The 72,089-nt window shown below is 41.8% G+C and overlaps 2 protein-coding genes across 5 annotated transcripts; both read right to left on the minus strand.

The window, feature by feature from the left end:
* Positions 1-5,905: 5,905 nt before the first annotated feature.
* Positions 5,906-23,907, minus strand: hmmr (hyaluronan-mediated motility receptor (RHAMM)). The gene is made up of 20 exons (XM_080746749.1): positions 23,801-23,907; positions 22,544-22,642; positions 22,366-22,457; positions 21,890-21,967; positions 20,603-20,791; positions 19,989-20,075; positions 18,748-18,859; positions 18,065-18,138; positions 17,706-17,779; positions 16,662-17,029; positions 15,981-16,129; positions 13,178-13,316; positions 12,668-12,764; positions 11,358-11,474; positions 9,975-10,157; positions 9,637-9,867; positions 8,526-8,586; positions 8,255-8,431; positions 6,567-6,735; positions 5,906-5,962 (listed from the first exon to the last, which is right to left on the minus strand). Exons 1-20 carry the CDS (start codon positions 23,844-23,846, stop codon positions 5,943-5,945), a joined length of 2,562 nt encoding a protein of 853 aa, XP_080602875.1. The 5' UTR covers positions 23,847-23,907; the 3' UTR covers positions 5,906-5,942.
* Positions 23,908-28,252: 4,345 nt separating this feature from the next.
* cyfip2 (cytoplasmic FMR1 interacting protein 2) lies at positions 28,253-59,038 on the minus strand (the record flags this gene model as incomplete). 4 transcript variants are annotated; one of them, XM_080745682.1, is made up of 29 exons in its annotated part: positions 28,253-28,495; positions 28,942-29,089; positions 30,238-30,476; positions 33,243-33,337; positions 33,967-34,039; positions 37,091-37,221; positions 37,333-37,423; positions 37,569-37,712; positions 38,412-38,499; positions 39,084-39,283; positions 39,853-39,972; positions 40,722-40,830; positions 40,951-41,027; positions 41,433-41,529; positions 42,021-42,177; positions 43,261-43,414; positions 44,061-44,208; positions 44,809-44,948; positions 45,755-45,907; positions 46,133-46,370; positions 47,128-47,216; positions 47,308-47,412; positions 48,359-48,487; positions 48,792-48,888; positions 49,689-49,870; positions 51,065-51,166; positions 52,878-52,955; positions 57,177-57,266; positions 58,922-59,038. In XM_080745682.1, 29 exons carry the CDS (start codon positions 59,036-59,038, stop codon positions 28,328-28,330), a joined length of 3,759 nt encoding a protein of 1,252 aa, XP_080601808.1. In that variant the 3' UTR covers positions 28,253-28,327. The 4 variants fall into 4 exon arrangements, with proteins under 4 accessions (XP_080601808.1, XP_080601810.1, XP_080601809.1 ...); XM_080745684.1 differs by lacking the exon at positions 57,177-57,266; XM_080745683.1 differs by lacking the exon at positions 52,878-52,955.
* Between the last annotated feature and the right edge of the window lie 13,051 nt (positions 59,039-72,089).

A 72,089-nucleotide genomic window follows, 5' to 3' on the forward strand; every position in this document is an offset into this window, starting at 1 on the left:
ATGGAAATTTCTGATGTCATAAATCCCAGGCCCTGACTGGCCCAAGAGCCTGCTTTACGTTGATTTACACCCTACCTTCCCCCAAAACATTAATATTAAGTCCATATATGTATATGGATATATATATTAATAAAGGATAAAATAAATAAAATGTTCATATACACATACAGTATGGGCATTCCCAGATGATTCCCTGTTAGGATACCCCTTTATGCCCCTATATGGAGATCCCCAGGCATCAAACCCAGGCCCTAACTCACCATGGCTTTATTTTATTTTTTATGATGCAAAATACATTAATTGGTAATGGTGGAAAGTAACATGGCTTGGCTTTCCTAATTAACATACGTTTTATGCCCATATATGGAGATCCCTGTCCCAATGTCATCAATATTAAGGACATATCTGGGAATGCCCATATTTGATAATGCTCATATATGGGCATGTTTTGACATAACATTGTTGACTATCATGCAGGGGTCTCCATATTCATATATAGTTCACAAAAAAGGAAGAGGAGAGCAAACGTCACTGTATTTTTTTCAAAGGCTGCAGATGGAATCATTTCATCTGCATAGCATCCATGTCTATTATGGATTCTTCTGTTGCAGTTGTTTCTTATATATATGCCTTCATGTTATGAAGTCATTATTTACCTTTCTCTGATTGGCAAATGCCACCCAGCAAGCTTGGTCTTGAGTTATTCAAAAAAGGAAGAGGAGAGCAAATACCTCCAACAAAGGATGCACTGGTGCAACACCTCAAAGAGCAGTATACCAAGGAGTACCCTGTTGGGGACAAGCATTTGAGGTGGCATCAGAAATGCCATCGTGGTCAATTCTTCCACAGGCAAGCCAATCTTTCCTTCAGCTCTTAAGTTGTGGCTGCAAGAAAGGCTGCCAGGGGCATTACAAATGCAAAAAAAAAAAAACGACAACGACAACAATCAATCAATCAGTCAAACAAAAAACATGAAATATATGTGCTTAAGAAATACATTTGAACAAGACAATGAAACCAAATTTATGCAACGGAGGCAAAATATTGTGATTTCCTTCTCAAATCACTGAATTGACCATTAACTATTCAGCTGGACTTTATGATGTTGTACAGATTATCAATGGTGTAGACATCACATATTCTGTATTATCATGTATGGTTCAGGAGATAAGACACAAAATACATTATCTGGTAATGGCGGATATTAAAATGCCCACCATGGCCGCACCAGGGGGCATTTTTGCGATGGCTCTGTATCTGAAAATGTTCAGGGTCCCAAACTGTACAAGTGTAGCCAAGTTTCATACTGTTATGAAAAAGTGAAAGATGTTCAGACAAAACCAGCGGACTACCTCACAACATCACCAAATTGACCATTAACTATTCACCTGAACAGTTTATGATGTTGTATATGATATCAATGGAATCCTTGGCCATCAAAACATAGGTCTAGACATCAACTATTCTGTATTATCATGTTTTGTTTAGGAGTTATGATGCAAAATACATTAATTGGTAATGGTGGAAAGTAACATGGCTGTCATGGCCACCAGGGGGCGGTTTTGCGATGGCTCCATATCTGAAGATGTTCAGGGCCCCAAACTGTACAAGTGTACCAAATGTCACGCTTGTATGAAAAAGTGAGCGATTTTCGTCACTATCCTCCAGACTATCACACATTTATACAATATCTAGTGGGGGTCCCTACTTCATCTCTCTCAGCTAAGGGGTCCTTGGCCTGAAAACGTTGATGACCCCTGGTGTAGTGGACCAAATTTGACTGTGTTCATCCAACACACCACTAGTGGTCAGTAACAACAGGTTGCTTGGGGATCAGCAGGTGGCATATGGTGTTTGTGTTGCCACCTCTTGAGCTGGCCTGGGACACACACCACAGCATGGGGTATTATACCTACTGGCTAACTCCCCTCTCATCTTGCAATAGCATTGCTGTTCTCAGAGTTCAGAGCAGGTCACATACTGCAAGGTAAGTCCTAGAGTGCAGATGTCCTCAGCCCAGTCAACATACTTATGGCTATAGGTCATCTCGTTGATGAGAGGGCCATAGTATTTTACGCTGACTCAAGACCAGGTAGAAGTGAGGAGCCGTTAGAAAAGGGATTCATGAGTGAATATTCGATGCGTGTGTACTCAGACCTTCAGACTTTCTCTCTGGTACCTGCTCTGCTGCCCTGAACTGACAAACACTGGTTGGTATATGTTTCTGTATTTCCTTCAACTGTTTTGAAATGCATATCTATGTCAATGATTGGGTTATTTTCGACACATCTGAACGTAACTCACCCAATATGCCATGGATTGAATAGCCTGTGGGCACACTGCCAAGAGTGATGGGGGTTGTAAGGTAAGCCAGACCCACAGCCAATGTGAAATGTGCTTTGTGAAAGAAACAGTTAAAGTGATTCATTCTCCACTCAGTGCTGTCCAGTAAACTTTAAGATCTCAAATAAAGGCTCTAGTCTAGCGGGTCTGGCCCACTATTAAGGTTGTCTCTCTCCTTGACCGGGGATACATTCAAATTCAAAAGCCAAAATCAGCTCTGAACAATAATTCACACAAGAATCAAGGGAATCCAGAGGGTCACTCATACAAACAGTGAAATGCTGGCATGACATGCTCTGCAACAATGTGCTACAAAGAAGATAATGATAAGAATACTGGACTATAACAAAATAAAGAATATGATAAATACATAAAAATAAAACAGATTAGACCATTTTCTTATTCCATGCCAGTCCTAACAATAGAGGTGGAGGGCATATAACTTGGTTTCACTTTTTTTGTTTAAGTGAGCATGCCCTGCAAGTTCTATTAGAACAGAATTCTATATTGCAGCAGAATGTAACATCCATTCCATGTTCAAGTAGGAATTGTGCAGATTTGAATAGGTCTGACAAATTCAGCACATAACGCCAAGGTCACTGAGAAACCATTTTGTACTCAATCACACAACATAGGCCTAAGCTTTCACTTTGTTCGCACTGGCTGACAGTAAATTGAACAAAGTTAAATATATTCAACAGCAGACCTTTTTTCATTGAGGCTTTTCAACCCGGCCTACTGTATGCAATAAAGAGGCTAAAATCTTTGCTTTCTTCAAAGTTCTTATTTGGAGTGGGGCACCGAGGTGGATCACCAAGAGCTTCAAATCCGACTAGGGGTGCTTTGCTGCATGTCATCCCCTCTCTCTCTGGAATAAGGCATAAAAAGCCTTTGTTGGGGTTGGTGAAGTGTAAGTATCAATCTTTTCTGCATATGCCAATAAATTACCATCAGGAATGTATGTTAACTGAAGAGCTGCTCAATTCTTTTCATCTGCTCTATTACGGCGTAGCATCTCAGACAGACATATCACATTGAATCCATCTCAAAATTCACCTATAGTGCAGGTACATTCATTGGAAACTAATTCTGTAATGCGATCAACTGACAAAGCCATGCTCTCTCATTTGGAGTTTTATAATGAGAACCCTGATAGCTTTTCATTCTTTATCTCAGCTCTTCTTCTCAAGCTAGGATCATAAAGTGTTGGACGTGTCCTTATTTTCTTTTTAAGAGGTCTTCCTATGGCGGTGGTACCACAGGCTGTGTCCATGCTTTTACTGCTGGTGCTGTCGACGTCTTTCTCAGCGGTAGGCTCCGTCCCCACACAGCACCTGTGTGGCTCTCAGCTGGTGGATGCTTTGTACTTTGTATGTGGGGAGAGGGGTTTCTTCTTCAAACCCAACCACACAAAACATAAGCGAGATCTGCAGCCCCTGCTCGGTAAGATTTTAATCAGGGTTCTTCTGCTTTTGACCCCTCACCAGTGGGGATGTTTTTGACCCCGATTCTGGTCAGACTGACATGCATTTCCTTCTGGGGAAATAAAAGCTCTCTGGGGGAACCCGCTGGCCTACTGGTCCAGGCGCATACCACATACCAATTGAATTGGCATTGATGCCCGACGGCGTCGCCAGTTCGATTCCCGATCCGGACGACCTTTTCCGCATGTCACTCCCCGTCGCTCCCCCATTTACTATCCTATCCAAAAAAAAACTCTGATACATGTTTGATAATATAAGTATCAATTTAATTTAAAGTGTATGTTAATTAAGTGTATTGAAGACTATTTTGGAAAACTTTAATGTTTTCAAAGTTTCCTTTTATAAAGTCACATGTCACGATGTGACACGTTAAGCTTGTAGATGAAAATATCCCCCTGATGTTGTACAAATGGAACCCCGGGTTTAACATGTGCGACGTCGCCTTTGATGGCAGGAGTCGTTTGCCTGTGCAGTCGCTACCCACTGTGTTCCAAGTTCAAATTCAGTCTAGTAGTGAGGATGCCAATTTGTAAAGTCAGCTGGAGAAAGAACGTTGGGGTCATTCAAACTATATCATTAGTGAACTAAAGCTTCAAGCTGCCTCTCTTGAAGTTAATTGTGACAATGTTCTTTTGGTTTCATATTCAGGACCCTTTACAGCATCAGATGTTAGCAAATGGAAAAAGAAAATCTGAACCAATTTTATATTCTAATAGCTTAAATGTTTTGGCATTTGTTGTCTAATCACTTCCAATTTCACTCATGTATTCAGCACTCCATATGTTCTGCTCATAGAGAATATCGGAAATGTAACCCTTTTTTGCAAATATTTCATTTACAACACCTTTATTTTTAACTGTGTTACAGTTATGTGCCATGTTCATGTACCGAATATTTTTGGGAGAAATCACATAGCTACATACTACTAAAGCTACTAACCTTGGAGTTTACACTAAACTAAATAGAACTGATAATAGTCAACTCACACAGGGCTATGGAAACTTGTCAATTTCAAAGGGTTCCCGTCTAAGCGACCTAGACAGAAGAAAGCGTCGAAGGCCTTGTCTGGACACAATAAACCCAAGGTGAAGCGAGGAATTGTGGAGCAGTGCTGTCATAAGCCTTGCAGCATTAACCACCTGGAGAGATACTGTGCCTGATCGATGACTCCACAGACACCGCTCATACAAGTCTTTTAGTGCCACTGTGGCCAAATACATGGTGAATGTGTCTTATCAAATTCTGACAATAGCAAATAAAGCAGCTTGAGCTTTAACCCCAGACCATGACAAGATTTGACATTGTGTGTGCTTTGTGGCTGGAACTCAGTGTGTTGGTATTTATTGTGGGTGTGAAGTGAGTCTACTGTCAGTGCAAGAGTGCCCTCTACTGACTGCAGTAGGCCATGCCCAAATCACAGTAATGAAAATAATGTCTGGAGTGGGAATGTCAATTGAACATTTATTTCACAGTCAAACGCTCTTGACATATATATTAAAAAAGCTTGAAAAGGAAACTTTAGCTACTTAAAAAAAAAGGAAAGACATATTACGAAAGAAAATAAAACCTGCATTATTTTTCAAAGGAAATAAAATCAAATTAACATTAAAAGATGATTAAAAAAATAACATGAATTGTATAGTAAAACAATCATGAATTCTAAAATGTTGACTGGTGGAACGAATTCTTCCTTTTCCCCCCAGCAGCAGCAGCACACTACCTTATGGACCCCCCTATTACATTTTGTATTTCTGTCTAGCCAAGTCCCGAAACCAACCCCTATCTGCATTATGACTGCACTTGGGGTATAAGTTGGTCTGAAGTTAGGAACATCTACACTGACACGGGAAGTTGTCTTTCTTGTGGACACTATAAAATGTGACACTTTCGGTGACTGCATCATATAATGCGTACGTTGTTTGCTCTGTGGCGTGCCACACCAACTTATGCACGTAAATAAAAGTGCCTTAAATGACAGTTCCGTGAGTGCTTTCAGAGATTCTCTTGTTAAATGTTACTTTCCCGACCGTGAACCCGGTAAAAATGCTCAGAGAAGTGAAGATATATTTGGAGTCGTGCTTGCTTCCTTGATGTAAAGATGGTCGAAGACCCCACCTACAAATAATGATGATTTCCTGGAGGACGGAAGAGAAATAGATTCAAATTCCACTGCACTATACCTTCATTAGCTTTCTCACAAATACACACTGAAAATCCAAGCTTCCATGCAAATGGTAATTTTCAAATGGTTACAGTTATCCATGCTCATTGCTCAAGAAATTAAATTCTCACTAATCTACTTATCATTGTTCCGTCTTTGAAGAGACTGGTTTGACACGGCAGGCGGTTGGTCAGTTTATCACTACTTACTAGGAATGGACGATAAGCGATTATCGTTTATCGTGATAAAAAACACTCACGATAATCATATTGTGGCGATTTCATTTATCGTAATTTCAACCTCCGTCATGCACTGGGACCATTCACCTTTTATTTGCCGAGCTGCATATCCGGTACCACTAAAACCCTCTATAATTGGTAAACAGACACAGTACTTATACGTATTTGATACGTATTTTCCCCACTCTATCAAATGTCTTTGCCAAAAAATAGCTGATCTAGATCTTGTTCTGCCCCATGATGATGGATTTTGATTATCGCATTAATATTGTAAATTGGGATTTCTTGTGTCTCAATAATCGTGATATGACATTTTCATATCGTCCCTTCCCTACTCACCACCGTCTCGGAGGGTGCCCGGCGTTGCTGGCTGTTGGTTCTCTTTGGTGTCGTGCTGAAAGGCTTTTCTGGGATCAAACCTGCGGCGGGCGGCTCCAGGGTGCTCCGACCTAAGCTGTTCCAGCTGGGACTTCTGCCGACTCACCTGGGAACGCAGATTTGACACCTCCTACAAAAACACAGTATGAAGGAGAGATTCACATTGACTGCAACATAAGCAAAGCCTGGTGCATACAGAACCAACCTCTCCTGACACAAGTAGTCAGGAAACTAGAGGGGAGAGGAATGACAGCTCATATAGCACAAAAACACATTTCTGTGCATGATTTACATTTCTATTTAATAATGCAATGATTGAATGTAATTCAATTACCAGCTTATTTAAGTGCACACACAAACATTCAACTGATGCAGGTTTCTATTCCATACGTTAATTGATATATTGATTGTGTATAGATAACATACTGTATCCTAGTCTGTATATTCATTCATATAGGCAACTCATTGTTGATAGACCAAGATATAGGCAACTCATTGTTGTTAGACCAAGATCATTAATAATGTCTTCATATATTCACAGGTGATAGATAATTCATTCACTGTACATCTTTTGACAATACATAAGCCTAATTCATTCATTCATTCATTCTCATTCAAGAGGAACAGGCAGCTCAGCATTTCATTTTCATTATTTTGGATCTTTACTCTAAAGCCCGATTTGTGGCCGATGTATGCTTGGAGCTTTGAGGCGAGCAACAGGTTGGAATGTGACGAAGTATAAACCCGGGCTTCATACACAACAAGCAGTCGCGGAGAGGAGACACGACACCCATTTCATTCTCACCATCGTTGCTATGACATCTGAATTTACCTCACAGGGTGAATATATTACTTTATTACCTGTAACTCCTTGGTGGCTGATTTCAATATTATAATTGCACACTGCAAAATGCACGGCAGCAGTGCACTGAGGGGCGGACAGTCGCAGTGCACCGACTCGCACGGCCAATGTTTTTTTCAATCAGACGATGCACAAAACTAAAGTGCATAAGGTTACCGAACATATTTAGAAGTTTGCAATTAGTTATTATTACTCTGCCGTATCCATATGCATTCCATTTCCCTCTAGGCTCTGAGGTCAGTGTGACAGAGTCACCGACACAATGTTGTGTGCTACTTTTCATGGTCTGCGTTAAGTGTTTACCGCTGAGTAGGCTTGTCACGGTTTGAGATTTTTAACAGAAAATTTTCCTCGTCAGCGCTGGCATTACAGGTAATACCGTTTTCAACCACTAGGTGTCCTGTTCAACACACGCAGGTGGAAACCTCCAGTAGGATAGTTTTTAGTAATATACAGTATCATGGTGTTACAGTGCTTTTTTTGCAAACTGTTAATAGTTACCAATCAAAAAGCCTCTTTGATACAAAGATAGCTAGGCAGATATCTAACCGTTGCGCTCCTCGCGAATACTATCGCATCAAATCGCATACTGTAATATTAACAGGCTTAATATTAACCAGCACTCGGCTAAACTCCTGCGGCGGCGACCGTTTAATTGTTATACCGCGCCCATTCCCCGAAATTGCGTTGTAGTCATTTCGTACCTGCGTACCAAGACCGAGACAAAATGGGTACAGGTTGACAGGTCTGCTGAAGTAGTGACTGTGTGTGTGCTACTGTGCTTCACCTGTTTAAGTGTGAGGTTCTCGTCCTTCAGCTTCACCATGTGTTTGATCTTCTGCTTGTGATTCTGATGACCCAGAAGACGAGCGTAAGCTTCAGCCAGACGGTTCAACTCCTCCTGGTTAGACCCGTTCATGTTGAGCAGCACGTCTCTTTCTGCAGCGAAGCCATTGAGCTGTTCCTGTATGAACAAAACAACCGATTGTTATTTACAAGCATCAATTACTGAAATTCCAATTTTAAGCTTTTTACATTTTCTCTAGGGGAAAACTCACCTGGAAGGGCTTGACTTTAGCCAACAGCTCATCGTATAGTTTCTTCCACTCGGAACCTGAACTGAGAACACAGAAGTGAAAATACTAGGTATTAGTTTCTTTAGTCAGGGTTAAATTGCTGTAAGGCAAGATTTGGGCCTTCAATGTGTCCAGTGGTTGAACATAATGCTCTCTGACAGAAGTATGGAAAGAATTCTAAGGAGCCTGCAGGCATTGTTGAATGGTTGCAACAAGTCCAAATATCCAAGCATTATGGCCTTAACCTGGAAGAGAGGGAGCTTATAAGACATTTTTATTATCGTTTACCTACCCGGTGATGTCTTTGACGGTGAATTAAGAATCCAAAAATGAAGGAAAAAAGGTAATGAATTAATCAGAGACCTGATTTAAAGGAGTAGTTCACCCCCAAAATTATGTTTTTTTCTATTGATTACTCACACCATGGAAACTTGAGTTCAACCATATTTTTTGTTTTTTGTCACATTCCTAAGACAACAATTTGTTTAAGATACATTTGCCCCCCATTGATTACGGATGGGGACCCAAATGCATTTGGACTTTGAAGCCCTACATGAGCGATGTTTTGGAGTTTATGGACGGATGTTTCACATAGTTTTGCTGTTAAATCAGGTCTCTGATTTAACCTGTTGGTTGGGCAAGTCGTTTTGGAAAAAGTAGTGTTTGGGTGTGGAAGCAGTCAGAAATGTTTCATATATTTTTGATAGCTATGCATTTTGTAATAGTGTTGTAATGATTTTAAAGCAAAATGTTGTAACATGGATGAAATGTTTAAAAGTTAATAAAAATAATTGAAAAAAAAAAAAAAAAAAGAAATGTTTCATATAGCAGGGTTGACTTTTGAGCAGCAGAAGGTGCTGTTGGTTCTGCAGTTTGAGCATGTCCAATATAGTAGAAAAGGCTGTACAACCCACAAATGGGACGGAATTTTACTAGTTGGAATTCAATTCCTAGAACCTAAAAGGGATGATCAGACATGATCAGACAACCCAAGCCTTTATCAGCCGTCATATTATAGTTAATGAAAAGGACATATGGTAACGTACTTGACATTATGCAGAACTCGATAAGTAAACTCTTTAAACTTCCTCACCTGTCTTGTGCTTCAGCTACTTGTCCCTCAAGGTCCTTTCTCTGTTCCAACATTTCCCATTGCAGGGTGACCTTCTCCTGAGCCAAAGTCTCCACTTGGTCCTGCAGACACGTCATCTGTTCTTGTAGCTGGTCGACCACGGTCGCGTGGCTTGCTTCTACAGACTTCGCCTGTTCTTCAAGTTGGAGAACCAGGGATGCATGACTTGCCTCCTGAATCCTCTTGAGCTCCCTACGGTACAGTCAAGGAAACGAAAACATTACAAATGACTCGGGACATGAAAAAGTCGTGCTTGGTTCCAAACGAAACCTCCAAGTGCGATGATAAGTTGTACGTACCGCGCCCATTCCTTCTGAGCAGCACGGTGTCTGCAGTCTGCCTCCTCCATCATCTTCCTGGCATCATCTTCTTTCCTACGAATCGCGGTGGCCATCTCGTCTTTCATCTGCTGAGTGACTCTCTCCACCTCCTCCTCCAGTGTTCTTGACCGCTCCTCTGCTCTCTGTAGAGCCTGTTTGGTGCTGGAATTGGGAAGAGTTTTTATTGCATTAATTTTTTTTATCTCTTCAAGTTCAAGTCAGTTTATTGTCTGTTTACACAGACATTTGTTGTAATGTGCATAAAGTGCCAGCCTACTAAAAATAACTAAAAAGAAATACACCACAATAAAAACACAGACACATACAGACTACAACACAAGACCAGCAATAAAACAAATCCACCTGGAAATTATCCAATTCCAAAATTCTAAACGTATAATGCCAAAAATGTTGTTGTAATGACCTGCAGGACGAGGTGGGATAAGGAACTTTCCTTTCCATCTTTCTGTCAAGACAAGTGCTATCATCAAATTGATGATGACAGCAACAATTTTTTGGGGGGAAAATACATTAAAATAAACAAATAAATAAATAAATAACACACCCAGAGTGATGTGAGCGGTGCCTTTTATGAGTTAATTTCATTAACATCCCACAAAGCTTAGCCAAAGCCAGGCTTTGCGGGACATACGACATTCACACAAAGCCAGATGTAGGGGCGGTTAGCACCGCTCAGAAAGTGTGCGAACAACTGAACAACATGTCATCTTTGTCGAGGGACAAGGTCGTGTGACAAAGGCTTAGCCGGTTATTCTATATGTTAAAATGCAAAGGTCATGAAAAAGAAAGCCTATTAATCAAACTGACGGTCCATTATTAAGGTTAAAGTTATACCATGTAACTTTTTTTATAAAACAAATCTTAAAATTGTCCTGTTAACTGTTAAATCGCTAAAGTTTTAGAACACCCACTCCGTTATTTTCAGCTTCTAAAGCCTTCTCTTTATATGTTTTCTATGATCCTGACCGGGGCCCGGTTTTCGCGGAAAAATTACGTCATCATACACTACCGGCCAATCACAGCGAGGGTTATACACTGCCGGCCAATCACAGCGCATCTTGAAGTGGGGTCGCTATCACAATAGGGCGGCCATATTTGTAGGCGCCCGTGTGTCTCTATACTCGGGTGAAGGAGTCCGTTTCTCCGGAATGCCTGAACGCACAGGAACCAGGGACCCCTCTAAAGATAGATCTCGGTGAGGTGGAGGCAGACGCGGGGGTGTGAGGCCCGGTCCGCGGCGAAAAACGGCCGAAAGACGCGGACGCGACCGCGGTTTGCTATAGAGCTACTGACCACTAGTTGAGCAACTTACACAGTATAGCTTTAAATACAGACACTCACCTCTCCAGCTCAGCAGCAGTGTCTCCTGTCTTGTGGAGGGAGTCGGCGTGCTGCTCCTGAAGGGTTTTCATGGCCATCGAGTGGTTCTCTTCCAACGCAGACAACTCCCTTATCTTACTAAACATGACATAAAAAAAGGTTTGATGTATTAAAACAAATGTTGACATTTCATCATGACAAAAATGTAGCTTGTTCCACCAACAGAGTTTCTCAACCTTTTTTCTGCATGGGCACGTTTTCATGTCCCAAGAATACATGGGCACACCAACATAATACAGGGGTGTAAATATCGTCGGAAGAAACCTTGTATCTCCAAGTTTCAAATGTGTACGTTTCTTTGCAAAGTAAAGCCCTGCTTCATCATACAAGGCTGCCGCACAACAGTAGTGAAACAGCTAATCTACAAGCACACAACGCCTCGCGGTGCGAGGCGTTGTGTGCTTGTAGATCGGCTGTTTTCACTAGTTTAAATCATTTTTAAAATGATAAATGCAATACTGTCAAGCAGTTTCAAGGGGCACACCAAAGGTCCCCAGGCACAGTGGTTGAAAAACACTGTTCTAGGCCTGTGTAACATTTATGTTGCCACATTATGATTTTGCTAGGGACGGTTCCTCCGAGACTCAGGGATACAGTCGGGTACAGTAAATGGTACAAACACATTTATTGTAGAGGTCAAGATGCTACAACCAGAATAGATGGCTCTCTTGAGTGTGTGGGAGGGTGATGCCAGAGTGACCAGACAACCCACCCTCCTCCCTTTTGGAGAGCGGATCCTGAGGCTGCTGCCCTGGCTGGTGTTAGTGTCACTGGCTAAGGGTCGATTCATACTCCACTTTTAGAGTCTAATTTATTTTGGTTCGGCTCCGTCCAAACCAGTGGTTCTCAATCTTTTCAGACTGTGACCCCCAAAATAATCATATTTTAACAACTGGTATTTTAACTTGTATATCACGGTTCTGTTGTGAAAATAGCAGATCTACATGCAGTCCTTAAAATGTTCGCTTTAGAAATGTGCAGATATTAAACTGTATGTTAGTTTGTTTACTGTTGAGTGAGAAAACCATGTTACACATTAAGCTAATCATCTGGGGACCCCCCAAAATACCTTTCCGACCCACAGGTTGAGAATTGGTCTAAACTATGCTATGGCGTCATTCGGAGACGAATAATTGACGTTACCCGCCCCCCACCCCCATGATTCATCACATCTTTTAAAACCATCCACAAAATCCCTTTACAGTAAAAAGGTCCATTTCACATTCCATTAAGCGAGGATTAGCCAGTGTGCCTGGTGTTTAGATGAGTACCTGTCAAGCAGGGCCCTGGTTTCATCCAGCCGTTGCTCCAGCTCTGCATGGTCCTGCTGGAGGCTCAGGAACTCCCCCTGGGTCTCCACCATCACACCTAGGGATGGGACCATATGAAAATGTCATATCACGATTATAGTGATTAAAGAAATCGCAATTTACGATATTCTCGCGATAATCAAAATCCATTATCCTGGGGCGGAACATTTTCCCAAAAAAAATATATATATATCTCACAAGCAACGCATTGTGAGCTTGTAGATTTTGGCAAAAAAGAAAAAGAAAAGAAGACTGCATCAAGTATGTAAATTATAAGTACCTTTTACCAATTATAGAGGGTTTAATTGGACCAGATATTCAGCTCTGCAAATGAAAGGTGAATTGATCCCAGTGCATGCCAGAGGACGATATCACGATAAATTAAATCTCCATGATACGATTATCGTGAGTGTTTTTTTATCACGATAAACGATAATCGAATATCGCTTATCGTCCCGTCCCTAATCATACCTCTACGACTCTGTTCCTGCTCCTCCATGGCAGCCAGCTCTCCCAGAACCTCCTCCATCTCGTCTCTCAGGTCCTTCATGTGCTGCTCCGACTCCGCCTTCTCCTGTTGCAGCAGGACAGACAGAGAGGCGACAAGGGCCTACAGGAACACAATGAAACACATTTTGAACCACTTGTACCCGTTTTAGGTTTTATACCAAAAATATTCAGTCTAGTACCACAGCATTGCAAGCAGCGTACGTGATCCTGTGAAGCTACTTGTGAAATTAAAGAGAGGTTTGTCATCTCTAAACCTTCGAGCATGTCATAGCATGTTTTCCTGGTGCCTTGCCCCGCAGCGCAGGTAAGGAAAGATTAAAATCTATTGCATTTTGTGCCACCCCTACAAAATCTATCCACTCACACATGTGAACAGTATTCACATGTGCGAGTGTATAGATTTTGTAGGTGGATACTGTGAGTGTGAATACAGTATAAAACGTTTCATATCACGATTGTTGTGAAAAAAGAAATCACGATTTATGATTATAATCCTGGGGCGGAACATTTGCCAAATAAATAGCAGATCTACAAGCTTTCATGTTGTGAGCTTGTAGATCGGCTATTTTTTGGCAAAGACATTTGATAGAGAGTGAAATAAAAAAAAAGACTATCAAACACGTATATTATAGGGGCGCCCGCTGGCCTGGTGGTCAAGGCGCATACCACATACTAGGCTATGATGCCTGCTGGCGTCGCCGGTTCGATTCCTGATCCGGACGACCTTTGCCACATGTCATTCCCCATCTCTCTCCCCATTTCCTGTCAGTCTACTGTCCTATCAATAAAGGCATAAAAAGCCCAAAAACAAACCTTTAAAAAAAAAAAAAAGAAATTGATATTATAAGTACCTTTTAACAATTATAGAGGGTTTAAGTGGCATCGGATATGCAGCACGGCAAAAAAAAGGTGAATTGATCCCAGTGCATGACTGAGGACGAAATCTCCACGATACGATTATTGTGAGTGTTTTTTATCACGATAAACGATAATATCGCTTATCGTCCCATCCCTAGTTCCAACTATACTCATAGCACGCCCAAGCTGTTGATCATCATTTCAAGTTTTACTGAATGATTATATTATGCCAGGCAGTCAGAATGGGTAATTAGATACACATCATCTATACTGTATATCGTATATCCTCCTCTTTTAGATAATGGTGCTGTCTAGACTAAGGGCTGGCATTTCTGGGCTTCTCTCCTCATTGCTTCATTATTCTATATTTCAGAAGTTTCTCCATCACTTACTTGACTTCTATTCTCCGTCTGAATCAATTTATAGTCTTCTTTGCCTCTCTTTGCTTTAGATCTTGAATGAGCAGTCCTTCATGCATTCATCTTCTCCTTTTATCTCTGTGGGTCTTACATCTCACGTCTCCCTTTCGCTTCATCACTTACTCTTCTGTTTGGAACTATAATATCTACCACAATCCTGACATCTGACACAATCTATACATTTGTACTGGTACTAAGCTTTGGGTTAATTATAACAATAGCTGCAAGGGTAGAGAGGCCGCTTGGGAAACGGCAGGTCCCTGATTCGTGTCCCAGCCCTGGTTTGTGTCTGTGTCCCTGAGCAAGACACCAACTGCTGCTGACACAACCACTAACTTAGTAACTGCCGTTACTTAGGATGGAGGACACATGTCACCGTATGCGTAAATATACAGTGACAAATACAAAGGAGTGAGGACTAAATAATTATTACGACATGATATAATTCCTGTGGTATATCAACAAAAAAAAGCTCAACCCTGCCTATCACAAGTGGATGGTGGGTTGCGGGACACAACATACTAGCCTGATTTCAGACTCAGTCCGCTCAGAGAGTGGGTGGATCTATGGGCTGGAGCCAGGCAAACAACCTACCGAAAATGTATCATCATTGCAATTCACCATGCGCAATTAGGGACGGGCATTTGCACCTTTTGTGCATGGAGGCAAAACAGGACAAATCAGTCATGTCCACAGAGCCACTGCCCAGACAGAATACCATCTGCTCTCCCGTTCGAATTTAGTTTGTAGCTTCAAGATCTTTAGATCTAGTACCACAGCATGGCAAGCAGCGTACATGATCCTGTATGGCTGCAGTTCAGGCCAAAGGTGGTACTGCAGCTGAAAATACTCAGAGCCATTCAAAAATGAGAGGCTCTCTATTCATGAGTGGTAAACCTTTTGAAAAACGTTTTTGGGACATAAACAATATGACATAAATACTTTTTAAATGCATGGTGTATCACCTTTAAAATAAAGAGTAGTTTGTTATCTGTTGGCTGTTCAACTGTCGAGTAGGGATGGGACGATAAGCGATATTATCTTTTATCGTGATAAAAAACACTGAAGATAATCGTATCGTGGAAATTTAATTTATCGTGATATCGTCCTCCGTCATGCACTGGGATCAATTCACCTTTTATTTGCGGTACCACTTAAACCTTCTATTATTGGTAATAGGTACTAATATACGTACTTGATACAGTATTTTTCTCACTCTATCAATGTCTTGTACCAAAGTACAAGCTGCGACGCATTGTGGCAAATGTTACACCCCAAGATAATGGATTTTGATTATCGCAACAATATCGTAAATCACGATTTCTTTTCAATGCTCACAATCATCGTGATATGAAATCTATACATTGTCCCATCCCTACTGTCGAACCTTTCCCAGCATGTCTTTATGGTATCTTCTGCGGGTAAGGAAAACATTGAAATCTATTGCGTGTTTTTGCCAGCCCTATAAAACGGTGTAAACTTTGTACCTTTTCCTTCTGCAGCTGCTCGGTTAGGGCAGCGTGGTCCTGCTGAAGCTGCAGCTGTTTGTTCTGCTCCTCCCTCTCCACTTCCTGCAGGGCTCCAAGCTCTGCCTCCAGCTCCTCCACTCGCCTCAGGCCCTCCTGCTGTGTCCGGCCTAAAACCAAAGACACAAAATAAATACAACACAAGGGACAAACTCGACTCCACACATTATGAATTTCCAAAACTTTTCCAGAATATTTAATCTAATTTCCAGGCCTATAATCCCTATATAACAACCATTCGGTGCAATCTATTACTCCCACAGTATGTACAATGCACAAAGACAGGCAGTGTAGCAAAATAAAGCGTAGAATATGATTGTAATAATGGTGATAGAATGAGATTGTAGATCTGTTTTTGTCACATACTGTAGGCTGCAATTATGCCTGTCTCGCGATGTTATACATGTTTTAGAAAATGTTTTTTTTTATGAACAAAATGAAGAGCCAATGCATATCCAAATATTTTTCAAAGACCTTCCAGGAGCCTTGATCAATTTCCAGTACTGGAAAAAACAACTCCAATTTCAAAATATTTCCAGGAATTTCATGACCGTGAGAACCTTGTCGAAAATGTTATTTGAATTAAAATAAAGAAAATAAACTCAAAACAACACAAAATGTGCCACTTGATTTAGTACGCACTCATGGCTTCTTCGTAGTGCAGGCGCCTCTCTGCGAGTTGGGATGTTCTCTCGTCCAGCTCCTGCTCGGTTCTCCTCAGCACGTCCCTCAGTCTGGTCAGCTCAGTCTCCTGTTGGCTCACGTTGCTCAGGGACTCCTCCAGGGCCTCGCTGGTCTGTTTCATCTGGACCTTCATGTCGCCCAGCGCCTCCTCTGAAGACCTCAGCTCCACCTCGCAACCGTTCAGTCTCTCCTCCGTCTCTCTCAAAGTGTCCTGGGAGGCCTGAAGCTTTTGCTGGCATTCCACCAACTCCTCCTCTTTCTGCCTCACAACGCTCTGGAAGTGTTGCAGTTCCGCAGTGCGCTGCTCCACTTCTCTCTCTAGTTCACTGTGCACAACAAGGATTAAATTAATTAGTGTCACAGATGTTTTAGAGTCTAATATTCAGTATACAGATCCAAATTAAAAAATATATATATTGTGTAAAAAAAAGCATTGCAGATGCCATAGCACCCCAAATCACAACTGACTTCGGAAACTTCCCACTGGACTTCAAGCAACTCTGACTTCAGAAGCTCGACATTTCTCTACATATATGCCCTGATGAAGACCCTGAGTGGGTCGAAACATGTTGGCTTTTATTATTTTGTTATGAAATAAAGTACACAGCTTTTACGTCCGTTCCCCTCCTTTTTAACTTTGAGTGCTCGGATCCTTCTTCTCTTTTTCATTTCTCTATTATAAATCCTTGTTTTGAGTGGTCTCGTGTAATATTGTAAAATATGGACTTTTGACTTTCATGAGCTGACAGTATGCTATAACAATTCCATTTTTTAACAAAAACAGGTTTGGGATAATTCACTGAATGTGCAATGTATCTAGAATGAAAGTTTCAAGAAAATGCACTTTACACAATATCCTTTTTTTTTTTTTTTAGATGGATCTGTAGTAGTGTGGCCATGTTTCTTCCCAAAAATAACTGATCTACCAGCTAAAGTATTGTGATACACTGTTAGCTAATAGCTTGTAAATCAGTTATTTTAAGTTAAATGGCGATAGCTTACCATAGTTTCTCCTGCTGGACATCTGTCGCGGTTCCATCTGGCTCTTCCCTCTCATTACACTGCTGCCGAAGGTCCTGCAGGCAAAAACTATGTTATTATCGCTTTCACAGGACATGATTCAAAAAATATGAATGGACATTGTGCATGTACATGTATTCACAACATATTAATTGAGGAGTATATACTGTATGTTACTATGATATAGGATAACTGGTCTTCTTCCGTAGTAACAGTAAATGGTTATAAAACAGAAATGAAATAGGATAACTGGTCTTCTTACGCAGTTAGAGCAAATGGTTATAAAACAGAAAAGGGTGATACACTGTCTCAACTCTATTAAAGCTAAATGAATAGCTCACCTGGATCTCCTCGTTGGCTTTGTCTAGATAGCCTTGCAGAGCTCTTACTTCTGCACTCAGTTCCTCCATCAGTGCTGGAAAACATGTGTGTACAACATGGCATGATGTAGGGCAGGGTGATGTGGATTGTGGACTAAATCAAATATCCAGAGATATTCTACCAAATACGTTAATGTCAATGTTGTAATTATACTTGGGATGACTATTGGTTCTATCAAACAGTACAAGAACATTCACCCTAGTTCAGAAAATTACATCACTGCTGTAATACAGCCTTTCAAACCAGGACAAACACTTACATACCATATATCACATTATACTATCCAAACGATATCTAGTCTCATATGACAATTATTGATATGTTTCCCACATAACATAGCAAAGAAGAACATAATTCAAAACACACATCTGTGCACATTCTCTGTCTGGACTCACATTGCAGTCTATCCATCTCATTCTCCAGCTCTTCATTCCTTGAATTAGTTGCTTGTTGGAGATTTTCTGTGAACAGTAAATTACATTATAGCCCTTGCTCTTTTTGTTAACATTTTAGTTTAAGACCAGGTTAACCATTTTGTAGACTTAGTAATTTGCTTTGTCATGTACTTCTTTTAATTTATAGTGTAAAGAGATAAAAAAAAAAAAAAAAAAAAAAAGTAACCTGCTCTGCTGGTAATCCTTACCTAGATCACCGTTTCTGTCCCGGAGCGTTGTGAGGGCAGTTCTAGTGGTCTGCAGGTCCGTTTCCAGCACCTTCAGCTGGCCTTCTGTAGTGATGTGCAGGTCACTTAACTCCTGATACAAACACAGAAAGCCCATACACTAGTTCAGGGGTTTTCAAACTTTTTTGACTCAGGGCACCCCTGTAAATATCTTTTTCATCCATGGCACCCCTGAATTACACCGTTCATTTTTAGAATCTTACATCATATTGGAGAAATATCCATTTCCATCAGAACTGACTGAAAATAAAGTTATACTTGACGTTTAACCACTTGAACCCCAGCATCCCTATTCTGGGGGGAAGGTTCACCAAAAATAGCCGACCTACAAGCTCACAAGTTGTGAGCTTGTAGATCTGCTATTTTTGGTGAAGAGTTACCGTAGATGGAAAAAGAACTCATCAAGTACCGCACAAATCAGGCCTGTTTTACTAAGCATAGTGAAGTGATAATTCCAAATATTATCAAATTATCTCATGGCACCGCTGGACTGGCATCACGACACCCAAGGGTGCCCCGTCACCCACTTTGAAAACCCCTGCACTAGTTTACACTTCAGCACAATCCATTGCAGCAAGTGTGATGATGATTATTGTCTTTCTTTGCGCAAGGTCAAGTTAACAGTATATTTTGTATTATTCAAAAATGGTACAGCACCACGACCGGTTCAGATATGGGGAATGACAACATAGTTCTACAGCTGGAAGTAGGACTGTCACAACTATTACATAATCATCTAATTGCAATTATTTGAGGTAATCGCAATTATTTTGCATGATCGTCATACTCATTTCCATGTTGAGAAATGTTCATATAGTTTCTAACACTTTCCAAAAGTAGTGGAAATAGCAAATCTACAAGCTCATATTTAATAGCGTTATTCTTTATACATTTATAGTGGAAATAGCCAATCTACCAGCTCACAACGCATCTCTTGTAGATCGGCTAATTCCACTATAAATGTATAAAGAATAAAGCTATTAAATATGCCAGTAATCTCTTTGTATATGTAGGTTGTAATATATGCCCTGTACAACTTCAAAGCCAAAGTGTTCAGTGAGAAAAACAATTAAATTGTTTATTGCAATTATTTGTGTGACAATGAATCATCAAGTAAAATGCCATAATTGTGACAGCCCTAGCTGGAAGAGAAACAGGAAGTTACAATCTGTTGAGGCGCCTTTGCATCCCCCATAAAATACCTTGTTTTTAGCGTCTAAATTGTTCCTGGCCTCCATCAGCTCCATCATCAGAGAGTTGATCTGTTTCTTTGTCGTGTCAGCAGAAGCCTACGGATTAAATAAAAACAGTTCTCGTGAGGTTTCATTATTTATAAACAAACCAAGGGCGAAGATGAGTGTAACAGTCCAGAGTTCCCACACATTTTTACCAATTCATTTCCAAAACCAGAATATTTAACCCAATTTCCAGGACTATATAACAATAATTTAGCTCAATAACAGGTCGCTTACTCCTATGCGCAATGCCCAAAGACAGGTAGTGTATGCCAGTGGTTCTCAACCTTTTCAGGCCGTGATCCCCAAGTGAAAATAGCAGATCTACATGCTCACAACGCCTCGCGTTGCGAGGCATTGTGAGCATGTAGATCGGCTATTTTCACAATTTTCACAATATTTGACAATTTGGCCCATGTTTAATTTGTCATTTCTGAGGTATTTTTTCCCAGGACTTTCCAGGACCCTTGATCAATTCCAAAACTTTTCCAGTACTGGAAAAATATTTTTGTAATTTCAAAATATTTCCAGGAATTTCATGACCGTGGGAACCCTGAACAGTCAGATAAGCACAAGCAGACCTTGTTCTTCAAGAACTTGTTGGCTTTCTTGAGCTCAGCCAGTTGTCTCTCCAAGGTGGCCATGTTGGCAGAGAGGGCCGTCTTCTCCCGGACCGCCGTCAGCAGTTTGGCCTGCAGCTTTTTGAGCTCCTCCTCCAGAGCCTGGAGACGCTGGTCCTGCTCCCCACGCTGCTGCACCAAGGAGCGGATCTGGGAGGAAGCGGGACAAATAGATCAATTAACCTAAAAAAAAAAAGTAGCTGGCTTCCTGTTAAAATTGTTTTAAAGCAGTGGTTCTAAACCTTTTCAGGCCACCACCCCCAAAATGATCATATTTGAACTGGAGACCCCCACCCTGACGAGCACTACTTGGAGTTGGATTAGTTAAGGCATTACATTTCGTTTGGTTTTACACGATTCTATTGTGAAAATAGCAGATCTACATGCTCACAACGGGGGTTTTGAGTGAGAAAACAATGTTTCACATTAAGTTAATCTAGGGGTCCTGACCCACAGGTTGAGAACCACTGGTTTAAAGAACAACTTCACTAGCCTGACTACCAGTCTGAATTTACATTTAGTTTCACTCCTGAACATATATTTTTTTTAATGGGCATGGCTAGCGATCCAGGTACTAGAGCCAGGCTACAACTTCACCCAAGCTTCATATACAGTAATTGGTCCTCAAAATGCCCTGTAATATGGTAATGGTACCATTTCTTTCTTCTCCGTCTTTGTGTGTTCTCTCTATAGATTGGATACAATTTGTATTTTCTGTTTATGGACAACACTATAGAGAGAGACCCGTTACTGAACAAACCTTCTGAAGCAGGGGTTCTCAAACTTTTTTTTATACCACAGCCCCATATTATTAGGGAAATTATTTGGCGGAGTAACAAAAACCATATTGAACATAACTCCTAAGTAAATTGTATAAGAACCGCTGAGCTAAAAGCTTGTGTGAGCCTCAGCCTACTATCTGCTTGTTAGCCTCAGGATCCAGCTTGTGTCTTGTGCGTGCAACAACACTCGGTCAGTGGAGGCGGACCTTTGTGTGAGTGAGAGGAGTCAAGACGTTTCTTGATCATTTCTTATTTTTTTGGTTGCCAATTCATGACCCCAACGGCACCTTCCCACGACCCCACTTAGGGTCGGGACCCATAGTTTGAGAACCGCTGTTCTGAAAGCAATTGATGGAGCTTTATTGATCCCGCAGGGGGGCGTCAGTCGGCAGATTTCTATCAGAATAGTCGAGCTTTTAAACAAAAACGGGGTAACTAATGCTTGTTTGATGTGCGAGTTACTTGCCTCCTTCTCCAAGACCCTCTGCAGTTTCATCTCCATTGTAACACCACTTCTTCCTTTCTTTGCACTGGACCCTTCGACCTGCGTTATGACAATTCATATTGAGAACCATAGAAATAGATGCATTTCATTATCTCTAATTGAGGTCAATCCTGAGGGGGTTCAGGTCTGGGGCGGGGCTCATTTCAAGATAACCCGTTAGAAAATGACACAGGTAATTTTGTTTTTGAAGGTTGTCTTTGGAATATTGTCTCAAATATTGATCTTAAAGACCTTTCCCACCAAATGTTTGGTGTGCCCCATAGTCATATTGTATCTGCATGATGGAGCAAAAGGCATTATTGTCCGTGTCCGTCCTGTTTTGCTTACATCGAGGACCATGTTGGAGACAATTGCTCTCACTTCTACTTAATGTTCTCATTTGGATTGGTTGACTTGAAATCAAATCAGTCCACACTCCACACCGTGCCACAACTTACAAGGTGATCAGCAGACATGGCTCTGCGTGCTGGTGACATGCTGACACTTCTTGAGGGCGAGGGTGGTGGTGGTGGTAGGTGGCTTGCAGCAGCTGCAGACAAGGAGATGGTAATTAAATGTCTCATCAAGGAATAAAGCTAAATAAAATCATTTTAAACACTTGAATGTCTGCCTCACCCTCCTTGGCGAGTCTGAACCTGTCAGATCTGTGGAAGGTCACAGGTCCCTTCACCTCAGTGGGTTTTATTTCATAGTCTCCCGGAGCGGGAGCACAACCTGCATGGGGGTAAAATAGAATAAATAAAATAAGTAAACTCATAGTACGTAGTACAATCATGTTGCGATGCCATGTGTGTCTGTTCTTTTTGGCAAAAGACGCTGTGATGCAGATTATAAATTAAAGACAGGGCAACCAATCATTAAATGTTGGGTTACTGAAGTTGTAAAACATATTTCACCTATAATGAGTAATGACACGCCTAAATTAAAGACTGAATGTCAAGTGCTTATTAATTGAACTGATAAAAGTAAAGAAATAACTAGTTTGCCACAGCAACAGCAATCTAGGGACCCATTTCTGCTTTGTTTTTGCAACACCACTACATGTTTAGGTTAGGGCAGTGGTGCTGCCGACAGAAGCAGAATCTGTGCCAAAACTGCCATCGTACATTTTCAACTGCTTCCCCACCCCAACCCAAAGTAGACAATCCATCCATCATAGCCAGGTACTTTTCCTTTACAGGGTCATGGTGGAAATGTTGGAATTCTGAGCCTATACGCAGCACTGCTAAGTATGTTAGGAGCAGTCAGTGGTGTAAAGTAACTATAGTACTTTTACTTGAGGTATTTGAACTTTACTTGAGTATTTCCAATTTCCAGAAATGGGACATTTCTGCACGATGAGTATTTTCACTCTGAGTACTTTAAGTACATTTTGATACCAATACTTTTTGAATCCAGGACTTTCACTTTAACAGGGCGTTTGTACATTGCAGTATTTATACTTTAACTAGTTACTTTTACGTTGAATACTTATTCCACCACGGTAGCATAAAGAGCGTAATATACCTAAGCTGCCTGTGGTGGAAAGTAACTACATTTGGTGTAAATTAAGTACATTTACTGAATTACTTTGCAGATATAAATTATAATATTATTAAACATACATAAACCACTTTTAGTCCTATTTTTAAACATTTTGTACTATTACTTTTGGTACTATAAGTACATTTTGATGCCAACACTTATATATTTATACTCAAGTACATTTTGAATTCCAGAATTTTACTTGTAAAAGAGTATTTCTACATTGCAGTATTGATTGATACTTTTACTTAGGTAAAACATGTGAGTACGTTTTCCACCACATAAGCTGCTAACAAACAGTAAAGCTGGCTAAGTCTGCTAAACAACGTTACTTATTGACTTACTTACCAACATGGTCGTTAAACCGCTTCAGTGGAGCTCTTGCAAAAGACATAGTTGTTGAAAAATCAATCAATAAATAGAAATAATATCAAAAAGTGCGTGGAGCTCGAGACATAAGGACTAAAGGAGGGGCAAACAAAACAAACGTCTGCTGCGTTACATCAAAAATGGTGCCTGACTGTTTGAGTTCAGCGCAGAAATTTTCAAATTTATTCTACGTCACACGCGCTTCTAGCCAATGAGCTCCTCGTCAACAGATGCCTGACAGTCAGCCAACCAATCCGCCTCGCGGAAAGCCTCTCAGCCAATTGGAAAAGCTGGTGATGCATAGCTCTGGTCCAGAGCGTCAGCTGCACTCTGACAGGCGATAGCTAAAAGACTGGACCAGGATTTCTCAGCCCCTACGAGGGCTCAACTTGAGTCAAAATAAACAAAACTACTTCATTACTCACCAAACCAAAGGTAGTTTTGCGTTTTTGAAAGTCTATTCTCCGCGGTGGGTAACCTCTCAGCACCCCACCCACTCTGTAAATACATTTTTTTTGTCATGAAATAAATTGCACCCACCTCTAGCCGGGAGCGAGCCACCGCAGACACAACCGGAAATAAGCGGCTGTCGAGTTGGATCCTATGGTTGGATCCGATCATGCGTTTTATTTCATGACAGAAATAATGTATTTTACAGAGTGGGTGGGTGCTGAGAGGTTTTCCACCGCAGAAAATAGACTTTCAACAACGCAAAACTACCTTTGGTTAGGTGAGTAGCAAAAGTAGTTCAGTTTGTTTGATTGAAGTTTGAGCTCTCGTAGGGGTACAGAAATCATGGTCTGGTCTTTTAGCCAGCCGCCTGTCAGAGCTGCTCTGGACCAGAGCTAACCAATCACTTTGTTGTTGTTTTTGTTAGTCTTCTGTTAAAGGTTCTACTGCCACCCAGTGGTTCTCAAACTTGAATTCATGTGCCCCAAATAAGAGAAGATTTTTTAGGGCTAGCAGTGATTCTCAACCAACTAATTTCAGGGACCCCCAGTTTGACATGCACTGGGCCCCCATGTAATGGCATTATTTCTATCTCTGGGATATGTGTAAAATCAAAGTTAATTTACAATCTCATTGAGTAAGGAACATTTAGTTCCATACCGTCTCTCTAGGGGGGTCCCCAAATTATTTTTGGGGGGTCCCCACATGATGAACTTAATGTGCAACAATTGTTTTCACTCAACAGTAAACAAACCAACATACAGTTTAAGTGTATAGAGGCTATCTGCACATTTCTAAAGTGACAATTTAAGGACTTTTAATACCTTTTTTAATACCTCTAAAATGAAAAATTAAACATTGTCAAATATTAGAGGCAGAAATTGTGAAAATAGACGATCTACATGCTCACATATACATTCGTTAAATTAAATTATTTGGGGGGTCGCGGCGTGAAAAGGTTGAGAACCACAGCCCTAAAGGTCTGTTTGGTTCTTAGCTATCATTTAGCTGCGGAGTGGACCCCCTGGAACTCCCTTGAGGACCCCTGGGGGTCCCCGGACCCCACTTTGAGAACCACTGTTCTATACAGTCTTGTTCTGTTCAGTGGTATTGAAAATGGGGTCCTGTCCTGGGACCCTGAGAGTTCCTTGAGGGGGTTCTGCTGTCATATATTCAGAAATATTTTCAGTAGTCAGTATTCTGCACTGTAATTGGTAGTACATTGAGTGTATGCAATTATCCACAATCGTGTGTTCAGTAATCTGTGCAGTATTCAATCTACAGTCAGATCTTCAGTAATCACATCGACAACCATTGTGTTCAGTGATCTACAGTCAGGTGAAATCTTTAAAGTATTCCACAAATATGTGTAGAGATCCACTATAAACAACACAGGAACATGGAGTAGTTGATCATTTTCAATCACAAAAATGCCACTAATATCACCTTTCATGTTTTTTAGTTAGATATTTTTATTTCATGGAAATACAACATAATTTCAAATCCCTTTACAGGACCATTATTGTTGTACATCTTATAGTCTTTTCTCCTTTTTTTTGTATTTCAAAACATGGTCACTCATACAACAATATAAACAAAACCTCATGTCACAAATGGAGTCATCGATGACAATAAATTACACTTGCCATGCTAAGGTTTGAAGATGATGCATTGGTACCGTCATTCTTATTTTATTATTTTCTTCTTCATTAGATTAACCCTTAAATGAACAATACGTTGGACCTGTGTGAATAAATATAATAAAAGTACCACTGGAATTACAAAAGAAGCTTTCTTCATTCAAAAATGGAACAGATAAAGGTAGACAAAACCAAGTGGGTGTTTGTAAGTTTTTCCTCTAAAGATTTCACACAATTTTGCTTCATAAGAAAAAAAAATAGGGACTCTTTTTTTTGCATATTTTGATAACACTGCTAAATCTAAAGCAAAATTCCAACAATAGTAAATACTGAATACATTTGGTGAAACTTCCCCGGAGAAGATTTTCTTTTGTTCGTTTCTTTTCTTTTACCTAAAAAGGGATATAATTTCCCTTGGGGCAGATTTAAATGTACAGCCGGATGAATTTGCAGGTCTTCTTTCCAGACCAACATTCATTCACACTCAAAACTGGTTAATCTAGTACAGCATTGTCTTCGTACAACCTAGAGGTATTTTCTAAAATGTTTGTTTCTTTGTTTTAACCCTTGAAAAAAAAAGTAAACACATTTTGCGCAGATGAGGATGTGTCTTTAAAAATGGTAAACAATATCACTGTATTCATGTACAGAATATAAAAAACATTTCAACAAACTGACAAAAGAGAGAAAAAAAAAAAAAAAAAGAGTCGATGAGGCTTCCGGTCAGTAGAAGAGGCAAGTATACATAGAGTAGAATGAAAATTAAATTATCAATAATTAAAAACAAGAACAATTACAACACTCAGAACACTTCACTTCTTTGTGAAATTTACAGTGGGGGGGTGGTACCCAATCAAAGGCAAGAAAACCGGAAAGCGGGGTAGTAAAAAATAAATAAATAAAAGCAAACCAAATGAATGACGCTGTTACCTCATTCCTTTGAAAGCGGGGGGAGGTGTGCTTGTGAGGTGCAAGAAGTACTGAAATGTACAGTGTCACTAGAAACAGGTATGGTTACAGGTCTGGGTCATGGCACAAAAATAATGATGTCTGTAGCAATAATTACAGCAGTCGTGGTAGTACTTATCAGAACAACGCACAGGACTTCAACCATCAATCACCGTAGGCTACAATACTCTACAAAATTAGTCGTTGAGTTAATTGGGTGTATACGTTTTTAACCCCGTTTGGTTAATGGATATTCTCAACTGTTAATTGGATTTCATCTGCAGGGTCACTGGACAGCTTTCTGAATGAACACGAGGACAAAATTAGGCTTGGAGATTATAGTGTACAACTAGTCTGTTGGCGTTTGTGTCAATGAACCACCGATCCACAGGTGTACAGCCTTTTTGGACAAGGGCCAGGCATGCATGAGTCTGAGTGACAGCCACAAGGAAGAAAGGAAAAGTAAAAACAAAAAAAGAGGAAAGAAAAACGTGAAATGGTGTCAATATTACACTTTCACCATTGGTCTCACCCACTTCATATGTTGTTAAGATTTTTGGAGGGGTTAGGTGTTCAGAGCCACAAATACAGAGATGACAATGTCAAGTTGTAGCTTTTTTCTACCATACAGTTCTATGGCCGCTTGTAGCTTCAAGAATTATTAGAGACAGCCACATTCCGGACCCGATGACAAATTCCAAGCTAATTTGTCTTGGTATATACCATGTGCCAACAATGGAAACACTAATATACCATCAGAGTACATCTAGTAGCTCTGAATGACGGACCGACCAGTGAGAGGCAGAATGTGGATCACAGCTATGGAGAGTGTGTGTGTGGGTGTGTGTGTGTGTGTGTGTGTGTGTGTGTGTGTGTGTGTGTGTGTGGTAACCAATCTGTTCGCCCACCCAGCCGTTCGCCCGAATTATTTCCACCGACCTCACGCTCACCGCACTGACCGCTCGGTGGGGCGTTTTTTTGTATACTTGTCTTGTAGGCTATTTGTTTTACCGAAGATAAGATGAGGAATAAGTCTAGGGTTAGACAGTTTAGAGCCAGCCACTGCAGAATAGGACCTAAACTCGGTATAAAATAGCTAATATGACACGAAGAGTGGTGTAAAGTAACTAAGTACATTTACTGAAGTACTGTACTTACGTAAGTAAAATGTTGAGTTTTTTTGTTGTTGTTTTTTTTTTACTTTACTCGAGTATTTCCAATTTCCAATAATTGTACTTCTACTCCACTAAATCTCGGATCCAAATATTGTACTTTTACTCAATACAGTTATTTGAAAACGTAGGTTTCAGAAACTGTGTGCCATTATGCCGGATAGACGCCCAAGGGCCCGAGGCGAACGGCCGGGATGGCGAAAAGACTGGCATTCGTGTGCGTGTGTGTGCGTGTGTGCGTGTGTGCGTGTGTGTGTGTGTGTGTGTTTTTGTTAACTTGTGCAAGGGGTGTGTCTTCAGCAAGTGGTGGCCAGGGACTGGTGTATAGGAGGCTGGAAGCAGCGGACATGCTCCACGGTGGAACTGTCAGTCTCCACGGCCTTCATGTACTTGTTGAGGATGGCAAAGATCTCATTGTTCAAGATCTGGTACTTCCTGATGCGATCCGCCATCTTCTTCAGGGGCTGTGTGAGGGGGTGGGGGTACACAACAGATAAGGAGAGAGAGAGAGAGAGAGAGAGAGATAGAGAATAGTGGATTTACTGTATGCAATCACTCAGAATACAGAACTTAACTGATCATTTATGACCCAAAGCCTGTGTGTGTGTTGTGTTTAAATCAAGTGTTTGCAGCAAGAAAAAAAAAGAAAAACAATAACACTTATAGGGCCCTATTTTCGTCGTTGCTAAACCCTAAACCCCTATAAGTCTTTGTCTTTTTTTTTTACTATTTAGATTTTTTTAATAGTTCAAATAGCTGATGGACAAGCTCACAACGTGTTAATGTAGATTTAAAATATTTAAAAATGTTTTAAAAAAAAAGGCAAAGAAGTTTAGAGGTTTAGAGTTTAGCATGGACAAACATAGGGCCCATAGATCCTAAAAGGAACAGAAGTCCACCAGAAACCCACCACATTCTTGATGATCTCGTCCTTGCCGTCCTGTCTCTGCACCTTGAGCAGGTGATAACAGAAGTCAAAGAGATCGAAGCGCCGCTGCTGGCCCAGCAGTACGATGATGGAGCAGCCGGCCCAGTTCAGACCGTCACCAAAGCACTGTCTGCAAGGTGAAACAACAGTTAAAACAGTTCAGACCGTCACCAAAGCACTGTCTGCAAGGTGAAACAACAGTTAAAACAGTTCAGACTGTCTCCAAAACACTGTCTGGAAGGTGAAACAACATTTAAAACAGTTCAGACCGTCACCAAAACACTGTCTGCAAGGTGAAACAACATTTAAAACACACCATTACACAGACCCAACAAAGACTCCAACGAAATGCTATGACTTCAACACAGACTTTCAAAGTGGGGGGCAGTCAGGGGGGGACAATCACAAAAAGAAATACACTGCTCAAAGAATTTAATGGAACAAAATGTTCCCTTAATTCTTTGAGCAGTACTACAATATATACTCAAATAAATTATGGGAACATTTATAAAGGGCACCCCATTTTTGTCAACATTTGTCAGAGGTTTTCTAAAATTGCAGATCTACATGCTCACAAGGTGTTGTGAGCTTATAGAATTACTTTTTGACGCACACACACAGACAGAAAACAACACTTTGGTGGAAACAGGGCCTAACATCACAGACATTACTTATTTTCACTCTTAGCAGGATTAAAGAACTGTGTCTAGACCAGGGGTCTTCAACAGGGGGTCCGGGACCCCTAGGGGGTCATCATAGTTACAACAGGGGGTCCTCCAAATCTTTGTGTGATAGAAACCTTTTTTCTCCTTTTTTATATTAACCACTTGAACCCTAACGTCCATATTCTGAGAACTTTGGCCAAAAATAGCTGATCTACAAGCTCACAACGCCTCACGCTGCGAGGCGTTGTGAGCTTGTAGATCGTCTATTTTTGGCAAAGAGGTTTGGTGTAGAGGGGAAAAAGAGCATCCTAGTGCAGAGTGAAAGGTCAAGTTTATTAAGTATTGACGGTCCAAGTGGTTAAATATCTGAAAACACAAATTGACATGAATCCAAAATACACAGATGATTGTGCTGTCAAACAATGAAACTATATGGAATCTACAAAAAGGTTGTGGCGGCCCCTGCTTCATCTCTCTATCAACTAAGGGGTCCTTGGCCTGAAAACGTTGAAGACCCCCGGTCTAGACGATGCATGTAGATTGCATCGCAGACACCGTGCACCCACATTCACACGAACGCAAAAAGCGCGAGCACATATCATCCACCACTCACTCTGCTGTGAACTCGTGCGTGCCGACGGGGATGCAGTAGACGAACTGCATGGCGCTCCACAGGCGGTGGAACTCCATGCACTCGTCCACGTGCATGACTCCGTTGGTGGGCGGGGGCCCGCGCCACACCGCGTCCTGCAGGAAGCTCCGGATGCGCGTCAGGATGACCTCGAACATGGACAGGCCGCAGCACAGACGCTCTTTGGTCAGCAGGTCCCCCTCACGAGCGATGGCGATTTGCTGAGGAAGGCGGCCGCGGTTCCCGGGGAAGCAGGGAAAGGTCAAGGAGAGAGCAGGACATGCGTAAATAAATGATAATAATAATAATAATAATAATAATAATAATAAAACTTTATTTGTATAGCACCTTTCATGACATGAAATGCAGCTCAAAGTGCTTTACAGAGCATAAAATGAAGCACACGTGCTTAGCAGAGAAAAAGTACAATAGAAATAAAAAATACATAAAAAAGAGATAAGTAAAATGATTACAATAAAGCAAGAAAAAATAAAAGCATAGAGCATTGAAGAACAATTTCAGAGCCGTGCGGACGTCAATAGCAGCATAGGGATTAAAAAATTTAGCTAAAAGCAAGAGTAAAGAAATAGGTCTTGAGCTGTGCTTTAAAGCTATCCACCGAGGCTGCCTGTCTTAGGTGTAGTGGTAGTTTATTCCAAGCTGTCGGTCCATAGAAGCAGAAAGCTGCTTCACCATATTTTTTATATGTCATTGTTGGCACCTCAAGTAGGTCTGCACTAGAGGACCTGAGTGGGCGGGTTGGAACATATCTATGCAGGCAGTTATAGAGGTACGAAGGTGCCAGACCATTTAGAGCTTTATAAACAAGTAAAAGAATTTTAAAATCAATCCTAAAAACAACCGGGAGCCAGTGTAGCGACGCTAAAACTGGAGTAATATGTTCTCTTATCTTAGTTTTTGTTAAAACTCTGGCTGCTGCATTTTGAACAAGTTGTAATCTGTCAGTTGTTTTCTTTGGCAGACCAGAGAGAAGTGCGTTGCAGTAATCAAGCCGAGAGAAAACAAAAGCGTGGATCAGCGTTTTTGCATCGTTCAGCGACAGATAGGCTCTAATTCGCGCAATATTTCTAAGGTGAAAGAAGGCAATCTTCGTGACATGATTAATGTGTGTATTAAAATTTAATTCAGCATCAATGATCACCCCCAGGTTCTTAACAGAGGTGTTATTTTCTTTAGCCAGGTTACCAAGTCTATTTATTATTGATTCTCTCTGGGCAGTAGAACCTATTATGAGAACTTCTGTCTTGTCCTCATTTAGCTTGAGAAAGTTCTCACTCATCCAGCATTTTATGCTGGACACGCACGTCAGCAATGGGTCTAGAGCACAGGGGTCGTCCGTAGCCACCGAAAGGTACAACTGGGTGTCATCAGCATAGAAATGGAAATTCACACCGTGAGCGGAAATAAGTTCTCCCAGCGGCAGTATATAGAGGGAGAATAATAAAGGACCAAGAATCGAGCCCTGTGGAATACCAGAGCAGATGTTGTGTTTGTTTGACTCGAAGTCAGCTAGATTAACAGAGTAGCTTCTGCCTGTGATCAGAAGAATATCGTCGTTGTCGGGTGAAAACCTTGTATGTCCAAAACCTTTTGTTTAGCATTTTTTCATTTTAAAAATGATTTAACTAGTGAAAACAGCCGATCTACAAGCACACACCGCGAGGCGTTTTGTGCTTGTAGATCTGCTGTTTTCACTTATTTTGTGTGACGGCCTTGTACGATGAAGCAGGGCTTTACTTTGTGAAAAAACATACAAATTTGAAACTTGGAGATGCGAGGTTTCCACCCGACAAAGGCGATATGTTCCCAGTAGGGCTGCAACTGTCGATTGTTTTCTTGCCGATCAATTACTTTTTTGATTCGTTGTAATTAGGGCTGGGACTTTAACTGATTCATTTAGATTAATTAATTACAGAAAATGAACACAATTAAAAAATTAGATGCATTATAATTGCACCATATAACCTTTCTCCCTGGAGAAAGTTACATGCATACCGATCATACTGGTGCACCAACCAACAGCCAACAAACCCCAGTGCACTCAATGGGAGAAGCCGCCGATTAGAACGCTTTGGGAACATTTGATCTAAAAAAACACACTAGTATTTGCTTCTCTGGTCAAAAATCTGTATGCTATTAAACATGTGATTAATTTCGATTAATTAATTACAAAGCCTCTAGTAATTAAATTAACTTTTTTTAATCGAGTCCCAGTCCTAATTGAAATAGATGTCAACAGTCAGTGCAAAAACATTGTTGATTTCAAGCTCACAACGTGACACATAAAAAACCTTGTTTCTCATAATCAAATTAATTGATTATGAGTTTGTTTACCTGTTGCCCAGGTAGCAATCCCAAATTACAGCAAATTACCAGGTACGTAACTGTGCACCTTATGTCTGCGTGCCCCGTGTGTGTGTGTGTGTGTGTGTGTGTGTGTGTGTGTGTGTGTGTGTGTGTGTGTGTGTGTGTGTGTGTGTGTGTGTGTGCGTGCGTGCGTGCGTGCGTGCGTGCATGTGTGTGAGAGAGCATGAGAGATTGGGAGAATGACAGCAGAGCTGGGTTAGAACTAGCCCTGTCACAATTATTACACAACTGTCTAATCGCGATTATTTGACATAATCGTTTCCGTGTTGAAAAGTTTCCGTATATTTTCAAACTTTTTCAAAGTTAGATCTACAAGCTCACAACGTGTCGCGATGTGACACGTTGTGAGCTTGTAGATCGTCTATTTCCACTATCAATGTTCTTTTTTTAAGTATAAAGTTGTCATATATGTCAGTCATTCCTTTGCATATTTGAGTTATGTGTCATATCTGCCGTGTGCAACTACAGAGCCTAAAAGCCAAACAGAAATGTAATTGTCAACGACAAAAACACAATTAAATCGTTAATCGCAATTAATTGAGTGACAATTAGTCATCATATAAAATGTCATAATCGTGGCAGCCCTCGTTAGAACTCACCTGTGGGGTTCCCAGCCTCTCAATCAGAGGCACGAGGTGGAGAGGAGCATATTTGGCCTCCAGCCGTTTCATCCTCACTTCGAGGCGCTCTCCCTCTGTACACCAGCAATTACACACACACACGCACACACACACACACACACACACACACACACACACACACACACACACACATTTAATCATTTATTTATGTCCACAAAAGAGAATATAAGAATACAAGGACAAAAATATTACAAAGTGCTGTAAATAACGTACAGTCAGCTAATTCTGGACAAATATCCATTACCCACACACCCCTCAAGGGTACAAGTACCGGTAGTAACGCCTTCGCCATAGAATAATAAGGGATGCACAGAATTTTGCAAGCTGTTTAGCTGCTTTTTTTGCCATCCCGAGTTGTTGGAGGCCTCTTACAACCAACCTACTGTATGTACATGTACTTGGCTGCCAAAGATGAACACAAGTATATTGCAGCAATAGCCTAGCTCTGTGATGGTTTGGAGGAGAAGCTGGTTTTTAATGACTTTAGTCATAAAGGCTTCCTCCAACTAGAATCAAAGGTACAGGCCACTTCAAGAATGAAGACTGATTTGTTTCCTTCATTTACAACAACAACAACAACAACAACAACACCATCTGGTGTATTAGCAGAGAGATGTGCAAATATTTCAGTTTCAGTCGAATCTGTCATCAGTCTTGTCTGAGAGAAGTGTTCTGAACTTACCTTTGATGTAGACTCTAGGCAGAATGTTCTGGAAGGGCGCTGCGTGAAGCAGGTCACACACTTCCTCCTGGGACTGAGGTTCAAATAAACAAAGAGACAGGTTCTCTAAAACAATAGCCTCTCAGACAGTATATACCAGTAGGAACAATTGCTGTATACACAGTAAATGTCTAGTTTTACTCTCTCTCAGAGTTCAGATAACAGTCAGTATTTTTGCAGTATGGAGCAAGCATTTAGACAGTAGAAAGCACTGTCTCTGATTGTTTTTTTTAGAATCAGCCAAGCCTTAGGTCTAAATGGGTTAAATTGTTTAGCAGATCTACAAGCTCACAACAACGACATTAATACAACAACATAGGGTATAATACATGGTGAAGTGGTTAATGAGACTAATCGATTTAGTCGAAAAGTATATATATATTACTATTCCTTTTTGCCGATTCATTAATATATATTTAACAAAAAGCTTCTGTTTCAATATATAAAAATCAGTTAATTGCCAAGCCCTACACCCTGACTCTTGTAGAAGAACCATAGTGCAATATTCCCAGGATATACTGTAATCTGCTCCCCTGCCTGGCTCAGTGGCTCATCTGGTTTATCTAGGAATTAGAGGACTAGAATTATTGAATGCTTTAACCAGTGAAAAATAGCAGATCTAAAAGTTCACAGCACGGCACCGAGTGCCGCGCTGCGAGCTTGTAGATCTGCTATTTTGAAAAAGTTGTGAAAATGTGTGCAAATCTTTGAATATATGTATTTTCAAAGCGAACGATTGTAACTCAAATTTTGCTTCTGGGGGGTCCCTGGAACCAAATATTTTGAGATGGGGTCCGTGGCCAAATAAATATAATTTTGGGGGTCCTTCACATGAAAAGGTTTGAGAACCACTGACAAAGTAGTCTCTCAAGAACAGACTAACTGAGCTCCAGTTAAGTGAAAAGGACCTTTTCTTTGACAATGACTATAGCCAGATTGCTGACACAGAAACATAGTTTTTTCAAAAAATCTTAGAAGGATTCAAAAGACACTTATAGAATCGGGTCAAAATTCTATTTTTGAAGACTTTTCAAAAATAGCAGATCTACAAGCTCTCAGCGCGGCACTCGGTGCCGCGCTGTGAGCTTGTATATCTGCTATTTTTCAATAGTTAAAGCATAAAATAATGATACACAATAATGTGTACTCGTTCTGAATGGGTTAAGAATGAAGAATGAAGATCATATACTTGGTTGTATTTTGCGTTGATGTTTTTTTTTTAGACCAAACTAAACACTTTACCCTGGCTAAAAGAAGAGGAAGAAGAAAAAAGAACCAGATTAAATATGAAAAAAGAGGGCATGCGAGGATAAAGGACACACTACACCACACACTCACACGTCTATGGATACAAGTAAGACGCCTTAGGTATCCATTAGAATTCACTAGACAGACATGCTACGCATTCACAGACCTTGGCAGTCAAAGAGAAATGATAAAAAGCTAACAGTTGGCTAATGTTACATGAGAACGGCATTACAGGTGCTGGCATGCAGTATGCAGGCAGAGGCACTAGACTGCAACAGAGATGTACCATCACCTCTGCCATGGAAGCATTCAGCATCATACCTACTGAGTAGATTTGTAGTTAATTAACCTTTTCTTCTATATTCAGTGTTCAAGTGTGTGTGTGTGTGTGTGTGTGTGTGTGTGTGTGTGTGTGTGTGTGTGTGTGTGTGTGTGCGTGCGTGCGTGCGTGCGTGCGTGCGTGTGTGTGTGCGCAATGTCTTTTAAGAAACATTTACTATAATCGTTTGAGCTATTCTTTTTAAATATAAATAAGTTAACAATGTGGGCCTCCATGGCTGTTTGGAGGTGAAACTCTGTGTGCCAAAGAAAGAAAATGGTGAAAAAGAAGAACGCAGTAGTGCAAACCAATGACAGAGAGAGACAATGAGAGAGAGACAGAGAGAGAGAGAAATCTAGTCTCTCGTGTCATTATCAGTGACAAATACTAAATCCTTACCACCTGTTGTAGTTGCCAGCGTGTAATAGAAAATACAGTTGCATTTCAGAAAACAGATAGAGCTCAAACACACACAAAGGAACACTACTGGGGATCTGCATCCGATATTCATAAGCTCATAATATCATGTTCCATCTAAATCAACATCAGTAATCAGAATGAAACATCCAATCACCCAGTTAACCTGGGATAACTGGGTGATTATTGTACTGTTCTTTTTATCCGTCGAGACATTTACAAATACCTCTGCATTAGCAGTCCCTGTTGAGCATGCATTGAAAGAACGGCAGCAAGAATCATGACACTAATATAATAATAAAAATATCAGGGACTTTATTTATATGAACAAGAACATATTTTAACCAATCTGTGTGGTCTGGTAGAGTATGTTAATGTTACTATATCCTACTATCATACTATAACACCCTCCTACTATCCTGTCCTACTATTCTTATTTTGCATAAAATACAACATAAAAGGAGGACAACAGTCTGTTCCCATCCAAATTTCCCCTCTGTGTGTTGGCTAATCGATCTGAACTAGAACATTAGCATAAAGGGAGTGTGGAGGCCGAATTCTGCCAGCGAGAGAGAGAGCTGGCTCAACAGTTCAAAGTTAGGAAAGATGTTGGTTGATCAAGCATCAGAGTCAATCAATGATGTAACTTCTACCGGATTTAAGCTGTTTATAAGCAGTTTTGCCATGGGCTATTTGATCTGTAGTTCCAGTGGCAGTCCCGAGTGTCAATTCTGCACAGACTTGTTGAAAGTAGTCTAAAGGCCCATTCCTACTGGTCGCGGTAAAGATAAAGATAAAGATAAAGATAAAAAATATATAATTCTCAATTGAAGTGAATGGCAGCATCCACACCACAACGATAAAGACAACGATAACCGTAAACGATAGGAATGGGCCTTAACTAATGAGAAATGTCCATTGAGAAATATAGACCTCAGTGTCAGGACAGCGACTATTTGACAATGACAATTACGTTATTTGTAGCAGACATCTTTACTGTAATTTGGACATGCAAACTCCATCGGGAGAGGAGGATAATAGACATGAAACTAAAGGATTGTAGATTGTTTAGAACACGGACAAGGGGTTGGAGTGTCTCACCAAAGCTTGTTCGATGAGCAGGCAGAACAGGATGGCGTTTCCAACCTCCCTCAGGCTCTGGAAGACGTCGGTCTTCAGCTCTGCGTACTCGATGATGTCCTTGAGCTGGTGGTGGAAGAACTCCAGGATACCTGGTATGGCAGAAGGAGCGACACGTGTGGGAAACCTGGACACCATCTTAACGTAAGAGGAGAGTGTGATTCTCCTGGTCCTTTGACAGTGGGGACATTCATTGGCCTCACCTGGGGAGCCGTACTCATGGCGTGGCAGGCGGCAGATTTTGGGCATTACTTCTATCAGTGTCTTCACATACTGCAGGATGGTCCCCTGTAACTGGAATGCAGGACGGAAGACAGACAGAATATAGAGGCCAGGAAGAAAAGAAAGAGAGAGAGAAATCAATGTACTGCAGAAACAATGGTGTGTTGAAAGGACTTCCTAAATAAAGTGCCAAATAAAAAAAAAGGAAGGCAAATACCAGACTCTTGACAATCTTCAGCAGCTCCTCCATTACTACGGCAATGCCCTGGTAACCAAGGAGACGGCAGATGGTCTTGAAGTGAGGCGGGCCAACAAAGTTCCTGTAGGAGCTGTATATGTGGGAGTAGGCAATGTTCAGAGGCTGGGGAGCAAGAATAGAGAAACACAAAACACTGTTATTCCAAAATCACGATGCATTTATACATGACCTTATAAGTCCTTATAGAATGCTTTATAATTATGATTTATTGTTATAAAGCATTATGAGTATTTATGAGTTCTTATAACTATTATTATACAGTGTTATAAGCAGACTCTAATGCATTATAAGTATGTTCATAATGCATTATAGACATGGCATGCATAGCAAGTGTTACCCATAATAGGTTTATGAAGAAAGAAAGCTCACAAAACGTTGCACGCTGTGAGCTTCTAGATCTGCTATTTTTGAAAGTCTTTGAATATATATTTTTAAAAGCGATGTGTAACTCAAATATATGCTTCTGGGTGGTCCCTGGAACAACACATTTTGAGATGGGAGTCTGCGGCCAAACACACATAATTTTGGGGGTCCTTGACATGAAAAAGTTTGAGAACCACTGATTCAGAAGAAGGATTTAGAAGAGATTTATAGAATGGGGTCAAAAATATTCAAAGACTCACAGTTTTTAAAAAATACCGCTGTAGGCTTGTATAACTGCGATTTTCTTATACTTACAGCATAAAATGATGCTTAAAGTGGTTTAAATCTAAAGTGACACAGATTTGCGTTCAGGTCTAAATGGCTTAACAATCAGGGCATCAAGTATTAAACATTGCCATCAAGGACAACATACTGTACCTTGGACCCATACAGGTAGTAAGGCTGCACATTGGCTGGCTTGTCTCTTTGAGGCTCCTGGGTGAAGGGGATAGCGGTACGTACAAAGCTGAGGAGGCAGAGAGAGAGAGATGTTAGAAGATGTTAGAACAATGAACAGTTTAAAACTATTTGCAATTCATGTTGCGCTTATCTTAAGCGACATAAAAAAAAGTGCAAGGTTGGAGTAAATGTTGTGAACCAGAAGTAACTTTGAAAACTCTCTCTTGAATGCTGCCTTCAGGTATGGCATGGAAAGAGGGCATTTGCATTTCTTTCACCGTAGTAAAAACTGCATTCATGGTCTGGAGAGAGGGCACTTTTTACAGATAGATAAAAGGGCAGGGGCTTGAGCCCCCTTTGATGTCTATGTGGGGAGCGTGTCGATATTTCAACATAACATTTGTTCTAGGTCCCAGTATTTCGACACGGGTGAATATTAACCTGGTGAAATGCTAACCTGCCGACGCTGGTGAATGTTAACCTCTAAGTCTAAACCTAACGCAACACTAACCCTAACCTCAGTAACCCTGACGCTGGTGAGTAGCTAACCTGCCCATAGTCGAAATAACGGGACGTAGAAATAGTGAATCTTCCCCGTCTATGTGTGCACGTGCCCGCACATAAACATACAGTATACACACTGTGCCTCACCGGTTGGTGGATCCATTGTAGCAGTAGTTGGGCAGGAAGTCAAAGTTGAGTTCCCAGAACACATGCAGCGTGATGCGTCCGTAGGGAGCGGAGACGTTGTGGTTGGCTTCGCGTAACATGGCGTCGAAGCTGTCCAAGGTCAAGTGCTTGCACAACAGCCGGTGGGTTAATCTGTTGATCTCCATCAACCATTCCAACTCCTGTACCCGCGGGAAAAAGTTGGGGAATGAATGGACCAAGCGAATTAAAGTATTGAGTGTATCTCTTGTTTTTGTTTTGTTTTTTCTTTTCTAAATTTTTATCCCAGGATTTTGTAACCCATTTTTCACCCAGTGCCAATTGCCTAAACTGTAATCCTGGGCTCTGCTTTCCCTCTGCCAACCTGGGGAACTGAGCTCATGCTTCCTTCAGTGCATGAGGAGTGAGCAGGTCGATTTTTATCACCTAACAGGGGGGAGATTCCCCAGTTGGACGTAGCACGTGGAAGGAACACGTATTCCAACCAGTTCCTTTCCCCTCCATCAGGAGCCCTGGCTGGCCAGGGGGAGGCATTCTAGAGACCAGGATTACTGCATGTTTTTGTGAGGGTAACCAACCCAACACAGGGAGAACAAACTCCACACAGAAAATGCCCTTTTGCCATACTAGTGTATCTCTTTTTTGAGTGAGTGAGAGTGATAGCTTGAAAATGAGTATGAACATTTGAAAAGGCCTCCAGGAGGTGTTCATAATATGCTGTTTAGTGCTTTGTTCTGCTTTGTGCTCTCACCACTATGGATGTGAGATCCTCACTCTCGAAGCGGCTGATAGCCTGGTCCATAGACTTGTACATGGCCGCCGAGATCCTCTGTGTGATCAGGCGATTCAAGTCAATTGAACGCCCTAGCAGCTGGAAGAGATAATGTACAACACAAAGCTGAGGAAACATCTTCACGAAATAACACAGAGACTTGTCCTACCATTTTAGTACAGTTTTACTTGTTAAGTGGTAAATGGCCTTAATTTATTAGACTGCCTTTATCCAGAGTGCTTTACATGGTTTCCTTGTGAAGCACGTCATCTTATTTACATTTTGTAATAGTTGTGCAGTTGTTATATAATATAAATACCTAACTACTGCACAACTATTACAAAAAGAAAATATATAAAAAACTATATTATAATGTTTTATTGTATTGTAGTGTTTTGTACTATCCCCTCACACCTGTATTACTCAGGCGTCTAACCCCTTCCCCCTAGTGTGGAAGGCACACCCACGCTTTTACCCAATAGGAAATTTTCTTGCTTGGATTGACATGCACAACATCATTTGCACATACATATGAATGGACCGCAATGGGAATACGCCGCTGGCTTTTTTAGCATATTATCCTTTTGATAATGGTGTGACAACGTTTATATTTTACATAATGTTTACTATATCAATAAAGAGGTCAAAGTCAAAGTAAAAAGTGTGTTACTTTACAGTACATTCACCAATTTACACCTAAGGCAGAGGCACCATCCTGCTCATCAGGAGCGGTTAAGGGTTCAGTGTCTTGCTCCGGACAGACGCTCCATCAACTGAGCCACTGCCCCTGAGTTATGTTTTCTACCCATCAAGGCAGTCTAATGTATTCTTTTGTCCAAGTTCAGTACCTGTACGTGTCTCTGTTTGAGCAGGGTCTCGTAGCGGTTCGATGGAGGGTAGGGAATGATCACACCATAGTTTTTACACTCGGCTCTGAAGCGCTTGTCTAGTAGGACACTGTGGGACACAGAGCACATGTGAGATTGGGTTCAGACTATTTTCTTCAGTGATGTTCAGGATCTTTTGTGCACCATTAACAGCAAACGTGTAAAGCGCAAATACACTGCTCTTTCTTACCTTCCGGCCATTGCTTTGTAGTAGGCAAATATCTGATCGGCTAACTTGTAGACAAACTGATCAAAGCAAAGGTTCACCTGGAAACAAGAGGCAGTTTTGTTCACGCTAGTGTTTCAACAATATTGAATGGAATTAACATTTCATTTTAGAGAGCAACGTCATGTTACCTCTAGGGATGGGACGATATGAAAATTTCATATCACGATTATTGTGACAAAAGAAAGCGTGATTTACGATATTATCGCGATAATCAACATCCATTACCCTGGGGCGGAACAAACGTCTTTGCCAAAAGATAGCTGATCTACAAGCTCACACCGCGTCGCAACGTGTTGTGAGCTTGATCTGCTATCTTTTGGCAAAGACATCTGATAGAGAGTGAAAAAAGACTGTATCAAGTACTTTTAAATGTGTTTAGATTGTCGTGAGTGTTTGTTATCACAATAAGCGATAATATCACTTATCATCCCATCCCTAGTTACCTCAGCCTCAATTTCATCATAAAGGAACTGCTTCTTGAACTTGGTGAGAGCGTAGTATCCGCTGTCGTTGTAGAGGTCCAGAGGGTACAGTACATATCTGGGGAGAAGGAAGATATTCCATTCAGCCGCAATATAAATGATTACATGCACATGCACTACATCGTTTAACTGAATCATAAAAGTATTGTCATTGTCAGAATCAATACGGATACTATATTTCATCTTTGCTTACTTGATTTGCTAACTCTGTTATGTTTTATGTATTTCTTACAGCACTCTGCTACTGCTGTTAGATTGGCTTTGGTAAAGTAACTAAGTACTTAAGTACTTAAAGGGGAGGACCACCCATTTTCAACATTGAACTATGTCATTAATATACCTTTGAGTAGTTATGTGGAAATAAGAAAAAAGTCCCCCCACATATGTGTTGACCAGAACTGGAGGATTGATTGTGGGGTTTGACACCGTGATGATGTCATCAATGTTGAGAATGGGTGGTTCTCCCCTTTAAGTCGTGATGTGACGCAAAAACATTTGAGTCCTTTTTCCACCACTGGATGTCAGCATATCAGAAACATTGGGTCTTACTCCATCATGGAGGGTTCCTTGGTCTCTAGGATGTGGTCAGTGAGGATCCAGGGCATGGACATCTCAATGGGGAACTGGATCCTGCGACCCATCGTCAGTTCCAGGAAGAACTCCCTGAACCACAGCTGGGACAGATCGCAGCAGTGCTGGAGGGCTTCTGTACAATCACAGGGTATCACACAATCAGTAAACGCATGCTGTGGTTTCTTGCTCATTACGTTAACATAAATAAAACAAGGTCAAGTAATAATATTTACATAGGTTTAGAGTCATAAGTTAACAAAGGCAGGGTAAATGGTCACATAAGTAAAGTGCAAGGGGGAAAAAAGGGAGTGCTTCTAAGAAACTATAGAATGACAGGTAAAAATCAAACCTAGCATTTGTCTAAACAACATCTAAAAAAACAACAACAACAAAGTAACATAAATGAGAAGGGGAGAGGAGGTGGAATCCATAATCTCTGGTGTTTACTGACAGAATAGCTGTGTCAGAAGAGCAGGAAAAAAGGCTATAAATGTAGCAATATAAATGTAAATAGTCTGGAACCAGCACTTATGTCCATTGTTTGCATTGTATAGTCTGAGCATGGAGGGAAAAAAAACTTAAGTTATTTCTTCCTTCAGAAATAGGGCAGACGATTTAGAAAAAAATAATAAATGTATTTTACATTTTTTATCCCACGCTTTTTGTAACCCATTTTTCACCCAATGCCAATTGCCTAAGCTGTAATCCTGGGGTCTGCTCTCCCTCTGCCAACCTGGGGAGGGCCCCGAACTGAGCTCATGCTTCCTTCAGTGAGCAGGCCGCTTCTTATCACTTGACAGGGGGAGCTTCCCCGGTTGGACGTAGAACGTGGAAGGAACACGTTATTCCAACCAGTTCCTGGCCAGGGGGAGGCATTATAGAGACCAGGATTACTGCATATTTTTGTGAGGGTATCTACCGTAGGAGACATGGGGAGAACATGCAAATTCCACACAGAAAGGCCCTTTCGCCAACCCCACCTAGGGTGTGGGTGCTGATGACGCGGAGGAGAGAACACGCAGCCAGCGGGAATCGAACCCAGGACCTTCTAGCTGTGAGGCGAGGTGACAGTGCTACCGACTGTGCCACCGTGCCCCCCCTTTAAATGTTTAAAGGTGTCACACATTCATTTGAAGGCGTCTGCAATGGTCTAAATACTCAAGCTACAGTATAGTGTCCAGTTTAGACGGGGGAAGAGGTGTGAGCTCCTCCGTACCGCTGAAGTTGAGCAGGTGTGTGAAGAAGAAGGAATGCTTGTGGAAGTCCTCGATGGCTACAACGATGGGCCCGTCCAGACAGCTGCGCAGCGTCTTCTTAGAACCGCTCTTATCTGCTATGAGAGACTCCAGCATGGTACGCACCATGTACAGCTAGAGAGAGAGAGAGAGAGAGAGAGAGATTACATGACACTTTGGCAACATCTAAACCAGGGGTCTTCAACAGGGGGTCTGGGACCCCTAGGGTGTCCTGAGAGTTACTACAGGGGGTCCTCCAAATCTTTGTGCGATAGAAACCTTTTTTATATTAACCACTTGAACCCTAAGGTCCATATTCTGACAACTTTAGCCAAAAATAGAAGATATACAAGCTCACAACGCCTCGCGCTGCGAGGCATTGTGAGCTTGTAGGTCTACTATTTTCGGCAAATAGCTTTGGTGTAGAGGGGAAAAAGGAGCAGACTAAGTACAGAGTGAAAGGTCAGGTTTATTAAGTAGGCCTATTGACGGTTCAAGAATCCAAAATACACTGATGATTGTGCTGTCATTATGCTGTCAAAAGATGCTAGGAATCTATTAACAGGTTGTGGGGGTCCCTGCTTCATCTCTCTCTCAACTAAGGGGTCCCTGGACTGAAAAGGTTGAAGACCCCTGAACTAAACAATCATGGCATTAGAATACATGGAACTGAAATGAGAAGGGCAGGTATATTCCTTCTGGTTTGACTCATCTGACATTAATAAATGTCTGCAGTGAACTCGTTTTGGTTGTTTTTAGCAGCCCTTTTCTATCTCCTCACCTGTGTGCTGGAGGGGCCTACAGCCCTGCGTGGCACCTTGATATCAAAGCCTCCCTTGGGGTCCTTCTCCCCCCTCAGACAGGGGTCATTGGGCGGCTCCCTCGCCCCCTCCCAGTCACAGATTGTCTTACGGATGGCCTGGAGAACACTGACAATGCAGGGGAGGAAGGTGAGTGAGAACCCGCCATGTATCAGTGATTTACCACCGTTTAGGAACTTTTGGCAATAAGTGAGAAACATTCGCTGTTGGTAAAATTACACATTCTACCACAGATCAGTTATGAGTTCTGTAAGTTTAAACCACTTTAACCATTATTTTATGCATTAACTATTAAAAAATAGCAGATTTACAAGCTCACAGGGCGGCACCGAGCTATTTTTGAACTTTTGTGCAAGTCTTTGAATATTTTTGACGCGATTCTATAAATGTCTTCTCAGTAAATCCTTCTTCTAAAATCAGTGGTTCTCAAACTTTTTCATGTCAAGGACCCCCCAAATTACAGGTATTTGGCCGCGGATCCCCCATCTCAAAATATGTTGTTCCAGGGACCACCTAGAAGCAAATATTTGAGTTACAAATGTTCGCTTTTAAAAAGATATATTCAAAGACAAACACGATTTTTCAAAAATATCATGCCGCGCTGTGAGCTTGTATATCTGCTATGTTTCAGTAGTTAAAGCATGAAATAATTCTAGGCCTAAATGGGTTTATCCAATTTAAGATCAGGTTGCCTTCCTCCATTAGTACCTGATGAGGACATTCTTCTTTTTGCGAACAGCCTGACGAAGAGGCTCTCTAAGCGTCATCTGGGCAAAGTCCTGAAGCGCTGCATAGATGGTGTTTCTGATAGCCTGGTTGAAGACAGACTCCATACGTCCCATCAGAACCTGTCGGAACCCGTCAGAACCATCAATCACCATGTCCATTATGCTAATGGCCATAACAACAAACACCCGAATGGAACGTGCACGAAAACAAATGTCACCCACTTTTCTACTTCTGTAAACCTGAGATGTACAATTAACAAATTAAGCATTTAGCAGACGCTCTTAATCCAGAGCGATTTACAATAAGCAGGGTAAACATCAATACAATAAGCAGGTTAATACATCAATACATCAACATCAATACATCAAATGCAAAGAAATATCAATCTAGACAAAATAACCTAGGTAGGCCGAGCACCTAATAAGTAAAAAGCTTTAGATAAAACGTAAAAAATGCTATCTAGCTTTCAATATGGCCTTTGGGGGTAGGCGAGTGCTACGGTAAGTGCTATGGGCTTAGGTGGAGTCTGAAGAGTTGAGTCTTCTGGCCACGGCGGAAGCTGGGGAGTGAGTCTGTTGTTCTAAGTGCGACAGGGAGTGTATTCCACAGTTTGGGGGCCAAGAGGGCAAATTGTCTAGGACGAGTGGATTTTTGTCCTGGGGTGTGACATGACAATAAAGCTGATTCTGACCTAGAAGGGTACTTATTTTAATGAATAAAATGATATTCTAACCAATCTTTGTGGTACATTATGTTAATAAAATGAATACAACTAGTAGTATTAGCTCTAGTGGTTTGCGGTGGTCCACCTAACTTCTTCATTGAGAAATGTTTACCCTGGTGTTGATAGCAGATTTAGTGACTGACATTTGTGATTAGCAGCAGACAGCACAGACAGATTGGCTTGTTCAAGGTGAACTTTAACCTGCAGGCCTTTGATCATAGCGATGACCTCAACCAGGGCGAACTTCTCCTCGCTGGTGTAGTTGTAGCGTGTGGCCCTCTCATACTCCTCCGCTGTGCCCGGGCAGTCCTTGTTACAGAACTTATCTGTTGGGTGGACCAGCTTCCACGAGTACTGAGTAGAGAGAGAGAGAGAGAGAGAGAGAGAGAGAGAGAGAGGGAGAGAGAGGGAGAGAGAGAGATCAATGACAGAGAGGTGGTCCAGGGGACAGTAGCATAAATGTCACATGGTATCCAATAGGGCTGAAACAGCTAACCACTTTCAACTCGGTTTCTACCCGTAAACGACGATAGACTCACATAAACAGACAGGCCCGCATGACTCTCCCTCTCTACTCACCACCTCCATGACGTGCGTGCTCCACTTGGAGAGCAGCTGCAGGCCTCTCAAGGCCAGGTCGAACAGCTCGCGGTACTCCTCGTCCGACTTCTGGCTGTCCAGGCCCGAGCCCGTCACCACCTCGCTGTTGCTGTAGCGTGCCAGCTCCGAGATGAAGCGGATGTGGTCCTCTCTGATCTGCACCATCTGCTCACACAGGTTGTACTGCGGAGAGATGCTGCTCTGGGTGCAGGTCCACCTGCTCACACAGACAAGACACGGGAGAGACAGAATTGTTTAGCGTGGTGATGGATTTGGGGTGGGGGTCAAGGTTTTGGCAATAGGAAGTGTTTTGTGAAAGGCAAAGTGGTGTGTGGAATAAACTCCCTGTCGCACTTAGAACTACAGACTCACTCCCTAGCTTCCGCCGTGGCCTGAAGACTCACCTCTTCAGACTCCACCTAAACCCATAGCACTTACTGTAGCACTCGGTTTTACACAACGTTTTTTAGTGATTAGGTGCGTGGTCTACCTATGTCATTGTTTTCTAGATTGATATTCCTATGCATTTGCTGTATTGTTGATGTATTGACGTAGTATCTTGCTTATTATCTTGCTTATTGTAAATCGCTCTGGATTAAGAGTGTCTGCTAAATGCCTAAATTATAAATTGTGCTACTAACAACGAGTGCTTCCGTGACAATGTGTTAGCTGTAGAGGAACTAGAGAAAACAATAAACTGTGAAACTTCATATAGGGTATATTAGGTCTTTAACTCTAAATCTAGCATAGATTGCAATTTAGTGGTCAAAGGTAGAGGTCAAGAAGGTGAATTATTATCGCATTTTTGTACATAAGTTCTGAACTATTCATCGCACAAAGATTGCATTTGAAAGCTAGTCTCAAGTCATTTCACATGCCTGTATTAGGTTTCGCTGTAACCTAGCGACGTTAATTGATTTGTTTGGCATTTCATGGCTCAACTATGCACGCATCCTGGTTGCTCTGGTTCTTACTTGGACTTGTTCTCTTCATAGTGTGCACTGGTCTCGATGTAGCGGGACAGTTCTATCTGCATGTCCCCAAATAGGGGCACTACTTGGAGCTGAGAAGATAAAAAGACACAGGAGAGTGACTCTTGCTTGTCTGTGTTCATGACAAATCATTGCATATTACAGGAATAAATAAAGCCTTACTTTGAAGAACTTGTCAATCTTGCCGAGGTTGATTCTCTTCTTGGCGTCCAGTTTGTAGATGTTACTGACGTTTCCGTCCATCAGGTACAACCCAAAGCCCATTACCTGAGAGACACACAAAAAGAGGAGTTTCACTTTACCTAGGGTTTGAATTGGAAGGAAATAACAGAAAGGAGGACATTTTCTTAACCACTTAAGGCCTTGTGTACTCCTTCGTATGACAAATGGCGAAAAATCTACAAGCGTTTAGCATAGTCATGCGTTGTGAGCTTGTAGATCAGATCATTTCCGGCTTTAATGTGTTTAACTTTTGAATTATTATTCATATTAAACTGTGATATTATCAGACATAAATATGAAATATATCAGACAGTCTGCATTTCCCAAAAGGAAGTGCATGTACAGTATTTAATTCAGTCTAACCCAGAAGCAGTGATAAAACATATCCCCGCAGGCAATAAAAATGACAGAACAGAGTGGGGACATCAGAAGCTGAGGCATGGATTTTCCCCCTCATTCACCCCGGTAAATCAAAGCCAGACTTTCTTTTTTTTCTTCTAATTTTCACCCAGTGCCAATTGCCTAAGCTGTAATCCTGGGCTCTGCTCTGCCTCTGCCAACCTGGGGAGGGCCCCGAACTGAGCTCATGCTTCCTTCGATGCATGAGGAGTGATCACCTGACAGGGAGGAGCTTCCCGGGTTGGACGGAGCGTGTGGAAGGAACACGTTATTACAACCAGTTCCTTTCCCCTCCATCAGGCAGTATAAAGACCAGGATTACTACATGTTTTTGTGAGGGTACCTACCCTAGGAGACGCGGGGAGAACATGCAAACTCCACACAGAAAGGCCCTTTTGCCAAGTCTACCTAGGGTATGGGCACTGATGACACGGAGGAGAGAACACACCCACAGCGTCCCCCGGCAGGAATCGAACCCAGGACCTTCTAGCTGTGAGGAGACAGTGCTACCGACTGCGCCACCGCTTCCCCCAAAGCCTAACTTTCGATAATGATGACTTCATAAGACACCGAGGTGTCAGGGTGTGAGTACCTTGAGCAGCATGTGTTTCTCACTGGGTGTGAGGTACATCTTGTTCTCGTAATAATCAACACTGATGTTGACTATGTCTGCCAACAGCTCCTCATAGCCAGGAATCACCTCCAGCTGTTGGTGCAGGCACTGGACAGAAACACGACACGACACGGAGCATGGATTAGAGCAGTGGTTCTCAACCCAACGGGGTCCCCCAAATTATTTTGGGAGGTCCCCAGATGATTAACTTATTGTGCAGTAATGTGCGGAAAGTTTAAGTGTATAGAGGGTATCTGCACATTTCTAAAGTGAAAATGTAAGGACTTTTTAAATATGACAAATTAAACATTGGCCAAATTCTCAAATATTAGAGGCAGAAATTGTGAAAATAGCCGATCTTCATTGTCCCGCGTCGAAATGAAACCAGGAAAAGCTACAGCAGCATGCCAACCTGAGTGATCCTGTTGTGGTTGGCTAAAAACATGGACAGGTTCTGAGATTCCTGAATGGACTGTGGGTCCGCCATCTTCCTCAGGAACTGGGCTGCCCTGGAGAGACAGAATGACAAGGAGAATAGATTTCAGACTATTAAATTCAGAAGGACGGGTGCTGGGGACATTGCAATGGTGTAGTGAGCGCACTACCAGGTTGAAACACCAGGGGGCCTTCAAGTCTTCTCACATCTCCTATGAGAGCTGTACCACTGCAAAGCATATCTACACACTAAATCTCTCTTTCACTAAAAATGGTAAATGGTAAATGGTGCATTTATATAGCGCTTTTATCCAAAGCACTTTACAGAGATTGTGCATTACATTCACCCATTCACACACACATTCATACACCGGTGGCGGAGGAACCATGCAAGGCACCAACCTGCTCACCGGGAGCAATGTGGGGTTCAGAGTCTTGCCCAAGGACCCTTCGACATTAACTCAGGGGGAGCCCAGATTCGAACTGGTAACCCTTTGGGAACCCTTCGTGCTCTAATAACGGTTTCTCTACCCCTGAGCTATGCCGCCCCTAAGCTATGCCGCCCCACTAAAAGAGCACTTGTCTGCAATTTGTAACTGGTCCTAGAAAGCTAATCTAAGCTTAACACCAGAATTGAGCCCCCCATCCCCGAACTGTTTACTGTACATTCATTGTTTGTTTTTTGTTTTTTTGTTTTTTATTGCTATTGTTGATGATGTCTTGTATATGACTGTACATTATTGTATGTCTATAAATATCTTGATGAATTCAATACACAGGACCACAATGGAAACAAGCCCCTAGGGATTATGTAAAATCGCAGCCACTAAACTGTTAATAAAGTATTCAATCAATCAAAAATGTGTCACCCTACCTCTTGTAGGCGGAGTGGTCATTCTTGACGCTGCACTTCATGTTCTTGAGCTCATCCAGCACTGCGAACATGTTGATGAACTTGCCCAACGTGAGCAGGTAGGCCTCCGACACAAAGTCCTTCCTCCTCTCGGCGTGGCACAGGCGCTTCACCTCGCCACAGAACCGCTCAATGGCCTTCCGCTGGACACAAGAGAGCAGCGACAATATATCACACAATGTACTTAACAATTAGCTGCTTACCTTAACAATTAGTAGCGTATCTTAACTTTTATGTTGCAGCATTTAGTTTTGATATGTTTTCTTTTAAGAATCTGATTAGATGATTTCCTTTAGTTTAATTGTAATAACACTGTGAAGTCATGATAAATACTATACCGTCGTTGTCGGGTGGAAACCTCGTATCTCCAAGTTTAAAATTTGTATGTTCTTTCGCAAAGTAAAGCCCTGCTTCATCGTACAAGGCCGTCGCACAAAAGTAGTGAAAACAGCAGATCTACAACGCCTCGCGGTGCGAGGCGTTGTGTGCTTGTAGATCGGCTGTTTTCACTAGTTTAAATCATTTTTAAAATGGAAAATGCAAAACGAACGGTTTTTGGACATACAAGGTTTCCACCCGACAACGACGATACAAATATTGATTGCAGGAAACTCTAAGGAACATGCTCAGGAGGAAGTGACTGATTCAGTGTCCTTATGCAAGCACTCTTCAACAGCTATGATTGACACACAGACTGAGACTGAGCCAACACTGTTCCTGGTGACACTCAACTTAGGCTATATAAGAAGGTACAGTCAGTTCACGTGCAAGGCAGGTGCCATTGACACACATGGGAGGCAAAACTGGAACCGGAAGTTTGTGAAATACATTAGAGTCAATGACCAGCTTGTGAACAAACATTATTATTATTATAGTGATAGGAACCTATGTCAGTTAATCGGTTCAGGAATGTTAAAGAAGACATATCACGAGTTGTTTTCAAATTGAAATCATTTGTTTTTCGATTGTATCATTTTATTGAAGCATCTAAGCAGGAACATGTATCGTTTCTGGCTCGGCAGTATAGTCTTGCGATACACGTTCAGAAAATTATTCATTCAGTGTACACATCAAAAAACATAGCAGCAATGTGTGATGTCTTCTTTTATTTTCCTTGGCCGAAAAGGTCCAGGAAAATAAGGTCGCAGTCGTTCAGAATTAGTGTTTGTTCATAAGCTGGTCCACCTGGCTCTAACTGACTCCAATGTATTCCACCAAACTCTCGCCTGCAGTTTACCTCACAGTGTACCAACGCGACGAATGTGCTGGTTGGAATTGCTGGAGCGAAAATTACATAGATGATGGTGATTGGTGGCACTCATTACTGAATCTCTGACCTGGAAGTACATGAACTTCATCAGCTTGGTGACCTCTGGCTCCAGCACCTCCACAGTCTTCTCATAGATCTCCACCCTGTTGGGCTGCTCATTGCATTTCACCTGAAGAACAGAAGAGGGTGCTGTTGTTACACAACCTGGTATGGATGAAGGCAGGTGATGAGGCAATCCCACTCTCCTGCCATATAAAGCTTCAATCGAACTGAAATATTCTCTGTGTTGTGTTTTTGATTGATTGAAGAAATTATTAGAAGGTTGCATAAGACAGTTTCATGACAGTTTCATTACAGTGGACCTTCACAGTGGAGAAAGGTTTTTTTTTTTGTTTTTTGTGTGTTTTGTTCTCCAAACAGAATGTGTGCATTCATTTCACCTGTAGGTAAAAAAGGTTTCTAGTTTATTTTATTCATTAGTCAATGAATGTCACTCATTTGTTATTGCCTCTTGTTGGTGGTGTGTGCTCATCAACCACTCTTCTATTTCTGTCTATGATTGTTGGTTTCAGTGTCTGAAACGCATGTCCTTTCACTGTAACACTGAAAAGATGAACTGAATACAAAGTGAAGAGGAACTTTAATCAATAAAGCTGCACTTGTGTGCTTTAGTTGTAATGTATCGTCACTGGGTCTACTGCTCTACTGTATGTTATGTTGAGTCTAATGGATTGTCTAAGTGAGACAGACACAATTAATATAGAGTAGAAAAGAAATCATAATTTCCAAACTAGGAAGGAAGGAAAGTACATTGGGGGAGTTAGAGAGACATAACAATGACAGAGCGCAAGAGTATTGTTGAGAGAGAGAGAGAGAGAGAGAGAGAGAGAGAGAGAGAGAGACAGACAGACAGACAGACAGACAGACAGACAGACAGACAGACAGACAGAGACAGAGCTATCATGAGAGAGAGAGAGACAGAGACAGAGCTATCATTAGACTTACCTTCTCCCATACATTTAATAACATAACCAGTCTATCATTAGACTTACCTTCTCCCATACATTTAATAACATAACCAGTGGTGCTTTGGTGTTTTCTTAAGGTGTGTTTTCAAGGCGGACGGCCATTTATTGACGTCACATGCACGCGCGCCTTGAGATGTGTACGTGTAGCCTAGCACAGCTAAACTATCCACCCATGTTAACACAAGGGCTTGAAGGGAGGACGTTAGCTAACGTTAGTATATAGTCTGGCTATGCCAGGCTAGTGTGCGTACGCCTACATATGCGCATGGAGCAAATAGAAAAATACTGTGCTGCAGTAGAGAAACTAAAGCTTTGCTTTGAACGAATCTTGTTCATCTATCCGATAATTTCATTTAGTGCTCCTCTAAATTAATCAGATTAACTGACTTAAGGCCTGAGTTTCTTTTATATTTTAGCTATAGAAAAATAGCAGATATACAACCTCACAGCACGGCACCGAGTGCAGCACTGCAAGCTTGTAGACCTGATATTTTTGAAAAATCTTTGAATATTTTTGACCTGATTCTATAAATGTCTTCTAAATCCTTCTTCTAAATCAGTTGATCTCAAACGTTTTCATGTCAAGGACCCCCAAAATTACATCCATTTGGCGGACCACCGATCTCAAAACATGTTGTTCCAGGGACGACCCAGAAGCAAATATTTGCGTTACAAATGTTCGCTTTTAAAAAGATATTTTCAAAGACCAGCAGATCTACAAGCTCACTGTGAGCTTGTATATCTGCTATTTTTCAATAGTTAAAGCATAAAATAATGGTTAAAGTGGTTCAGATCTAAAGCGACACAGATTTGCGTTCAGAACAAGTAATAATGAAAAGGATGGAGAGTTACCTGTGGGATGGCTCTGGAGCAGCTCCTCCAGGTGTAGAGCATCACAGCGTACTCATGGCCCTCCTCCAGCATCTCGTTCTACCACACACACAACAACAGCACATCAATCCTCCAGCATCTCGTTCTACCACACACACAACAACAGCACTGAGCATCAGTCACTTCATGGGCCGTCAAAATCAAGGACCATCACTAGACATGTTGTTTCAAAAATCGTGCTAACTCAAGTGGATGGCAGAATCCACACCACAACTCTAACAACAGTGGTGAACGATATAGTATAGTTATATTGTTATTACTTGCGCAAGCAGAGCGCACAAGTACTGCGATCGGCTGGGTATGTATGTATGTCGGCGTAACCCCTTGTTTTTAGACGATCAGGTACCAGCATCTCTGGCAACGTTATCTTTAACAGGCAATGGGGAGACCCTTGTATGCCCATATATGGAGATCCCTGATGTCATCAATATTAAGCCCATAGCTTGGAATGCCGATATATGACCATATTGTGTGAGTCTCATGTGGTCTATAACATAAGACATCTATGATGTCAGACGTCAGTCATATCCATATTGGGGAAAATATTTTGTCCTACAACCGCAACTCGAATCACACCTGCAAATTAATTCCGTTCTGTGCGAATTCCGTCCTGCGCAACTTCGCCCTTTAGGCTGAGGTGAGGTCGCCTTTTTTATTATTATGTATTATTATTAGCTTGATGCACAATGCTCACAGTGTGTCTACCATCAAATATCGTCTGAAAAGTTCCAGGAGTGCATACTGTGTCATCATATGAAATGCAAGATAATCAAATTAACACAATCATTGTTTAGTTAACAATGACTGTCTTCCTTTCTGTGGTCAAGGGCTTCTAGAGAAACTAAAATGTTCAATTGCTCGTCAGTTCCAATATGTTAATCGGACTACTTAATTTTATGTTGTTGTTTTTTTGTGTTGATTCATTGATATATGATAAATAGATATGTTTACTGGTATACTGGTAGCCAGCCAATACTAGCAAAATGGTCTGTGGGGCGACTGTTGACATTACAACATTTGACCCCCACCACAGACCCTGTGTGCAGTGTCTGTGCACAGTTGCACAGTGAGTTGCACATTATTGCCGTTGTTGGTGTTGTGTAGACTGGATAGACTGCAAGAAGTGTGAATCAGCATGTAGACTGTGTAAAGCAACATACTGTAATGTACAGTATAGCCTGTATAGGCATGCATATCTGCCTGTTCTGCTTTTCCTGACCTCGTGCTATGTGACCAGAAGGGTACAGTATACTGTATGTCTCTCTCTACCGTATTCAGGTCACTTCATTTTGCATTAAATGAACCACTGAGAAACAAAAGGTAAAATCAGTAAACACAATGAAAAATGCCCCCCAAATTCTGGAATTCTGTTGATTATACTAAATGTTTCAAATTAAATCTGTACTTTCAACAACATTAAAATGCATTAAAACTTAAAAGTGCAACTTTTGATTGTAAAAAAAAAAACAGTTAAGTTCACTCTATTAGATTACACTAGCCCTTACCCGTTCAAAGATATGAGCTCCAAAATGATGTGCAGTGTGTGGGTTATGGGATGTGCACTGTGCATACAGTATATGAGGGATGGAAAGTAACTTTAACTGGTGTTTGCATGATGTAGGAGCATCAATGTAAGAAACCCGTTTCGTTTAATGGCTACAGAGATACTGTCCCCCCCCCCAGCCCCCCTCCCCCCCCCCCCAGCCCGCCCGCCCACCCGCCTGCACACACACCCGCCTGCCTGCACACACACACACACACACACACACACACACACACACACACACACACACACACACACACACACACACAGAGCTGGTTAAACATTTTGCCTCATGCTAGATGCAGAATAGATGTGCCTCATGCTAGATGCAGAATAGATAGTAGATACACCATAAAAATGCTAATATACAGCATATGATTTGTGAAAGTGACAAACGGGCTTCACAGTTATGTCAGGTGTGTTCATATGCTAATGGTGATGCGATTTCAGATCAATTGCTCCAGCCACTGAGGAGAAACGCTGTTTCAGACAGACAGACAGACAGACACTCACTCACTCACTCACTCACTCACTCACTCAGACATTCGCAAAATTATAGTATAGATATCTAAAGGAAGATTCAAATCTCTACAAGTAGATTTTCATGCCGTACTGAAATAAACAGAACATTGCCATCCAGAAGATGTAAAAGCATATTTTTGAAGCCTATCCATTAGAAACTAGAAGAATCACCCCAAAACAAATAAGTATGGACTGCAAGCTGCAGGCCTGGAATGTAATCATTTTAGGGACTAGACCACATTTTTTTAGGGGAACACCAAATGCAGTCAAAAGCAGTCAAAAGCTCCTACAGGCACAGTCCTGGAATAATGATCAGTCACTGGACTTGAAGATGGGGATGTGTCCCCTTGACTCCATGGGGATGGAGTCAAGGGGAGCTAAGCATCCTGAATCAAGGGGTTAAAGTTCTCAGTCGTGGGGAGTGATTTCAGTCTTGAGGATTCCATAGGGGCTATTTCTGAGATCAGTGCAGATCCGAAAAAAAAAAGAAAAAAAAAAGAACTAACTTAAGGGGGAGGTGTGATGGCCGCGGCGTGAATGACAAAGTCGTCACAACGCTAGTCAAGTGATCTCCAAACTAAAACAAAGTTATAAATTCACAATATGAGAATTTGAATTGACCAGACTAGAATACAACAGAACTTCAGAAGATACTTCTATAAATCTATCTATGAAGCATGGATTGGCACACACACATTCAGTGAAGGCCGTTCAGAACTTCAGGGAAACACCCCAAATATTGGTTTGTGCTGTGCACAGTATGTTTCAAAAATCTTGGGATTTTTTTTATTTATTTTTTGCTTTAACCCCTGTGAATCTCAACAAAAGACATCAGTGTCTGAAAACCATAGCGACAGGAAAGAAGCAGAGGAGAAATCAGCTGGGGGCAGGCCGGCAGGGCATCAAGGCGGCTGTTGCCTCGGAGCATATTATTATAATGTTTTTGTGAAGGGCATACGGCCAAACTGAGGGGTCGTGGAGGCCGTCCTCCACTAAATACCTCCCCTGGCGAGCGGAGAACATTTTGGAAAGCAACAACAAAGTAAACAGTATATTAACTTATAGAATAAATGAATACATTTCCGCCTCCAAAGCACTTCCCCCGAGTGCCTGGTAGACACTCGCAAGCAAACTAAAATTGTGTTTACAGAAGTGGTTGAACAACACTTTTTTTTAAAGATATGTTTTGGGTTTTTATGCCTTTACTGATAGGACAGTAGACTCACAGGAAATGGGGAGAGAAATGGGGTGTGACGTGCAGCAAAGGTCGTAGAGATCGGGACTTGAACCCGCGACACGCTGTCAGGCATCAGAGCCTATGTGGCTTGCGCCTGGACCGGTAGGCCAGCGGGTGCCCCGCAACACATTTATAAGAATTGGTTATTGTCAAAATCACACCAGTGCTAAGTTATATGAAGAAGAAAAAAAGTTTAATTGAAAATTGCTTCCAGTATGACTTTAAACACTGGGGTAAATGAACGAAAATGAGTAGTATAGTCACAGATTTGTGTATTTCCCCCACTATTTTGATAGTTCAACAATGATCAAACTATTAAAGAATTCAAGGATAATGGGGTCCAATAAACATTTAATCGGCGTTCCATTTTCCGCGTGGAGACTTGTTCCAGCCAGCAGTAGGCGAGACAGAATTCTCAATCACTCTGGCTAAAAGAGGAAAGGCCTCAAATAGAGTGCCTTCACCTCCATGGGACTTCCTCATTTAAATAGGAGGTTAACTTGAAGCAGTGCTTCCCCTCTTTGCCAGTCAAATCACATTCTCCATTCATCTCCCACCAGGAGGAAGATGTCCACCGCTTGATTCACCAGCGCAGGCCTGTGTGTGTGTGCGTGCGTGCGTGCGTGCGTGCGTGCGTGCGTGTGTGTGTGTCTGTGTGTGTGTTTGTGAAAGAGCCTCAGCTGAAGCCAAAAACCAAAAGAAAAAAGTTATCCACTACGACACAAAGCTCTCTTTGAGTATGCAAGGATGTGTCTCTCAAATGAGTTTGTGTTGGCAGACACTGAACCGCCAGTAAGGATAATGCAAGGACAAGACATGAGACTCTGTGCCACATTCTGGTGATCACTGACTAATTTAACCACATTTGGATCAGAATGCATCAAGCAATACAATACAATAAACAACTTGAAAATAAAACTCTTTAAACAGTAGTGGAAGTCACTGTCCTTTGTCTTACCATGCTGGAGTGGACTGTAGCTTGCTCTATGTAACGGGCAATGCCAGTCACAAATGCATTCCTGTCCTCAAAGTTTGTGTCAAAGTTTGCCTGGAAGAAGAACAGGAGAGGGGTTAAACAATATTTAAAAAGAGAAAGTGTGCAATTTACATTTTACAAATTAGGAATTTAGCAGACCCTCTTATCCAGAGCGACTTACACGTGTGATGGGATGAACCCTAGTCAACACATGATGGAGTAAATTGTCCCTTAAGTACAGTGCAAAGTAAACTATTATATATCCAACTTAGCACCTGTCAAAACAACATGCTCTGCAAAGTCCCCATAATGTACCCTATGTCTAACTTGTTCACCCGTTGTGCTCCTCACATACGGTAGATTTGGGTTGTGACAGAGACTGAATGAAAGTTAGAAACATCAGAACTACTGCGCAAACTTTACTAAAGTAAAATACGTGTCTAATTTTGGCAGTTAACACATTCCTTTTTTGAGCTCCACTTGTGTTATTCCATTAATGTTCGAAGTGATTCATGATGACATAGCCGGGAATCTTTTTGCAGTTGTTAATCACACAGAGGGCCGAGAAACAGACCATTTTTAAACGTGTTTGATTTGCAGTGATAATATTCTTTTTTGTTTTCTACCGAAGAGGAAGTCCAGAAGGAATTACGTTTCCAGATTTTGTCATAAAGAATGGCCAAAACTGATGTGAACCAACAGATATCTGCGTAGTATAACCAGCATATGAATAAGAGAGCTGAGCAGCTTGTAGATCTGCTATTTGTTTGGCAAATGTTCCGCCCCAGGATAATGGATTTTGGGGATATTTTGATTATCGCGATAATATCGTAAATCGCGATGTCTTTGGTCACAATAATGGTGATATGAAATGGTTTTATACTTTAGCTATTGAAAAATAGCAGATATACAAGCTCACAGCGAGCTTGTAGATCTGCTATTTTTGAAAAGTTGTGAAAATGTGTTCAAATCTTTGAATATATGTATTTTCAAGCAAACATTTGTAACTCAAATCTTGCTTCTGGGGGGTCCCTGGAACGAAATGGCGTCCGTGGCCAAATACATATAATTTTGGGGGTCCTTCAAATGAAAGATTTTGAGCACCACTGACAGAAACATTTCCTTTGAAAAAAGAAAAAAAAGAAAAAACCTTAGAAGGATTTGAAATATGCAAAGACTTTTTCAAGATTTTTCAAAAATAGCAGATCGGTGCCGTGCTGTGAGCTTGTATATCTGCAATTTTTCAATAGTTAAAGCACAAAATAACGCGTAATAATGCGTTCCCAGTTCATGGGGGGCCCGCAGTGAATCCTTGTACCCAGGGCCCAGAATTTGGTGCGACACCCCTGTATGTGTGTGTGTGTGTGTGTGTGTGTGTGTGTGTGTGTGTGTGTGTGTGTGTGTGTGTGTGTGTGTGTGTGTGTGTGTGTGTGTGTGTTTGTGTGTGTGTGTACCTGGTAAATGATGGAGGAAGGCGGAGGCTTGATGCATGGCTGCTGGTCTGTGTGTGTGTGTGTGTGTACCTGGTACATGATGGAGGAAGGGGGAGGCTCGATGCATGGCTGCTGGTCTGTGTGTGTGTGTGTGTGTGTGTGTGTGTACCTGGTACATGATGGAGGAGGGCGGAGGCTCGATGCATGGCTGCTGGTCTGTGTGTGTGTGTGTGTGTGTGTGTGTGTGTGTGTGTGTGTGTGTGTGTGTGTGTGTGTGTGTGTGTGTGTGTGTACCTGGTACATGATGGAGGAGGGCGGAGGCTCGATGCATGGCTGCTGGTCTGGGAGAGGCAACTCCTCCAGCAGGTCCACGTTGGACAGGGCATCCTCCAGGGTAACGTGGGTTGTCATGGCAACTAGGGGTCACTCACACAACACCCAGCCTGTCACCGACAGAAGGAGAGAGAGAGAGAGAGAGAGAGAGAGAGAGAGAGAGAGAGAGAGAGAGAGAGAGCGAGAGAGAGAGAGAGAGAGAGAGAGAGAGAGGGGGGCGGGGGACAGAAAACCTAAGATGAGACTGGTGCGGTGCTAGTCAATAGGCTATTTTTGCAGTGAAATGCATAAAAAGGAAGACTGTGACTACTTGGGATGGAGCTCGAAACAAGGGTCTGCTACAAACTCGATAACACATTTATTGAGTACCCGTATCAATAAGCTTTGGGCTTATCAAGTTTGTTATCGAGCATAGCGGCCCATGACGCCATGTTTAAACACTCAAGACAAGAGGCGATAGGGCGCCCACTGGCTTACTGGTCCAGGCGCATACCACTTAGGCATTGCAAGTTTTTTGTTTGTTATTTTTTTGCTTTCAAGTTAAAGGTTCTCAAAATATATGTTTTTTTAAGTTGATTTCAAGATTTAGCACTTCCGGTCTAGGAGCCTTCTGGTCTCATGAACAAAAAACTGACATTGTTTGGTCTCTATACTGTACTTCAAATCACAACAAGCCCTTTAAGGGAAGTGTGAAGTATTGTATCAATGGAGTACACATCTCTCAAATAACAGGGAGTTATTAATGGACAAACACATCCATTGTAGAAATGACTAGCAAACTCAGGCCAGGCCTTGTATGACAGTGCCAGACCAGCTGTGAAAGAGGAAGGCAAAAATTACATTTGAGGGACCACAATAGACATTCTATAAACAGGAAAATGTTTGCAAATGCAGAAGAGCCACAGCCAAAGCATATATCACCATAAGCTGAAAAAGTCATAATGGCTGTGGGCTACATTATGTCAAGCTATAATTGCTTACCTTTCTACTGAACAAAAACCCTTAAGAATCTGTTCCAACACAAAGAACATAGTAAATTATATTCTGCCGGTGTGCAAGCCTTGATAATTCCTTGGCAGCCAAAACCGTTAGTCTGCCCCTTTCCATTCATCCCTGGACCTCAAGCCCTCCTTGTAATGCCTCACTCTGGGAAGCAGAAAGCCTATAGTCAACACTACTGTCTCCCCATTACAAAGTTATTTTCCTTTACAGAGTTGAATGATACATTTACTATTGTGTGTGTGTGTGTGTGTGTGTGTGTGTGTGTGTGTGTGTGTGTGTGTGTGTGTGTGTGTGTGCGTGCGTGCGTGCGTGCGTGCGTGCGTGCGTGCGTGCGTGTGTGTGTGTGTGTGTGTCTGAGACTGAGCCCATGTGAGTACATCACATGCCTCTCAGTAGATCAGAGTAGTTCACCTTCTGATCCGCGGCTGACATGGTTGATAAGAAGCTTAATATTCGCAGCCTACATGAACCCCTGAGAACAGAGACCCGAGGGGGACAGGGACGGTGGTGGACAAATGGACATCAAGAAAGGACAGAAGAACTGAACCCTCCCACCCCCCCAAACGTGGAACGTACTGTATAGGTTATACGTTTCCCAAAGTGGGTGCCGTGGCTGGCACCTTAGGCTGCTGTGATGCCAGTCCAGGTGTGTGCCACAGGATAGTCTGATAACATTTGGAATACAGAAATATCACTACATCAATATCACTTCACTATGCTTAGTAACACAGACCTGATTTGCACTGTACTTGATGAGTTCTTTTTGGAGCTGTGTGCAGCTCCCTATACGTGGCTGTGTGGGCCTGTGTGTGTATCTGTCTGTGTGTGTGTCTGTGTGTATGTAGCCTGACTTCGGCGCGTAACTAGTGCCGCACCATTTACGCCACTCGCGCAATATATACATCAAAATGTGCGGCTCGGCCGGGAATGGTGTTCTATTACCTTTCGTTCCGATCCGCCTTACCATGCCGACGTAATCGGCAAAAAACGACGCTTAATTGTCCCCATTGACTTATAATGGGACAATGCAAGAAATCACTTTCAAGTATTTTTCTCTCGTAAACCATAGGAGCTACAGTTTCAAACCTCGGAGAGGAGATTCATAATGATTTTAAGAATGAATCGAAAAATAATTACATCACTCGGCCTCATGGTGGCGCTATAACGGCCCACTTTACGTTTTGCCCCGTAACTCTTGAACCGTAGATCGGAAAATGAAAATTCTTTTTTCCCTGGATTCCTTGGGTCAAGACGCATCTCCCCATATAGGCCACGCCCATTTGCGCCAGGATAGATTTTCCGCCATCTTGAATTTTCTCCAAAACACACTTTTTGCTCCTTTTCCTACATATTTTCTTCAAATGTCACAAAAATCGGTACACATGATCTACACACACACACACACACACACACACACACACACACACACACACACACACACACACACACACACACACAGCTCCACTTCACACGGGTGTGATTTTCCATCTACGGCCAACTCTCTTCACCAAAAATAGCTGATCTACAAGCTCACAACGCGTCACGTTGTCACGTTGTGACGCGTTGTGAGCTTGTAGATCAGCTATTTTTGGTGAACTATCCCCCCCAGAATAGGGATGCAGGGTGGTTATAAATATAAAGATATAAAAATATAAAGTTACTTTCAGTCAGGGCTGATGGAGACGGGACATAGCCTACCGTATCTCAGGGGTGCCGTGGATGAAAAGGTTATTGCCAGGGGTGCCCTGAGTCAAAGAAGTTTGAAAACCCCTGCTGTATAGAGCTCACTGTAATGGCATTATGCAAAACAATGCTGTTCTTCCGTGTCAAACAAGGAAGAGGAAAGAATCATTGGTAAATAAAAGCGGGATATGTTCAAGCCTTAGATAGTAGGGGTGTTAAGATACATTTTAACAGTGGTACAATACACATCACAATAGTTGGGATAAAGGGGTGGGCAATATAATCAATATGGCAATACATCGCGATAGTTTATTTGCCAATACTGTATCGTTACTTCAGGCCGTAGTATCGCAATACTTTGAGGAAAATAAAATATGTTCCCATGCATAGGAACCAATGGTAGAAGTCCGGTCCTGACACTCCGCTGCCTCTAGATGTCGCTGTACTATAGTAGCTACTTCCCCTTGGTTCAGTGATTGAGGTCTCTCGAGAAAATGGCTGCGAACAACGAAAACAACATTAGAGCAGCGCCTTCAGCTTTTAAAGCTGATATATCGCAACAATAGTATGGTATCGTATCGCAAAGATTCACAATATATCGTGAAAGAATTGCATCGTAACCCAAGTATCGTGATACGTATTGCATCGTGAGATTCTTGCCAATATCAGTTACTGTATCGTTAAACATCTATTAGAGGGGCAGTGCCCTCAATACCCTACCTGACTAACTACACTACTTCTCTAAAGTGAGTGATACCCACAGCCACATACTAGGAAGTGACAACGATCTGGTACTATACTAAATATAGAACAAACATGGAAGATTCTCATTCTGGCTCTGCCACCAAAATGTGGAATGCCCTGACACACTGGTTTCCAAACACTGGGTCGGGACCCATTTGTGGGTCACGGACACATTTTTATGGGTTCCTTTGTTTTTTTGTTTCCCACATTTTGTTTTTAATTATTATTATTTTAAACTCATTTTCAAAAAACATTCCCCCAAAATGCTAAGATTGCCAGAATCACTGGTTTCTTTCAAAACTGGCCTGAAAAATCATCTATCAGGAGGAGACCACAAGGGGAGAGGAATGCACTTTCCCATAGAAAGGAGGTGTCATTCACTGTCGCCAATTTTCCTTTTTCTCCTTTGTACATATTGTCGATTTGCATTTTTCATTTTGAAAATGATTTAAACCAGTGAAAACCGCCGATCTACAAGCACACAACGCCTCGCACCGCGAGGCGTTGTGTGCTTGTGGATCTGCTGTTTTCACTACTTTAGTGCGACTGCCTTGTATGATGAAGCAGGGCTTTACTTTGCAAAAGAACATACAAATTTGAAACTTGGAGATACAAGGTTTCCACCCGACAACGACGATACACAATGCTGTTTACATTTTTGACAAATAAAGTATTCAATCCATCAATCGTGTCAATCAATCAATCAATTGATGGGGGCCTTCATGATGTCTTTCATGAAGGTGTGTTGGTTATTGTATCTCACAGCAACCCAAGCATCCTTGAGTGCCCCCAGCGAAGTAGGTGGTTGTAAACACAGAAGTAAGGCGCTTGCGACCTATCGATCCTTTCATATGGATAGCCAGTGACGTCTTGGGGACGTCACGTGTGGGCACGTGCACACATAGACATCAAAGGGGGCTTGAGCCCCTGCCCTTTCATACGTCTGTAAAAAGTGCCAGACCATGAATGCAGTTTTCACTATGGTGAAAGAAATGCAAATGTATGCCTTCTTCATACCTGAAGGCAGCATTCAAGAGAATTGCCTTGTCCAAACTCTCCTGGACTTGAATGCAGCATCTTATGTTGAAAGAATTGCCCTCACTGTGTAGAAATCCATGCAGTACGCCAAATCTCCAATATTGACTTGAATATGCTTAGTTCAGTGTGGTATCAAGTACCGAAAATAGCCGACCTCCAAGCTCACAACAACACGTCGCAACAACGCGTTGTGAGGTGCTTGGAGGTGAGCTTGGAGGTGCGATTTTCGATATTTTCACCAAAAGGCCCTTATAGATATTTCAGCCCCTGCCTCTCTAACATTCTCTGCACGTCCCTGGTCTAGTGTGAGCTTCACTGAAACACAGCGCTAGTTTGTAATACATGTATTGTTTGTCTTCAAAATGTCTTTATTTAATATACAGTACATGACTGTTTTGACATGTACTGTTGTATGTAAGAGGACCACAAATGGAAATGTGTGTGCTATTCTCAAGAGGTTTGAACTGTATGTTGAACTAAACTAAACACTAGGGCTGTAATAACAAATATTTTCTTAGCTATTACTATATCGAATACTTTTTTCGATTAAAGGTAGGATAAGGGGCACACACCGCACTTTTAAGAGGGTGGATTCTGACAATGCATTTCACACAGCTCACTCATTTCATAGAATCCAACTACATATGAGATCTATGTCAATTCTATGAAAGAACACATCAACCTGTTGTAAGAAGCCACCTATGCCTTTTGGTTAAACACAGCCACGATATCTGACAAGATTTGTCCTGGGCGAGCGCATGTGTGTGTGTGCGCGTGTGCGTGGGTGTGTGTGTGTGTGTGTGTGTGTGTGTGTGTGTGTGTGCGTGTGCGTGGGTGTGTGTGTGTGTGTGTGTGTGTGTGTGTGTGTGTGTGTGTGTGTGTGTGCGCGCGCGTGTGCGTGGGTGTGTGTGTGCGTGTGCGTGCGTGGGTGTGTGTGCAACGTGTCTATTTGGAGGCCTGTGACCTGAAAACATTTTTAAAGTGTGCCTGTCCTAGACTAAGGTTAGGGAACTGTCTTGTCTTTCTGAAGGTGTATTGCACAACCGTAACCTCAACAGTGACATCAAACCAACTGTAACACGTTCAGCTTGCTACCCGTCAAAGTAGAACTAACGATAGAATACACGTCATAGGAGATGTACTGTATGGAGGCTGTAATGTTCATGGATCCACGTGTAGACAAAAGTCATGAGAGAGGTGGGCGGGGCTTCCTGTTAAATCAAACTGTCAATATTTGGTGTCATCCAGTTATGCACTATTGTCTACTTCGTTGTACAACAGTGGTGCTCAAATGCAGTCACAACACAAGAATGTAGAACGTTTTAGGTGAAGGAGTTCACCTTTTATTTGCAGAGCTGCATATCCGGTACCATTTAAACCCTTTATTGGTAAAGCGTAATTATAATATACGGTACATACTTGATACAGTCTTTTTTTTCACTCTCTACCAAATCTCTTTGCCAAAAAATAGCCAATCTACAAGCTCACAAGCGTGTAGATCTGCTATTTTTTTGCAAGTTAATGTTCCGCCCCAGGATAATGGGGGATATGTTGGGGATATTTGATTATCGTTATAATATCGTGATTTCTTTGGTCACAATAATGTGACCAAATAAATGATATGTGATATGAAATGTTCATATCGTCCCACTCCCATCCCCGCTTCCTAACCAGTTATTTTGCTGCTGTGCAGAATCTCAGGCCTACAAATCAATTTGTCTTTTTACTCATTCTTTTCCCCAAGATTTTGAGCATTTTAGAGCAGAGAGAGGGACAGTTATATAGAAAAGCTGTGTTGGCATTCATCACAGTAGATATTGCAATAATAATAATAGTTGAATTTAATTTGTTCTCAATATCATGTAGCATCCCACCTTTAGTCTGCAAAACTCAGAGGACTTGGTCAATACAAATGCTCTAATTGAGCGCTGACAAGACATGTTGAGCTTGATGTGTAATCATCATAATGTACCAATAGAGACATCTCTGTATGTTAACAGAAGCGACGGTTTGTTTAGCTGTTAGAGACATTATCAGAAGAGTCTTTGTCAAATGGATAGCCGTGCTCACGGCTATTGAACCCCCCCATCCATGCTTGGGAATACAGACACGACTCAAGTCTGGATTGACTGAATAAACTTTCCCACACTGCGCTACACACTGTTCAACAGTAAGAAAGAAAGAGAGAGAGAGAGAGAGAGAAAGAGAGAGAGAGAGAGAGAGAGAGTGTGTGTGTGTGTGTGTGTGTGTGTGTGTGTGTGTGTGTGTGTGTGTGTGTGTGTGTGTGTGTGTGTGTGTGTGTGTGTGTGTGTGTGTGTGTGTGTGTGTGTGTGTGTGTGTGTGTGTGTGTGTACATGCGCGTGCGTGTGTGCATGTCTGTATACACAGCAACTGACCCATTCATTCCCCTCTGAATTCCTAGCTATAGCTGTTGCTATCAGCTCTGCTAGATCAACTACAACTCTTTCAGATCCTCCAGTTGTGCTGTGGGGGAAATCAAAGGCAGTGAAATCCATGTCTGCCTACTGAAGCGCCTGCTCATCGAAAGATATATAATTAATATATAATTCACAACAGAAACCCTGTGGCATATCTTGTCTGGGATTTTGTGATATCGTGATATGGCATGAGTGAGATTATCCACCCCTACTAACCAGGGGTTGACACTAAGGTTCTCAGTGGCACTTGCCCATCGGGCAAGTATAAGGTCATGTTCTACTTGCCCAAATGTCATGCCCACTTGCCCAAAAAATAAATTGTCCATAGGTCTTTTCTTTTTTTTAAAGATATTTTTTGGCCTTTTTCTGCATTTATTGATAGGTGTACAGTAGGCTGACAGGAAACGGGGAGAGAGATGGGGGGTGACACGCAGCAAAGGTTGTCAGGATCGGGACTCGAACCTGCGACGCTGCAAGGCTGGATTACCAGACTAGGTGCCTGGACGACTAGCCTGTGGCCCAGGCCAAATTACCATTCAATTTAACGGCGATAAAAAAGGTCATACCTACATTTGTTTGCCAAATAGGCCTATCTACAATAGCTATGAATATGACCACGGGTTCACACAATATTTGTAAGCGTAACAACAGTGTCAACAGCTCACATTCAGGTGTTTGGACAGATATCTTGTGTTGTGTTTATAGCCCGTCGGGTAACCTGAAAGCAAAACTCCAACTGCCCAAAAGTTTTATTTACCTGCCAGGGGTAGGTGGGCAACTCTTAGAGTCAACACCTGCTAACCTAAAGGCCTAGGCCACAGGATGCTTCTGTCAGGATTGTAGGGATGTTATGCTGGGTTCATGAATTCATGGCCAACACCAACACATGTGCTCCTGGAGCAAAACTGGTTGAGAACCATTGCTCTAGTGTAGGCCATGCTTTCTGCAACCATGGGGATTCAAACCAGAGTCTAGTCTGATTGCACAGCCTCACGTTCCCCTTAGCCTAGATAACATTAAAATAAAACATCATGTAATGGAGATAAAAAATGACCAGATCTCTGTATTGTGCAAGAGGCCAAATTTGAAGAATGAAGATTGAGGTTGTTATCAGATAGAGCGGGAAGAGGGATGCCCTCCAATTCTCTCTAGACCAGGGGTCTTCAACAGGAGGTCCGGGACCCCTAGGGGGTCCTTAGAGTTACTACAGGGGGGCCGCCAAATCTTTGTGTGGTATGATCAAGTTTTTTACATTAACCACTTGAACCCTAGTAGCATCCCTATTCTGAGTGGCACATTAGCCAAAAATAGCAGATCTAGATCGGCTATTTCTGGCAAAAAGGTTTGGTGTAGAGGGAAAGGAAGAGCATTAAAAGTAGAAGTATTGACGGTTCAAGTGGTTAAATGTCTGAAAATATGCATTAATCCAACATACAGTAATGACAGTGCTGTCAAACAAGTCTATGCTGTCTAAGAAATCTATGAAAATGTTTAATTTGCAACACAATTGTATACAATATATAGGCTTTAGTGGGGGGCCTGCTTCATCTCTATCTCAGCTAAGGGGCCCCTGCTTCATCTCACTCTCAGCTAAGGGGTCCTTGGCCGGAAAACGTTGCTCTAGTCTAGACACAGAACAGGGAAAAGAGAAAACTGTCTCCTGGAAGACATGCAAGACTAATACACACTACGGGAGTCCCGGGACATAGGGAAATAAAGAGTTTGACGGGGAGCCGCGTTAATGTTGTTGTGCACTGCTCCAAGAAGAACCACATTAATACCAACCAAATAAAACACATTTATTATGTTGGCAGATCTGTGCAGGACCAGTTAAACCTCTGGCACACTACTTTTGTGGAATGTTCATGTAATTACAGCGAGAGAAGAGAAGAGAAGAGAAGAGAAGAGAAGAGAAGAGAAGAGAAGAGAAGAGAAGAGAAGAGAAGAGAAGAGAAGAGACAGGGCTAAAGAGAGAGACAGACAGAGAAAAGTGTGTCAAGTCAGGGTCACTCAATGGGATGTCCCCCCAGGCATAATGTGTGTCATCATCCTCACACTTAGCTGAGCTCGGATTGGTGGAGAGAGAGAAAGAAACCCAGGGCACAACAACACACCCACACACATGACCGTACCGTACAGTACACAAACAATACACATCTTTTTTATGACTTACATTATACACACCACGTTACACAGACACATTCATCAAACGTGGCTCGCAAACAGATCAAATGTCTTATATCCAACAGTACGCCACATTGTGTCATATGGAGCAACGCCGGCTGAGGAATTTGTTGCCAGAGGGATGATTGTCATTTGGTCCACGGGTGACATGGAGGGCCTCACAAAAAACACTGTTGTCCCATGATCCCCCATGATGTCATGGCCCGCTTTCTACGCCAAGCGACAATGAATGGCATGATGCATATTCATGAGGGAGGAAAGAAGGGAATAACATGAACTGGGATCACATGACCAAACTGAGATGACTATTACGTTGAGGTACACGGTCCCCTCCTGTCACCGTAGTGCACGTGGTTCTCAACCGGCGGGTCGGGACCCCCAGGGGGGTCCCCAGATTATTTTGGGGGGGGTACCCAGATGATTAACTTGATGTAACATTGTTTCCTCTCTCAACAGTAAACAGACCAGCATAAAGTTTAAGTGGCCTTTTGTTTAGATGTTAATATTATAGATTCCACTGTCTGCAACCAGGATCATTGAATAATAATAATAATCCTAGGCTTTTTATTTTATTTTACTTTCGACTTTCCCTGGTGGGAGTCGACTTGTGTAATGAAGTCGACTGAAGTCGACTTAAACATTGGCCAAATTGTCAACTATTAAGAGGCAGAAATTGAGGCTTTGTGAGCATGTAGATCTGCTATTTTCACAATAGAACCATGTTATAGAAAATGTAATGCCTCAACTCTTAGCGCTCGTCAGGGTGTGTGTGTGTGTGTGTGTGTGTGTGGGGGGGGGGGGGGGGGGGGGGGTCCCCAGTTAAAACATAATTGTGGGGGTCACGGCCTGAAAAGGTTGAGAACCGCTGCTGTAGTGGACACAGTAGAATGCTCAGTGTTAATGTATCCATTTTCAGCTTATATGAGAATACCAAATAGATCCTGTTATGGTCCCTTGTGGTTGGACTACTAAATTAACAATTGCGGTGCTATTTGTAAACGTGAGAAACAGGCCAACACTATAAAAGATGATGTTCTCTGATAGCAAGCCTCAGAGAGGTGCTGATCTGTAGGAATAGCACCATTACATCACTCCCCCGCTGTGTGAGGCACAATTAGGCTAACACTGTGTATGGTCTCTCACCGTTGATCGCTGTGACTGAAACCGGATTCCCTTCGATTCATTTAATGTGACCACATTAACATGGGTCGTTTTGTCGCCACGGTATAGTAGCCAGAGAGAGAGAGATGGCTATACAGCAGGGGTTTTCAGGCCAGGGACCCCCACACTGATGGGGAGATGGAGGGTCCCCCTTCGTCGGGGTGGTGGGGGTGGGGCTACAACATACAGTATATTGTATATTTATGTATACAATTGTGTTTCATGTGTAGGCTATAAACATACCATGTTATTGTGCATTCAATACTATGCTATTAGTATATAGCCTACTATACTAGATATTCATGCTTTTATTTTAAACATGCATGTACAACTAAGTGGCCACTGCCATTTACAAACATGAAACATACCTTACTAACTGAGAACCAATGTCAATACTATCAATCTATCACTATCAATCTGTCAATTGCACAATAATCATGTATACAAGCTATTCAAGAGAGACAGAGACAGTTTTTTCTATACAGTAACTGAAACGGAAGTAGGTGAACCTGCTATCAGCTCAGCAGCTGCCGTTTGTGGCCGCCTCAGAAACAGGCCTGTTAGGCTACATGTGTGCAATGATCGTTTATTCCGCAATAAACGCGTTTAGTACGGCCCCGATCCACATAGTAGAAGGTTTTATTTTTCACTAGTATGGCCAATGGGGTTCAAAACAAATAGTTGAAAGATGCCTGAGAGGTTTGAGACAGTTAAAGCTAGCTATGTGTGGCCACTGGACAGCATCCCCTCAATTTGGATAATAATTTAAACTAAATTAAAATAAATAAGGATATTATAGACAATATCAATGTCCAGTCGTTTGCTTTATGCAGCGAATCATCCTCCAAACGTCTCTTCTCACATTAAAAGCAGCCACTTGCCACTCTCCTCCTCACCCCACCCATCTCCCCTTCCCTTCCTCCGAGTGTAGCAGCTACACACACATACACACATGATGGTCAAATATGTGTGGGCTAACATAACGGTAACGGGACTCCGTTCACACTAGAATAGACGCGATCGGATCGATATAGAAGCATACATGAAAAAAGGGCACACGTCCGAACGTTTGAATTCGCGTTAACGTCCAAGAATAAGCGCTTATTATCCATGTGTGATGCGAGGTTAAATCGTACTACTCACACATACCGCTATTTATAAGGGCCTTAGAATAAAACGCTCCGCGAGATGCGGGATCCACACAGTCTAAAATTAAGGCACGTTCTCTCGTTTGTACACAGAAGGTGCACTAGTCTGTTGCAAAAGAGAAAACAGCCAGAATCCACCGACACAAGGGTCGCCACACATCGCCAACCACCATCATCACCATCACCCACTCCCACCATCATCGTCGCTACACTGAGACGCACATCTCCGCTACCATCCAGACAGTGCATCTTCAACCGTTGTGAACTCATCCATTCAAGCCGCTGTTTTCACCTACCTGTAAATCGCATGTCCGTCCGGCGAGATACGGGCGGACAATGTCGCTAGTCTGCGACGACGATCCGATGTTTAGGCTTTTCCTGGGGGGGGTTTTCTCGGCTTTTTTCCTCCAACCCCAGATGTAATAGATGCTCTCGTTTCGAGCAGCAGTAGTGCCGTGTATCCGCTAATCCACCACCCCACACACACACATACAGACACACATACACACACACAAAGAGCAGAAAATGGCTGCAAGTGCATTCTCTTAAAGAGACAGTCACCGTAGAGTGCAACCGGTGCTGATGGGGGCCGATGGATGTAATAATTGCGTTAAAAAAAAAAAAAAACTAATTACAAGTAGCAGTAAAGTCTTCTGATACAAAAACACTGTATTAACACTGTATTTTCATGTTCTTCTTCTTTTTTTAATGCTTTTCCCCTTTTGTTATTGATGATATCCTATGCAAAGTAGGCGGCATTAGTTCTGTCTGTCTTTCAATGTAGGCTATGAGATAGGCCTACATAAAGTGGCTCCTGTGTAAATAAACCGAAAAGCTTAATAGGATCTCCTTTTAGTTGACCTTGCACCAGTGATACTGTCATGAAACTGTAGGCTACTTTTTTCCTATTTGCAACCTTCCAATACATTCGTCAATCAATCAATCAATCAATCAATCAATCAATCAATCAAACCATTTACTTTTATAAAAAAGTACAAGAGTAGGCTACCCTACTGGCATAACAATATGTAGGTAGCAGAACCAGTATAAGTAGGCTACCCATTAAGCACATGTCTCCATTTCAGTCATATATTATGGGATTGTAATGACTTTTATTTTTGTTTGTTTTAGAGGCATTCCTAAGATAATAATGTCATTACAATAAATGTACCCCCATTGATTTCCGGAAGGGGACCCTAATGCATTTGGGTCCCCAACCGGAATCAATTTGGAGGTAAATTTACTATAATACATTTTTTTGTCTTAGGAATGCGACAAATACAGTAAAATAAATTATCATTGAACTCAAGTCTCCATGTCATGACTAATCGATATAGAGAAAAAAAAAAGTCATTTTGGGGGTGAACTACTCCTTTAACAGCCTTATTAACCCATAATAATGCATTATGATGTATTTATCAGTTATTCTTTGTTTTGGAATAATATAATATAATGTAATAATATAATGTAAATCTGAAACGTAACCTAGTCCAACTCCAAAGCTATCAAATAATTGCGGTTAAGTTAATTACATGGATAAGTTCCACCTTTGGGCCTGAAAATTGATTGCATTCATTTATCAGACTGCTTTCTCGTCTGATGTCGTTGTGAGTGACTATGTTTTGCCTGCTGTAACCTGTATGAGTGTGTGTGTGGGTGCGTGTGTGTGTGTGTGTGTGAGAGAGAGAGAACTAACAAAATCACAATTACACAGATGTGTTGTAGGCCTAT

Source organism: Nannobrachium achirus, assembly GCF_963921795.1.
Source record: "Nannobrachium achirus genome assembly, chromosome: 17".
Lineage (NCBI taxonomy): Eukaryota > Metazoa > Chordata > Actinopteri > Myctophiformes > Myctophidae > Nannobrachium > Nannobrachium achirus.

Bases quoted from the DNA above. Each gene is read 5' to 3' on its own strand.
- hmmr (XM_080746749.1), bottom strand. From the start codon at position 23,846: ATGTCTTTTGCAAGAGCTCCACTGAAGCGGTTTAACGACCATGTTG. The intron at 21,968-22,365 runs GTAAGTTGTGGC...GTCATAACGCAG, and splicing joins CCATGTCTGCTGATCACCTT to GTCGAAGGGTCCAGTGCAAA. The intron at 20,076-20,602 runs GTCTGCTTGTGC...TTTAATCCGTAG, and splicing joins ACAAGTTCTTGAAGAACAAG to GCTTCTGCTGACACGACAAA.